General features: G+C 45.0%; 3 protein-coding genes across 3 annotated transcripts; 2 read left to right on the top strand and 1 right to left on the bottom strand.

Annotated features, from left to right (window-relative positions):
• The first annotated feature begins 16,302 nt into the window (after positions 1–16,302).
• On the top strand, positions 16,303–18,671 carry LOC142185625 (P3 protein-like). Its single transcript, XM_075261050.1, has one exon. It carries the CDS (start codon positions 16,842–16,844, stop codon positions 18,240–18,242), a length of 1,401 nt encoding a protein of 466 aa, XP_075117151.1. The 5' UTR covers positions 16,303–16,841; the 3' UTR covers positions 18,243–18,671.
• A 4,839-nt stretch (positions 18,672–23,510) lies between these two features.
• Positions 23,511–41,668, bottom strand: LOC142185040 (proteolipid protein 2-like). Its single transcript, XM_075260262.1, has 5 exons — positions 41,466–41,668; positions 29,992–30,147; positions 27,319–27,414; positions 25,095–25,185; positions 23,511–23,855 (listed from the first exon to the last, which is right to left on the bottom strand). The coding sequence occupies exons 1-5, from the start codon at positions 41,559–41,561 to the stop codon at positions 23,836–23,838; spliced, it is 459 nt and encodes a 152-aa protein (XP_075116363.1). The 5' UTR covers positions 41,562–41,668; the 3' UTR covers positions 23,511–23,835.
• Positions 41,669–51,771: 10,103 nt separating this feature from the next.
• On the top strand, positions 51,772–70,683 carry LOC142184277 (G-patch domain and KOW motifs-containing protein-like). Its single transcript, XM_075259052.1, has 11 exons — positions 51,772–51,932; positions 55,571–55,722; positions 60,869–60,999; positions 61,123–61,229; positions 61,847–62,048; positions 62,128–62,260; positions 65,232–65,448; positions 66,263–66,335; positions 66,716–66,785; positions 69,434–69,519; positions 70,450–70,683. The coding sequence occupies exons 1-11, from the start codon at positions 51,784–51,786 to the stop codon at positions 70,576–70,578; spliced, it is 1,449 nt and encodes a 482-aa protein (XP_075115153.1). The 5' UTR covers positions 51,772–51,783; the 3' UTR covers positions 70,579–70,683.
• The last annotated feature ends 1,406 nt before the right edge of the window (positions 70,684–72,089 follow it).

The following is a 72,089-nucleotide window of genomic DNA, read 5'->3' as shown; positions in this document are numbered from 1 at the left end:
AAAAAATAAAAATTCTCGTCTCTCCATAAGTCCAAGGTAGGACTCCCAAGCGGGACATAAATAGAGAATGTGCTTGGCTTATATAATTGGGTAAGGTGGTCATATAGATGGTATGTCAAAAGAAAAGAAATAAAGAAAGAAAGAAATAACATCAGAAGTAACATCACAGACAAGAAAAACATCTCACTGTGACCAACCTACCTTTTTTCTTTTTTTTTTTTCTTTTTTTTTTTTAAATCAGAGCTTTCTTATGGTAGCTGTTTTAGGCTGGCTGCTGGACTGGCAAACCTCCGCTGCTCCTTCTTATCGGCCGTATCAAGCTGCTGGGGGTAGGTAGATTGACTGCACAATAAGCCCATGCAGCAAGCAATCTATTGCTCTCTCTTATCAGGCAACTGACATTGGACAGCGGCTAGAGCTAGACCAGTTAAGGGACGTTTTTCAGGTCCAAGATATCTCCAAAACCAAACATAGTGCTGTGTAGAGGCCTTTCATACGCGGCCGCAATCCCATCAAGCAATGCAGAACTAATCATCTTTTTTTTCAATATGCAAATCAGCCTGTAAGTGCATGGGGCACAGCCCGATTAGCTAGATTTGCATACGGTAACGGGTGGCGGGCTGGCTGGGCGCTGGGCCCTGGGGGGGGTCGACTTCAGGCAGCAATTTTAGAAGACATGCCGAGCCCTTGCGACTATCTGTAGGCAAAGAGGTAAGTGAAGAGCCCTCCTCCTTCCTTCCCTCCCCGGTGCACTTATGGCTGATTTGCATATCCGTAAAAAGATGCTTATTGCTACATTGCTACTGCGCGCTGCGATCTTAAAGGTATGTTTGCACTGCTGTTTTAAAGCCCCTGCATGTCACGGTTATTGTTTATTTATACCTAACACACTCCCTTTAACTTTGCTTTGCTCTCTTTCTCAGTCATGTCAGGCTGGAGAGACACTGAGCAGAGGACGGGCAGACATCTATTGCTCTCTGTTATCAGCCGATCCAGTCTTGGCAAAGGCTGAGCGTAGAACAGGTGTATGCAGTCTACTGCTCCCTGTTATCAGCCATTTCAGGCTGGGGAGAGGATCGCTTCTCGGCCTTTTGGCTCAGGCCAAGTGTCTGGGCTGAGTGGACGGTGTGATCAGGGGTCCGCCCTTACCAACCGAAGGATTTGGACCAATTTCCGTGCCTTGGGCATTTCTTACTTGTCAAGATGGAATTTGAAAGAAGATCCGGTGAACGTCATACCATCCGCTTTGTGTGTTCAAGAAATGACGCTGGGGACCTCGGCTTGCGCCATGTCATTCAGATGATCTTGGAGAAGCTGCTTAAGGTAGACCTGGATAGAGTTTTTTGCATTCAGCAATTCTCACATATAAGCACCTATGATGTGTCGTTTTATGACAGGGGCTACTGTCTTAATATCTATGAGACTCTCAAGAAAGAAATTGCTCATTAGTACATGAAAGACTATACGTTTTTCCTTCAGTGTTGACACTGAAGGCATGTGGAAGTTTTGAAAATGGAAACACTTGCTAAAGTAAGCTGTTTTTGTTTCCTTTCTGTAAAATATTGTTGATTGATTACTTTGTTAAATTTTGAGAATTAGAAAAATCCTGACAGTATGATGAGGTGGTAACAGATGTCAATGCAAAATAATGCCATATTGTTACCATACCTGAATGCTATGTCAAAAGAAAAAAAATAATAATAATACTCCAGAGGAAGTGTGCTTGCTCACCTGCAAGAAGCACTAGATAAGTGGCCAGCCCTGTTGCAGCTCTTGCATTCTGCACAGAACATTGCATGCACAGAGTTCCAGCAGCCAGCCAATGGGAGACATGTATGCAAATGAGCTGATGTCACGAGAAATCTTGCCCCCATTTCTCCGTGATTTAAGGCTTTGTATAGCAGTGAAAATTTGGGTAGGAGTGCTCGGATGATGTTTTTTAGTCAGGAATCTTCCAACTCTCTTGTTAGAAGAAGAAGGAAAAAAAAAATAAAAATTCTCGTCTCTCCATAAGTCCAAGGTAGGACTCCCAAGCGGGACATAAATAGAGAATGTGCTTGGCTTATATCATTGGGTAAGGTGGTCATATAGATGGTATGTCGAAAGAAAAGAAATAAAGAAATCAATAAATAACATCAAAGAGAAAAAAAAACAAAACATCTCACTGTGACCAACTTACCTTTTTTTTTTTTTAAATCAGAGCTTTCCTATGGTAGCTGTTTTAGGCTGGCTGCTGGACTGGCAAACGTCCTCTGCTCCTTCTTATCGGCCGTATCAAGCTGCTGGGGGTAGGTAGATTGACCGCACAATAAGCCCATGCAGCAAGCAGTCTATTGCTCTCTCTTATCAGGCAACTGACATTGGACAGTGGCTAGAGCTAGACCAGTTAAGGGACGTTTTTCAGGTCCAAGATATCTCCAAAACCAAACATAGTGCTGTGTAGAGGCCTTTCATACGCGGCCGCAATCCCATCAAGCAATGCAGAACTAATCATCTCACCAGGATGAAACCTTTTAAGTCAGTCACACTTTTTGCTGAAAATGTTTTTTTTCCATCTTTTATTGATTTCAAACAATTGTTGGAATAATAAAGATAATATGTGTCTTATCTTAAAATTTTTACGATTTAATCTTGTCCCTTTATTGTGAGATTTACAAACATTACTGAAGCCAGAGCCCTGTTATTATAAAGGTCCTTACAGAGAGCGGGGTTTAGCCAATTCACTGTGAATACTATAAGAATTCAGAACCGACCAATAGGGGCAAAAATGGTCCCTACAAATGATGGGAAATAGACGGCTCACATAAAGTTGGCTAAATACCATCACTGGTGAGGACCTGGTCCCTCTGGAGCACAGTATTTAGCCAAATCACTGTGAGCTGGCTAAATACTATCTCAGTTAAGGACCTGACCACTAGGGGGCAAAAAGGTCCTTACCAGTAATGGGAAATAGACAGCTCACACTGAGCTGGCTAAATACTAGACGCCGTAAGGACCAGGTCCTTACGGCGTCTAGTATTTAGTCACAACCCTTTTACTCACCCTCTCTAATTTGTTGAAAAGTGTGCAGATCTAAACCAACAGTAGATGGCGCTGTCCCATCAGTGCATAGTTAATTTTATGTACTATTACTTGCTATGTATGTTTCTCTCTGCTCTCTATGACACCAAACTTTTTCCAATTTTGACAAACATGGAAGACCAACTGTATGACCAGCTTTTGAGATTCTACACTGCAACACAACAAAAGTACCCTCAGTGGACCTATGATCTACCTCCAGAGAAACGTGGAAATGCCAAGTCTCAGTTCAGACAAACAGCAAAGCCATATCGTGCACAAGGAGGAATTGTTTATCATGGGGAAAAGAAGGTTCTCACTAAAAGCAGACTGCCAAATATCCTGAAGGCCTGTCATGACAACCCAATATCTGGAGGCCATTTTGGCAGAGCTAAAACTTTAGCCAAAATCTCTGACCGTTATTACTGGAAGGGAATGAAGAATGACGTGCACCAATATGTCAAGGCCTAGGCCACTTTAACCCCAGATTCCATGTTAGATAGGTATAATCTGGCCTGGAGGGGTATAGTTTGGCCTAGGTTATTTTACACCCCGGGGTATAGTTTGGCCTAGACCAGTTTATACCCCGGGGTATATTCTGGTCTAGGCCAAATAATACCCGGGGTTAATCTGGGACAGGGTTACTCTGGCCTGTTACACCGGGAGAAGTAAGCGAACATAACAAACAGTGTTACTTACCTCTCCACGCTCCGAGAAGGCTTCAGGGCCTACTTGTGTGACGTCTCAGACGTCACGTGACCGGGGCCTGCATCTTTATGCGTTGCGACGCAGGCCCCCAGTCACATGAAGTCCCTGGCGTCATTGAAGATAGCCGACAGCAGGGAGCGCAGGGATAGGTAAGTAACAGTGTTTATGTTTGTATCCCCCTCTCGGTCTCCGATTATTATACTCTGGGGTCTGAAAAGACCCCAGAATATAATAATTGTTAATGGGTGTCCACAATGGAGCATAATACTGGGTGATGGGGTCACTATGGGGAATAATACTGGGTGATGGGGCCTCTATGGGGCATAATACTGAGTGAGGGGGCCACTATGGGGTATAATGCTGTGTGCAGGGGCAACTATGGGGTATAATACTGGGTGATGGGGCCACTATGGGGTATAATGCTGAGTGCAGGGGCAACTATGGGGCAGGAATGTGGGGGGGGTTGGGGTCTTCAGCGTCGGTCGGGGGGGGGGCATGTCAAAGGTTCGCCACAGGGCCCCGCCATTCCTAGTTACGCCACTGCATATAACCTATATGTACCTGTATAACCTTTATGTATCAGCATGTATAACCTACATGTACCTCTATAACCTGCATGTATAACCTATATGTACATGCAAAACTTGTACAGTGTTGGCCAAAAGTATTGGTACCTCTGCAATTCTGTCAAATAATACTCATTTTCTTCCAGAAAATGATTGCAAGCACAAATTCTTTGGTATTATTATCTTCATTTAGTTTGTCTTCAATGGAAAACCACAAAAAGAATTGTCAAAAAGCCAAATTGAATATACTGTAATTCCACATCTAACCAAAAGGGGGTAGACAAAATTATTGGCACTGTTTGAAAACTCATGTGGTGCTTCTCTAATTTGTGTAATTAACAGCACCTGTTACTTACCTGAGGCACCTAACAGGTGGTGGCAATAACTAAATCACACTTGCAGCCAGTTGAAATGGATTAAAGTTGACTCAACCTCTGTCCTTGTGTGTACCACATTGAGCATGGAGAAAAGAAAGAAGACCAAAGAACTGTCTGAGGACTTGAGAAGCAAAATTATGAGGAAGCATGAGCAATCTCAAGGCTACAAGTCCATCTCCAAAGACCTGAATGTTCCTGTGTCTACCGTGCGCAGTGTCATCAAGAAGTTTAAAGCCCATGGCACTGTGGCTAACCTCCCTAGATGTGGACGGAAAAGAAAAATTGACAAGAGATTTCAACGCAAGATTGTGCAGATGGTTGATAAAGAACCTCGACTAACATCCAAACTAGTTCAAGCTGCCCTGCAATCCGAGGGTACAACAGTGTCAACCCGTACTATCCGTCGGCGTCTGAATGAAAAGGGACTGTATGGTAGGATACCCAGGAAGACCCCACTTCTTACCCAGAGACATAAAAAAGCCAGGCTGGAGTTTGCCAAAACTTACCTGAGAAAGCCAAAAATGTTTTGGAAGAATGTTCTCTGGTCAGATGAGACAAAAGTAGAGCTTTTTGGGAAAAGGCATCAACATAGAATTTATAGGAAAAAAAAGAGGCCTTCAAAGAAAAGAAAACGGTCCCTACAGTCAAACATGGCAGAGGTTCCCTGATGTTTTGGGGTTGCTTTGCTGCCTCTGGCACTGGACTGCTTGACCGTGTGCATGGCATTATGAAGTCTGAAGACTACCAACACATTTTGCAGCATAATGTAGGGCCCAGTGTGAGAAAGCTGGGTCTCCCTCAGAGGTCATGGGTCTTCCAGCAGGACAATGACCCAAAACACACTTCAAAAAGCACTAGAAAATGGTTTTAGAGAAAGCACTGGAGACTTGTAAAGTGGCCAGTAGAGATGAACGAGTACTGTTCGAAATGGCAGTTTTGAATAGCACGCACCCATAGGAATGAATGGAGCCGGCCGGCACGCAGACGGGGCTGGCGTCCTGCCGCTTAACACCCTGCGTGCCAGCTGCGTCCATTCATTCCTATGGGTGCGTGCTATTCGAAACTGCCGTTTCGAACAGTACTCGCTCATCTCTAGTGGCCAACAATGAGTCCAGACCTGAATCCCATAGAACACCTGTGGCGAGATCTCTTGATGGCAGTTTGGAGAAGGCCCCCTTCACATCTCAGGGGGGACCTGGAGCAGTTTGCCAAAGAAGAATGGTCTAAAATTCCAGCAGAGCATTGTAAGAAACTGATTGCTGGTTACCGGAAGCGGTTGTTCGGAGTTATTTTGTCTAAAGGTTGTGCTACCAAGTATTAGGCTGAGGGGGCCAATACTTTTGTTTGGTGCATTTTTGGAGTTTTGTGTAAAATGATCAATGATTTGACTTTTTTTTTTCCATTCTCTTTTGTGTTTTTTCATTGCAAGCAAAATAAATGAAGATATTAATACCAAAGAGTTTGTGCTTGCAATCATTTTCTGGAAGAAAACGAGTATTATCTGACTTTTGGCCAACACTGTACATGTATAACCTGTATGTACCTGCATGTATAACCTATATGTAAATGTATAACCTGTATGTACCTACATGTATAACCTATATGTTCATGTATAACTTGTATGTACCTGCATGTATAATGTATATGTACATGTATAACCTGTATGTACCTGCATGTATAACCTATATGTACATGTATAACCTGTATGTACCTGCATGTATAACCTATATGTACATGTATAACCTGTATGTACCTGCTTGTATAACCTATATGTACATGTAAAGTATAACCTATATGTACATGTATAACTTGTATGTACCTGCATGTATAACCTATATGTACATGTATAACCTGTATGTACATGTATAACCTATATGTACATGTATAACTTGTATGTACCTGCATGTATAACCTATATGTACATGTATAACTTGTATGTACCTGCATGTATAACCTATATGTACATGAATAACCTATACGTACCTGCATATAACCTATATGTAGCTGTATAACCTGCATATATAACCTATACGTATATGTATAACCCAGTGGTGAACCTAGCCTTCTTGCTGCCTGAGGCGGACGATCAAAAGACGCCCCTCCTTCCCCCAGACTGAGTACCTGGGGGGGGGGGGTTGGATGGTGTTCATCTTTTGATCGTCTGCCTCAGGCAGTGGGGAGAGGGGGGTGCTAGTAGTAACATTACAGTGAATACAATGTACAAGTAATATTGCTAGTCCAATTCCCTCTAATCGTCCTTGCAGACTGAGATGATATGGGCATTTGCACATAAGGTAAAAAGATTCCTCCCCCGTCATTCCTTCTATATTTCACCAGAGCATGCACCATCTTGTGGATATTTTTGTGAACTACACCTGCCTATACTTTGTCATTGTAATTTGAGCTGGCACTGTAAAGGGAGTGTCCATTATAATTAGGTGACCTCCAGGACCACTCAAGGGAGCTTGGCTGGCCTGGAGGCGGAGCTGAGTGACCGCCCACTCTAGAGAGGGGGTTGGGAACTTTTTGTCTTTTGGTGTGGAGCTGAGCACATGGGAAGCTGTAAAAATGGCAGCTAAGTCTCCGGGAAATTGTAACAGAGACGTCTTTTCCTCTGTACCCAAGCTTCTTCTCAGAGAATACTTTCTTCTGAATCTCCAAGCAGAGATGCCTTTTCCTCTGCCTCCAAGATGTTCCTCAGGGAGTGTTTTCCTCTGAAGCTCCACTTCTCTACGAGTAGGCCGTCCTGTATCCATACATCTGGGAACTCCACACGTATTTCGCTATGCAAGTAAGTCTTTGGGACAATTCTATATTTAAAGGAGCCCATAGCTAGTTCGACGGAAATTGAGGGTCGCCCGCCGTCGATAACTTGTATCTCCTCTTCTATATACGTGTACCCAGCTTTGTTGAGGTCTAACCCCCTGGATACAGGCCATCCCTACAAGTATATGCAAGTTTAACTTCCCAAGCTACTACGAGTTAACCAAGTCCAAGGTATTCTTGCTCAAAGCTCCATCACCTGATTAAGTGGACACTGTCTATAAAGATCGCTGTATTGTATGTGAAGAATCACTCCGTCATCTGTATATTTGTATCAACTCGTCCTGCTAGTAAAAAGAGCAACGATTACCCCCGAAGCCTGGTTGTCTGTTGTTATTGTCAGATATCACGTGGGGGCGGGTAATCGGGGACATCAAAAAGGGAGATTTTGTGCACATTTGGGACCCAGGGACTCCCTGCAAGGCGGCCACATCGGATATAATCACCAGTGATACCAGCCCTGGCCCTTCCTGAGTGTTGCAAACCTTTTACCTTTTTGTGGCGTCACGAACAGGATTGTGCCTATGTGCCTGCCTAAAAAAACTGTATGTTGCTTCTGGAGAACTACTGCTCCCAGACTAACCGCAATCACCAGTACTCTCTACAAAGTGGGGGTGAAAGCATTGTCTCTGTGTGCCTGCCTCAAAGACTGTATGTTATCTCTGTAGAACTACTGCTCTCAGCATAACCTAAATCACCAGTGCTTTCTACAAAGTGGGGGTGAAAGCCTTATTGAAACTCTGTTGTTGTATCCCATGCTGTGTGACTGTACATTCCACCATTTTGGATTGCCTAACTACTGGAGTAAACTCCACCCACCAAACTTCCCCCACGTGCCCAAACTGGGTGTCGCCATCTTTACTAAAGCACTGAATCCAAATCCATCCCAACTGTAACAAGACTCCAGCTTCCCTGCCCCCAATCCTTTGGCAGAGACTCCTTATCTCTTCAAGGATCAAAGTGATCTTCATCCTGCTGGCAGCTCCTGCTTCATCACTTCTACCAGAACCTCAACTGCCATTGTCTGCTGTTATCTGCCATTCCTGGGATACAGATAAGTGCATTTTATAAAGTGACTTTGTATTTGCTGAAGTTTGCCTGTCTTCAAAGAGACAGAAGTCTTATTATGTTACTTAAAGAGACAGTATCCTAATTTTTGCAAAAATGTCAGCACCACCACAAGCTACAACTGTCTACCAACCAGTTCCTGTGATGGCAACTCCTCCAAGACAGCCGTCTGTAGATGAATCGATTTTCAGATCTCAATTTCTTATCCCAGGCTGTTACCAGTTTGTCCCTGTTCCGGTTTCTATCCCGACTCATGTTCCTGTTCCAGTTGCTGCTCCTGAACCAACACAAGATGGAATTCCGGACTCCAGAGTTGCTGCTCCAATTGCTGCTCCTGAACCAACACAAGATGGAATTCTGCACTCCAGTGTTGCTACTCCAATTGCTGCTCCTGAACCGGCACAAGATGGAGTTCCAGTTTCCAGTGTTCCTGCGCATGTAGAAGACCAAGTGCTGAGGCGATCAGAGCAAACCCCCAGGTGAACTCTACCAGCTCGCTATAGAGACTGAGCAACCATATCCTTTCATGTATATATACTTTGCCTCTTTCATATACCTATGTTCTTACTAATTAGTTAGTTTGCAACCGTTTAAGCCTCCGTACCTGGGTAATCCCAAGCATTTTGTTATGTTCTTGTTTTGTATTACATATTTCTCTACAGCCTATGGACTACTGAGGACTGTATTTTGCCACATAGTGCCTACCCTGAGCCTTTCCATGGACAATGCCCTATTGCTGAAAGAGACTCTACCCACCTATTGGCATTATGTTTCCACTGTTTATTATGTTTTGGTTTTGCATATAATCACGGGGTATCGTTCTTTTACATAAGTCGTGTCATATTATTGTTTGCCATTATTCTGTTTATTGTTTATCAGGTATCCAACCCCACTACCTGTGTGCGTTCCCTCTCCCTAGGTTCCTCCGTGCTAGTTAGTCGCCGAGGACGGCTCTTTTCTTAGTGGGGGTGTATGTAATGTCCCGGTACTGCTAGTCCAATTCCCTCTAATCGTCCTTGCAGACCGAGATGATATGGACATTTGCACATAAGGTAAAAAGATTCCTCCCCCGTCATTCCTTCTATATTTCACCAGAGCATGCGCCATCTTGTGGATGTTTTTGTGAACTACACCTGCCTATACTTTGTCATTGTAATTTGAGCTGGCACTGTAAAGGGAGTGTCCATTATAATTAGGTGACCTCCAGGACCACTCAAAGGAGCTTGGCTGGCCTGGAGGTGGAGCTGAGTGACCGCCCACTCTAGAGAGGGGGTTGGGAACTTTTTGTCTTTTGGTGTGGAGCTGAGCACATGGGAAGCTGTAAAAATGGCAGCTAAGTCTCCGGGAAATTGTAACAGAGACGTCTTTTCCTCTGTACCCAAGCTTCTTCTCAGAGAATACTTTCTTCTGAATCTCCAAGCAGAGATGCCTTTTCCTCTGCCTCCAAGATGTTCCTCAGGGAGTGTTTTCCTCTGAAGCTCCACTTCTCTACGAGTAGGCCGTCCTGTATCCATACATCTGGGAACTCCACACGTATTTCGCTATGCAAGTAAGTCTTTGGGACAAATCTATATTTAAAGGAGCCCATAGCTAGTTCGATGGAAATTGAGGGTCGCCCGCCGTCGGTAACTTGTATCTCCTCTTCTATATACGTGTACCCAGCTTTGTTGAGGTCTAACCCCCTGGATACAGGCCATCCCTACAAGTATATGCAAGTTTAACTTCCCAAGCTACTACGAGTTAACCAAGTCCAAGGTATTCTTGCTCAAAGCTCCATCACCTGATTAAGTGGACACTGTCTATAAAGATCGCTGTATTGTATGTGAAGAATCACTCCGTCATCTGTATATTTGTATCAACTCGTCCTGCTAGTAAAAAGAGCAACGATTACCCCCGAAGCCTGGTTGTCTGTTGTTATTGTCAGATATCACGTGGGGGCGGGTAATCGGGGACATCAAAAAGGGAGATTTTGTGCACATTTGGGACCAAAGGACTCCCTGCAAGGCGGCCACATCGGATATAATCACCAGTGATACCAGCCCTGGCCCTTCCTGAGTGTTGCATATGGGGTGCTCACTTTGACTTAGCACACTTTTTTCATTCCTCTGCAGATTACCTTGTCCAATACTGGTTGGGACATCGGTTCCTAGGATTAGAGGGGCAATGACAGTAGCTGGTGCATTGCTTTGTCGAACTCCAGGATGGTCTCTGTCAGACAGTATTTCTGTGTCTTTGACCTGTGACCTGGGCTTCTCTTCATGGTGTCATAGTCCCAATTCCGAACATGACCTATAAAACCAAACCAAAACCTATAGACTTAGCAGTAAAAGAAAAGACACAACACAATCCTGTGGATAAATAAGGCTGCGATGTTTATTAACGGTTAATTTCCAAATATTAAATTATTAATTAAATCAATTTAAATAACAATAAACATATTTAACCAAGATCAATAATCATAACCAAATCAATAAAATATAAGCAAATAATTCAAATACCAAAATAATAATCACCAATGAACCTAGTCCATCCAGCATTCATGGGTGACCATTTCCCTCTAACAAAGCATCGCGACAGTCTCTCAAAATACATAAAATAGGGATTGGGCGGGCGGGAGCTCGGATGTTTCAGCTTCAACTTAATCACGGCGAAAACCCCTCTTATATATTCAATTTTCCCGCCGTTTAGGTTCCGAAGAACCAATCAGAAGACGGTTGAAACCACAGAGACACAGGCCGCAGGGGACGCCTATGGTAAGTACCAAGACAATACCTAAGGAGAGAAAGAGGGGGGAAAAGCACAGAAAACAGCCCAGAAAAACAAAAAACACTAACTCATAACTATGAAATAAATTTACATCAAACTTAGCAACAATAAAAACACCATTATGGGCCATGACACCATGTGTCCCCCAGGCTAGGCGCTGCGGGGGCCCCTTTATCATTCTTGGCTTGGTCAGTTTTAGTTGCTTGGATTCCTAGACAAGACGCCCCTGTTGGCTGCGGTTAGACTCCTGCCGGTCAGGATCAGCAGTATTGAGTTTGTAATCTCTTGAAGCTCTGTGTGCAGCCAAATCCAGGCTCCCCTGACCAGTCTCTGCAGTCACAGCCATGTCCACCGTCTTCTCCTCCTTCTGAGGCTCCAGTTCTGTTACCTCTCCGCTTCTCCTGTACCATATCCATGCAAAAATTGCCGTGAGTATCACAGCACCAGAACTGGCCACATCCTGCAGTGTGATCCGGACACTTGCTTTCCTTGTATGGGACTAGCTTCTTTACCAAGTGCGTGCCCTGGTTGCAAGAGGCAGCAGCTCAGCAGCGCAGTCCCATCCAAGGAAAGCAAGTGTCCGGATCACGCTGCAGCATGTGGCCAGTTCTGGTGCTGTGATACTCACGGCAATTTTTGCATGGATATGGTACAGGAGAAGCGGAGAGGTAACAGAACTAGAGCCTCAGAAGGCGGAGAAGACGGTGGATATGGCTGTGACTGCAGAGACTGGTCAGGAGAGCCGCAGAGATCTAAACTAGCACGGAGAGGGCCGCCCGGCTTGTTTTCGGGACAGCCCTCTCCTGCGCTAGTTTAGAAAAAAAAAAACCTCAAATTGCCCTGGCTGCCGCACCCTCCAAAGTGCCGCCTGAGGCCGCAGCCTCACCTCGCCTCATTAGAAGTGCAGCCCTGCTGTAGCCCCAGCCTTAAGGAAATCTCCCTGTGGACCAGACAAATCCTTGCAAAAACCAATCAGCAACCATCACTAGCGGGAGCCAGGTGCATTTATATAGCTGTCATCGACTTATATGAGGGCTGTATATGTATTAGCTCCCTCTAGTGGTGGTTGCAAGATGCCAAAATTTTACTTTTTGAATTCTATTGCTGTGTGACATACCGAGACTTAGATACCCCCAACCCTGGATCGATTTACCGGTCTGAGGAAGATCCCTTTCTGATATCTTAACATGTAGCCCTGTCTAGGTTTAATAAAGCATTGTAACGCAACCTCCTGCTGTTGATGCATGTCGTCGGCCATTATACAGCAGAGCCATATTTTCTTTGCACTATTACCCATATTTGTCTGGCATGGTAAAGTGGCAAAAAATGAGCTGCGATTATCATTACTCTACCCAGACTTCTATTCAGGAATGAGGGAAAGATGGATCACCCAGCTTTCCCAGAAATGGATATAACCAGGAAAATTCCAGAGTTGGAAAATTCCCTTTAGTAGAATACTTCCATGTGTCCTGGGTCATTCACCTCTGCTATAACCTGCAGTTACATCATACTCCATTGGAATGACACAGGTGTCATGTGCGGACTGTAGTGTTGTAGTGAGGATGCAGGTCTTCTGGAATAAGTCCACTATGAGATGGTTACTGTTATAGATCAGAACACTTTATTTCATGCTTCCATCATGGCTCCCAGTCTAACAACCCCTCCCCCTAAGCTCAGCTCCTCCTCCATTACTACCTCACTGTTGCTAGGCAGACAAAGCAGAATAAGTAAGCAGAAAAGAACATAATTATATCAACATCGAACGGACCTGTCATATACTGAGTCATGATACATATCTATGAATAGACTGAAAGGGGTATTCCAGTTAGAACGAGTCCTGTGGATATGAGTAACTTGCTGATTGGTGAGTGCTCCACTGCTGGGACTCCCAGGGTTTTTTGCACCCAAGTTCGGAGTAGGGCGTCTGCTTGTACAGAACGTGCCATTCCATTCGTTTGAATGGGGATTGTCACAAATAACCAAATAAGCATTTGGCTATCTCCAGTGATTCCCATTCAAATGAATGTAGTGTTAAGTATTACACAACTGACACACTGGTCGGAACTTGGATGCATAATCCCCTTGTTCTCGAGACTTGTTCTGACTAGAATACCACTTTAAGTGTTTTATAAAGAATCTACAGCTGAGCAAGCAGGAAATCTGAAGATTATCTGGAAACAATAGGTCTCTGTTGAAATGTAGAGTTCGTCTGTTCTATTGTTCTAATATGCAATGTTGTTCCCGTAGCATGTACATGGCACATCACAGTGTCAAAAGTATCCAGTTCCCCATATCACAGCCACAGCTCCAGCAACTGCCATTAGTGACCCCATAGTGGTGCTCATCACTGTTCCTCATAACACAGTCAGATCATTTGCTGTAGTCCTCTACAGCGCCCTCCGGTGACTAATAGGCCAGCTCAGATATCCTTTCTTGCGTCATATGCAATGGAAGTAACCAGTTTGTTTCTGCTGGGATATTGGAGCCTAAACTTGGCTGTGGGGCTTCTTCTGGTGCTGGTTAAAAGGGATTTCTGGGACATACATACTGATCCTTAGGGTAGGTCATCAATATGGAATTGGGGGGTCCGATACCTAGAACCCTGACTGATCAGCTGGTTGAAGAGGTCACAGAGTTCCAGTGAGTGCTGCAGCGTTTAGTGAATACATTGTATAGTGGCTGTGCTTGGTATTGCAGCTTCATTCACTTGAATGGAATTGATCAGCTAATTGATGAGGGTCCCCTTTAGGCTGAGGCCCCACATTGTGGAAATGCTGCTTATTTTGTTGCAGATTTTGCTGTGTTTTTTTGACCTACAACCAGGAATGGATTGAGGAGAAACAAAACGTACAAGAGCCCCTATATAGCTGCCATGGATTGAGGAGAAGCAAAACGTACAAGAGCCCCTATATAGCTGCCATTGCTTTTGTAACCACTCCTGGGTTTGGCACATAAAAATTGCAGCAAAATCTGCAACAAAATAAACTGCATTTCTGCAAGAGTGAGACCCTCACCGATCTGATATTGATGGCCCATCCTAACATGCTGTCAATAGTCTAATCCTGGAACACTCCTTTAACACCATCACACATCAAGCAGTTTTTGTGCTTGTTTGCCCCTGGCTGCTTTCCACGATTCAGTCTGATTCTTCACACCCTTGTTTGCTAATGTCTGGTGAAGGTTTCCAGTGCAGAGTTCTGCCACATATGAACATAGCCAGCAGTTATTCAGAATCAGAGAAACGCAACCGTTTTTTTCTCAAGAACATTACCCTTGATATCCACAGGTTGGGTCAGGTATTGCAGCTTGACTCCATTAAAGTGAATAGGGCAAAGCTGCAATGCCACACACAACCTTTTGACAGATGTGGTGCTGTTTTTATAAAAAAATTAAAAAAAAAAGCAACCATGTCTGTAATCATAGTAAGCAAGATACACCGAGCTAAGAGATGGATCAGCGATCCCTCATCTGCAGTAGATGCACCAACTTCTCTTATTTTAGCTGAGAAACAGAAAAGCTGTTTGTTTGTTTGTTTGTTTGTTTTTTTTTTGGGGGGGGGGGGTTGTTGGTGATTTTGCTGCTTTTTTGGAGCCAGAATCAGGATAATAAGAAGTTCCTTTATATTTCCTATTCCTTCTGAAGCCACTCTTGGCTAGGGTGAATTCACATGCCACAGATTTTGTTACAGATATTTCTCTGAATGGGATCTTTAGAAATCTATATTCACATGGCAATAATTCTACATGTATTTTGGTTGTATTACCAGTGGCAGAAATCTAAGGCTGAGCTTTGGATTTCTGAAGCAATTTCTTTGGTCTTCGCCAATTCAGCACAGTCTGCGCATCGCTTAGCGAGGGCCCTGTGTTTTTAGTAGTTTTTTTGTGATTGATACCACTATCATCCTGTGACCATAGTTCACTGGGATGCTCTCCGACTCCCTCGCTAATGTTGGACTAGGGCTACATGGGGACTTTGACTATGACTTTGCGACCAAAGATTGCCGTTACCCCCTGCAAGTCATTCACTAATGTTAGTGGATGGAGTCAGCACCCTAGGGTGCTGTGACTATAGTCTAAGGCAAGGTTCACGTCCACGCCGGAGACTCTGTCAAAGTGACTGCCCAAAGTCGACACTTGAAAAAGTGCTGCAAGTCCAACGGTTTCATTCTAAAACAATGGACACCCGGTGGATGCCATTACAATACCGTGCAAGCGGCCATTTTCTCATGGCCTGTGGGCATGCGCAGTCTGCTCTGCCCAAGGCCTAGAAGTTACAAGCCACCGCCGGAAGAAAAGGCTGAAGAGGACGCTGCTGATGAAGATGGAGGCGGCGCTGGAGAGTTGTCTCGCAGCATTGGGAACGCCTCCAGTGCTGTTTGAGCGCTGGGGCCCACCCCCAGTGCTGCGAGAGAGCTAATTTGCATACCAAGAAAAACCGGGATTGAAGGCGAACGGCAGCGCGGATTAGACGACGAAAGGTAGGAGACGATTCCAACGTGGTACCTACAAAAAATTGTGTCTGAGTGATAGGATCCCTTCAATGTGACTCCATTGACTATCATTAGTGAAGGAGTTTCAGGATGACACGACGATCTTTGGTCACGTGACAGGAGTTGCCTTTTACCCCTCACCTAAAGGGTCTGGCTACCAGAGAGCATGCAGGGCTTGTTTGAACTAGCTTTACTTACATAAAATGTGTATAGCTTAGGACACATTGTCATTTGTGCACTATAGGTCAGGGCTTCCTCTTGGACTGTCATATAGTGTAAACAAATGATGCTGCGCCTTGTAGTTCCACAAGTGTTCGCGGCTGACACACTTCACACTGACTGAACTACATTTCCCGCCTTGCACCAGTCACAGGCGCGCCCGGAATCCGGATGTGAATGTGGGAAAGGCCGTGGGCGTGGCGCTGGCTGGTCACGTGATTGTCAGTAAAGGAGAACCTGCTCTGCTTGTAGCCAGCTACGTAGTGACTGTCAGGACAGTGATTGTGCAAGTCTATGGAGCTGAGCTGGTAACGCCTGGTCCTGGGGAGGATATGAGACCGAGCACTACGAGCAGTCATCCGCCCTTCTTAAAGGGGAGCTACACATCTATGAGAAGAAGCTGAGAGTGAGTGCACCAGCCCAGGAGACAACACCAAAGAGCTGGGGTACAGAGACCATGAAAGGTAAATCTGCAAGCATTGGAAGAAGAGCAATCTAGAGACAGACTTCATTCCTGAAGATCATCTTGTAGACCCCTCCCCAGCCAACCTCCAAAACCCCTTGCATTGGTTTCTATAGACTTCTTGCACGAGGACCCCCATCAGCTTGTGAAGGTAGCAACCATAGAAATCTAAAAGGGACATCTATTCTTGCAAATGACTCTTCACTGTGACGGTGCCATATTGGAGAGGATGCTGAGATACCCCAAAGTGGGGACTATACTTATGGAGTGTGACATTGAGGACTGATCCCCGTCTGACATGCACAATGCAGTATTCTCTGCCCCTGTTGTTGGTTTATGTCTTGGCCGTCACGTCATCAAAGCCACTGAATGAGTCTAAACCAGCATTGGATTTGCATGGCTCCAGCGTCAGTAAGCATTTGACCTCAAACACGCCTGCCGCTCCCTTCTCAAGATCCTCTGCGCCTTCTCAGGCCACCTTATCTTCACCGGGTTATCTTCAGATTGGAGATGGGAGTTGCCTACAGTTTGACTTTCCGGAGCACAGTAAAGGTGTAATTGTGATCAGTGCTGGCACTGCTGCCCACACCTCCGAGCTCAGTGTACATTCCCTGGACACTTCCATCTTACAGGTCCTTAATGTGAGCCGTACCCCTGAGGGACAGCCGGCTAAGTTCCTGGCACATATCTGGTCGGGCATGCCTGGCACTGCCCCCCTCCACCTAAGACTGAAACTTCTTGAATCTGTACTTGAAGAACGAGATGACTTTTCCATCCATGTGGTTCCCAATCCTGAAGCTTTGGATAATGGAGGCTTTGCAGCCAGTCACTTCTCTGAAAGCCCCCTCCTTTACGCCCTTCTGCCCCTTCTTTTCATCAACAAATGTGCCTTTGGATGTAAAGTGGACCTTGAGATACTGAAAAGCCTAATCAAACGCCCCTACCCAGTCCTGCTAGGCATTGTGGGCCAATTTGTTCTGATGCCACTGTATGCCTACATCCTGTCCTTGATTTTGGGACTTTCTCAGCCCTTGGCATTGGGACTGGTGGTCACCTGCTCCTCTCCAGGTGGCGGTGGTGGATACTTGTACAGTCTTCTGCTGGGTGGGGACGTTACGTTGGCAATATCCATGACGTTGGTTTCCACAGTGGCGGCCGTGGGCTTGATGCCACTCTCCTCCTCCCTCTATGGACGTTTCCTGGGAGTCCATCAGACATTGCACATTCCTTTTCTAAAGATTTTTGCCACGTTGCTTTTTATAGCTGTGCCAATTTCGACAGGAATGGTGATAAAATGGCGATTTCCACAAGTGTCCAAGCTTCTCCTACTAGTGATCAAGCCTTTCAGTGTTGTCTTGATGGTGGGTGGTCTGTTCATGGCCTACCAGATGGGCTCCTCCTTGCTAAGCCAGGTGCCCCCAATACTGGTCATAGCTGGGGTCAGTGTGCCACTAGTCGGACTCCTGACTGGGTACCTACTGGCATACTTTTTGCGTTTACCCATTGCCCAGCGCCGGACGGTCAGCATTGAAGTTGGAGTTCAGAACAGTCTTCTAGCCCTGGCCGTTCTTCAGCTCTCATTTCACCGTGTTGAGGCAGACCTCTCTTCTCAGGCACCTTTCTTGGTGGCCCTAAGTGGCACCTCCGAAATGTTATTACTAGTCCTGTTACACTTTGCCTACAAAAAGTTGAAAGACAATACCTAAGGTGCCATGTCCTGTCGGTGGGTTCTACGACAAGTTTACATGCTGCAACTTTTTCTTATTTATGTGTTCATCTTCTTAGTTTTGTTTTTTGAAACATATCGCCTTCCTGCGATCTTCTTACATTTCCAGCAAAGACGCAGGATGGTGCAAATCTTCATTCCACTTAGCTAGTAAGACGTCTTAATGATATTCCATGGCCTCCGGCAGACAGGTTTAATTTTTTTTGTTATTGGGGTCTGAAAATCTGGTGCCTACGGCTGTATAATCTTCATTAGTTAACTCTTTACGTTATGTTGCCATTCCATCATTATCCTCAAAAGCCAAAGCTCTGTGTTCAGCCCGCTTCATGCACTGAGGGGGGAAATGGCTATTTTTTATACAATGTTTTGTATTGTATGCAGGGTACGGTTTAAGACAATTTTGTTTTCTTCCTGGTACAAAAACAAATTAAAGAAAAATGCAATCCTTGATGCCTTTTGTGTGTGGGTTTATAAATAGGTGCTGTGTGGTGTTGGTAGCCAGTATCAGAGTCTGGCAGCTATAGAGAGCAACCACAAGCACTACAACTACCAGCATGTCCTGAGAACGTGCTACAGTATCGCAATACACCAGGGGTTAGCAAGCCTTGGCGTGCCAGCTGTGAAGCTACAACTCCCAGCGTGTTCCAGTTACTTCTATGGGTGTTCCAAAAACATCAAGGCAAGTATGCATGCTGGGAGTTGTAGTTTGATTGCTGACCCTTCCTATAGACGACAAGTAAGTGCACAGCTCAAGCCAGCTTGACATAACCCAGCAATAAGGAGTTGCCTATACCTCTGGGAAGGCTTGGCGCTGGTGACTATGTTCTTGGCACACTGGGTATCTGACTCCTGGGATTTGTGCACCCTTGACTCTTGTTTACTGTTTGAAGTAATTCATATGATCAAATACACTATGTCTTGTATGTGATGTTAAAGGGGAATTTTATTAGACTGGGAGCATGAAGGATTTAAAGGGGTGTTCTGTCTTATAAAGTCACATCACTAGGATATGCCATCACGTTATGATCTGCAGGGGCCAAAGCGCTGGTTTAGCACCATATTCATTTCACTGGTGATTCCCCCCCCCCCCCCTGCTTGAGAGCTTGCGTTACTGCACCAGCGACCTACTGATATGCTACTACATTATATGGGGGGAATACCCCTTTTACATTTGCCCTGGTAAAAATTCAGAACATAACCCCTCAGATACTTTCTGGAGGACTGTTCAGAGATCCTACAATCAGAGACCGTTGATTCAGGTGTCAAACCTTGCACTAGCAGTCCCAAAGGGGTTTTCCTTGACTTATATTGATGACCTATTGTTTGGGTAGATCATCAATATGTGATCAGTGGCAGAATGACAGATCAATTTGAGTTCAGGTGAGCCCTGTGGCCTCTTCATAGAATACCAAGTACAGTGCCATATTATTGTATAGTGGCTGTGCTTGATTTTGCTGCTCAGCCCCATTCACTTGAATGGGCCTGAGTTGCTGCTTTACTTTGCGACCAATTGAAATCATGATATTTGCATACGGAAGCGGCAGCTCTTGAGAGTGCCGGAGTCTTTTCACACAGCTGATTGGTGGGGGTATCGGATGTTGGACCCCTCATATACTGATTACATATTCCTAAGATTGGCCATCAGTATAGAAGTCCTGCCTTGCCCTAATGCCTGCTTTCAAAAGAACACTCTATGTAAAACTGATCCTGTATTCTGCTTGGTGCAGTTTCTGAAGTGGAAAACATGACATGCTGATCCTCTTAGTTATTCTGTGAATTCTGGGTCATGCCCTGCCCCCTCACGAGTATTTACTTGACACCTAGCGGTGACGTGTGGGCACCTTTAAGTGGACCCATCACCCCCCTTGACATATCTGTTTAATAAATACTGTATTCCTCATAATCTATCAATTCTGCAGCATTTTTTTTCTAAATCTGCATTGTCATTCCTCTGTTATTCCTCCTGTAAATTTATAATTGAGACAACTGGGTGTTCCCATTCTCCTTGTTAAAAGGGAATGTCCCTACACAGAGCACTTATTGGACAATGTCATTAGATATGGCCACACCCCCAATTGGTTACCCCAGTTGTCAGAAATTTACAGGAGGAATAACAGAGGAACACCACAATGCTATGAGTTATACAAAAAGATGCTCCAAACTGGAAATTTAAGTCTTTACTGGAAAAGGTCAGAGGCCTTCTTTAAGAGTTAAAAGTAAATTCAGGCCCCCCAATGTGTCCCCCACTGTGGCTCATTGTTCAGGTCGCCATGTTGGATTGCTTGGAGGGTTAATCTAGGAATAGAATTCCAACAAGTCGTTGCTATATGTGTCTTCTTTGACTACACCGTGACAATGGACACACTGTAGTTGATCCACCACATTAACCTGTTGCGAAACTTGACAAGTTGCCACATCAGCGCTGCCAGACCACAGGGCGTTTAGAAAACGGAACGGTAAATGTCCACCGCTGCTTTGCACCGGCTGCTTGTGGATACACATTGCGCTGTATCGCTCCCATGATTCACCTCCACTTTACAGAAATTTCCATTATTTCATGAATATTTGATTAGCGTTATTGTCATCGGCTGTGCGGCCGCATTATGTCCACATTACCCAGCTCCTAATGTTATCAAGGTCATAAAGTATTATTATTATTGATCTTCCCCGCCTGTACAGCCGTTCCCATGATGTCATTAGCAAATGGATATCCATCAGAATCTCTAATGCTTTGCCCGGTCTGGGCGGTCTGTATATACAAGTACTTCATCTTACTGTTTCCTCAAGAAATCGAGCATGTTATACAGACCCTATAAAGAAGCTGATCTATGTACTGGTGTTTGTAGGGGAATTGTAGTGCTGGTATTTGCAGGTTGTGTCTAAGACTTTTAGTTAGGAAAATGTCCTGGCATATAGCTCCGACAGAAAGCTCTGATGTATGCCACCGTATAGGCGATCCATAGGGTCTCCTTGTAACATAAAAAAAAAAAAACCACACGGCCGTTTTGCACGTGTGGGTTATCTGTTTTCTCAGATCGCTATATAGTATATACACGAATAGTCCCATACACTTGCATTGTTATCAAAATGGCCAACACAAGTTTACTTTCCTGTGAATAAACCCTTACTTTAAGGCAAAATTTTGCACATTTTTGGCATATGTTGTCACATCTTAGGCCACGTCAATGCAAAGTCATGACCCAGCTCCTGGACCGATCAGTTATACGGAGCCACTTCCGGCCCTCCCACTTCACAATATGGGGCCATAAGCAGAAAGCTCCAGCCGTTGTCTGGTGTCCTCACTGCAGCTCAGCACTCTTGATGACATGGGAGCCGAGTTGCGGTGATGACACCCGGCTATACAGGGGTCGGAGCTTTCTGCTTTCAGCCCTGTATACACTATAAGATGGTCATCAGAATTGGCTTCATTAGCTTACTAAATCTCTCCCATACCTACACGGAGGGAACTCTCCTATGTGAAGGAACCGCAACCTACACATCGCATTTAAGAAATGGCGCCACTCTTGTACATAGGACGGGTCTGGTATTGCACCTCCCATAGACAAGTCAGTGTGATATCACAAATCAGATCTGAAGTGAATATCTTCCTCGCGCCCTTTGACCAGCAGCAGTAAATGTACAAGATGTCCTCCTACAGTTTTACAACCACCTACAACCTTTTCCTCAGATTTTCCATAGGCGTGCTACGTAACGTACTGGTGGGAGGAATGACATGTTCTGATATCCCGGCGTGGCTGCTGTGTCATTCACCTTTTGAGGCGAGACACAAGAAGATAGGATTAGCTCAGGGTTGCCATGGCAGCAGGATCGCTCCGCCATTCAGCAGCCCTTCAGGCTATCAGGACAATAATAGATTCGGCTTTGACTTTAGTCTTGTCAGCCATAATCCTGTCACTGACAACTGTCATTGTCACAGGCGTGTAAACCGGGGAATGTGTTTACCACAGCAACCTGCCTGTATATGTGCTGTATGATATATGGTATATACACTGACCAAGTGATCCTCACATCCGGTATCAGACAAAATGGTTGCTTTGGAATCGAGTGTTAGAATGGAAATGTCATCAGCTGGTACTTTGTACCACGTTTGTAACTTATTCCCTATCCCGAAGAGAGGCCATGATCATAGGGGACTGACCATTGGGACCCAATGAGCACAAGAATAGGGGCCCTACATCCACCCCATATGAGTGGACCAGTGGGTCAAGCAGGCACAGCTTTCTGATCATATTATTTTTTAGGATCTGTGCTCATCCATTTCTTAATATCTTTATAGTGACCAATTTTTCTAAGGCCTCACACACTGCACCAGGTGAGCAGACTGAGCTTCTTCCGAGGATATAAAATGCTGGTTACCCGCAGCCACCACTAGGAGTAGCTTACTGTATACGGAGTTCAATGTACAAGAGTATATAATGAGCTCCCTCTAGTGGTGGCTGCAGTCAGCCAGTGTGTTATATTTTATGTCATTTTTAAAGAGTCTTCTTTTGAGGATTAAATATTGATGATGTCTACTAGGATAGGTTATCAATATATGATTGGTGTGGGGGGGTCCAACACTTGGGACCCCCACAGATCAACTGCTCCAATACATCATCAATGTTTATGTCTCATATAAACCATTTCAAGCGAAAATCTGTAATGCTGGCCATACTTGTAAGCCCACAGCTATCTCACCCGACACCCCCCCCCCCATGCATGCTTTGCAGCCTGTGGGAGAGTCATGGCTTCCTGTTTGCTGATCCTAACAATTGTCAGGTTTAACCAACAATGATATGACATGTTTGGTGAGCATGTATGGAATTCCTCTTCATTTTCCGTCGCTATTATCCGGCAGCCAGATACCTGCTTTCTGCTGCTGATTTGGCCCAGATGAAGGGATGATTGAGCTGCGGCATCTGCGGTAAGATCGAGCAGGACACCTATTTTTTTCAGCATTATGCTGCGATTTCTGCCTCCCATTGAAAATAATGAGACACAGAATCTGAATAAATTCCCAAATCAGCGTCAAATTCCTATGTGTGAATGTCCTCTTAGGGTGACCAATTTGCACTGTATTTTACTGAAGTCAGAGCTAGATCCTGGGCTATTTTTCCACAAAAAAAGGCCACTCCATGGGTTGTGCCAAGTGCTGCATCTAAACCCATCCACTCGAATACTAACCAGACATGTATCAGCTTTCCCAACATCCACCCTTTGCCCCCAACCCTATTAACACTCTGACGGATAAGGTTATAGATACATTTATTCATATACTGTGGCAAATGTATTAAAAAAACAAAAGCTTAATTTTCAATGTAAAACAACCCCCTCTAGTGGACACATGATAATTAACAAACTAGCACACATATACTGCCATCACCCACTCATCTACTGGTATAATGCACATGTATATCTGTGCGCCCAGAGACCTTATACACTGCGGTGTAATATTCCCTATGCCGCCACATTCCTCATCAGCGGGGGCGGCTGCCGTGGGTGGTCAATGGCATGTTGTGGACTTGTAGCTTTTGTGAGACAATGCGATCCCTCCCACTTGTACAAAACGAATGTTAGATGTTATCAGGAGACTCTGGGGAAAGAAGAGAAACAGGTTAGATTAGGACATGGCAGACATTTGTTGGACACTTACTCTACTGAGGAACTTGTCTTTCTGATCTCCTGGCTCTGAATGCTGGCTATTTCTCCTGGTTTACTCCTTTGTTTTATGACTTGGAATTGGCTCTGACACTGCAGTTAGTTTTGGTGCCTGGTATGCTTATGAGACTCTCTATTGTCAAGTGGCAGGTGTCTGGCAGGAGCAGGTAAGGAAGTGTGACTCTGATCTCCAATAAGACGCTGACCGTGTCAGAGCTCAGAGTCACGCCCCCTTGCCTGCTCCTGCCTGACACCACTCACTTGACAATAGAGAGTCTAGTTAGCATATCGGGTACCAAAACTAACAGAACTAATTGCTAAAAAATGGTGGGGGAGAGAGAAAAACTTTAAACTGCTCCAGAATTAGTGGAGGGGCACATATACATCACCATGGGATGGCTCCATTTTATACAGAGCTGTACTATTATTCTATAGAGGTGCTTGAGGTCTCTGCTATCCCCCAGGGTGCCTTAGATTTCATACGGCTCTATAAGACTCTTCAGTGGTGTCCCCGCCCGCCCTATCCCCAAAGAAAGTCTTCATTACAGCTTCTCTGTGAAAATGACAGCCTACTAAACCTATATGACATTACACAGAGGCCATGTAACGCCATACTAGAGAGCGGCACAGCAGTACATGTGCGCCAAGTCATTTATTTCTAGGAAATCTACAGCATAAATAATGTGGAGCAATTTCCTGGTTCACTTGATATGACTAAGTTCCTCTACTTCCTTCAACATGTTAAAAAAAATAAAATAGTAGCCTGTTTTCGCCACTAGGTGGCCCATGTGAATCCAGCTCTATATGGCAACAGGCTGCTGAGATTTGGGGAACTGGTGCTTCTGCTGCTTTAGGCTCCATGCACATGATTCAGGCTGAAAAATCAAGTCTGTACGTCAGTGGGATTTCCTGGTCTGAAGCTAGTCAGGAGCGGGACTTCTTATATCACAGTGATCTAGAGACTCCCGGCATCAAAGATCTCTATAATGTATGAAGACCCATCTCCTGACTAGGATTAGACCAGGAAACCCAACCGATGTATGGACTAGATTTTCCAGCCCAGATTTCCCCGTGTGCATTGGGACTTATTGAAGAATATACTACAAGTCATATATATAATAGCAGATGAGACACCCGTACTGGGACACGTATATATCCCCCTGAGGGAACTTACCAGTTGCAGCTTGTGAGTGTGTTTTCTTTAGTGTAGGAAATGTGATAAAAGCATCATAAGCGAACAGGATCCCCGCCAGAAGCCCAAAAACCTGCAAACAAAATGAGTAGTTTATGGAGCATAGAGGTAAGACACATCAGGGCGGTATTATTAATACTGTCCTAAATAGCACAGATCTAGACAATACAGCTAGAAATTGCTCCAGGTTTATCACAGTGGCGCAGAATGTTTGACACATCTTATTAGACACAATAGAAACTTTTTTTTCTTACACCAATATCTTGCACCAACAGAATGGTGCACGCTTTTTGAGATGGAGGTGTAAAACACACAATAAATTTGACACATGATAAAAATCAGACCATGGTCATGTGATGGACACAGAGGTGCACGGTCCGTTACAGTCACTGCTCAGTATTCAGACACCTGTCTTGTCACGAGCCGTGCACCACTGTGCCATCACATGACCATAGTCTTTTACGTACTACAAGTAAATAAAGAAGGACAGAAGGAGATCTAGAAAAACCTGTAAGAAATTGACACTGAAAGTATATTGGATCATTGTACAAGGGTGGGTTCACATTTGGACCCAAATGGAGTCCTCATACTGATGACCTATCCACAGGATGTGATCTGTGGGTGTCCGACCGCTAAGCAGTGGACAGGGCTGCTGCGCTATTCCTATGACTTAAATAGGACCAGTGTTGCATGCGCCCCCCTGTCTATGCTGGAACAGCTGATCTATTTGGGTTCCCCACAGATCACATAGATAGGTCATCAGTATGAAAAAAATCAATTTGGGGCTGCACAACCCCTTTAATGACCATTGTTCTCATCCATCATAGGGTGAGAGAAAAAGACATTAAGTGACTGATTCAGACAGAGCCTCCTCCATCAGGTGTCAGTCTGCATTCACCCTTATGTAAAAAACAGGATGGAAGCTTTCTCCTGTCATGTTTTTACTCTTCTGACGGAAAATAAGTCCTGTATGCAAAAGACAGCGTCCGCCATGTTATATTCACTCAGATCAATGGGAATGGCACACAGACAGAGTCAGGATATGTTCACACGGCGGAAACTCTTAGCGCGGCTAGCCGCAACGGAATGCCAATGCAGTGCACTAGCATCCCGCTCCTGATTAGGCCCAAAGGAATGGGCCTAATCAGGAGGAAGTCTCGCACCGTGAATACCGCAGCTGTCTCAGCCGCGGAATCTGTGGAAAGAAAGGGCATGTCGCTTCTTTTTCCAGCTAGCAGAAAAAAATCATGGATTCCGCATCAAAATCCGCCTGCAAAAAACTCCATGTGAAATAGCCCTAAGGGTATGTTCATACAGTGTTTGACTCGGAGTTCGCCTCAAAATCCGCCTGTAAAAATGACTCCCATTCATTTCAATGGAACTCCCTCGCTTTTTTCCCGCTAGCATTTTTTTCAGCTAGCGGGAAAAAGAAGCGGCATGCCCTATCTTGCCGCGGATTCCGTGGCTCAAGACTCACTCCTGATTAGGCTCATTCATTCGGGCCTAATCAGGAGCGGGATGCTGTGACGGGTTGCCGCCCTGAGAATTCACACAGCGGAAAAGGTTTCCGCCATGTGAATGAGCCCTTATACATAATGCCGCTTTTTTTTTTTCAATGGGATTCAGTAGCAGTTTTTTCCCTCTAGCTCATTGTTTCTGTGTGAACATACCCTAAAAGGGACTGTGCCATTATGGACACTTATCCCTTATACAGAGATTGAGAGATAAGTATCCGATCGCTGGAGGCCTAATCAGAAGGTCACCATTCACAAGGAGGCCTTAGGGGGACTTTTAGTCCTGATCAATAGGGGACTGTTGATCAGACACTTATCACCTGTCTTGTGGATAAGTCTATATAATGGGATAACCCCTTTAATGTCAGTTGCTGTCATCCTATGACAAATGAGACTAACCCACATTTGTAAGGGTAATGTGAACATAGAGTGCTTCCTAAGGCCGGGTTCACACGGGGTTTGGATTTGGCTGTTTTTCTTATGGATTATGTAACCTTCATACATATAGAGTACGAGCTTATAGCAGACAGGAGGAGTTATATACTGATTTGTACAGCATGGATCCATAATATATAATAATATTAGGCAGGTAGGTTTAAAGTTATACGGGGCGCAATATGGATGAGAATATGAATAGCTCTGTCATATATGCTGCTAATATCAGACCACATCCCGTACAGGTTGTTACTTACCGATCCGGCAATACCGGCGCCATCACCACCACGGATTAGACACACTAGGGAGAGAATTATGAAAAGACCGCCACCTATGGCTGCACGTAAAAAATCCTAGAAAGGAAGCAGATTGAGGTTCAGAATATATATATATATATATATATATATATATATATATATACACAAGCACTCATCTCTGAATACATTATTACTCTGTACCCATAGATGATACCTACTAGTACATACTATCTGTACAGTGCTATGGAATACGTAGGTGCTATATAAGCAAGCAAAATAAAATGAGTAGTTTCCCAGGGCTTCCACTACTGAGGGTCATCCTCCAACCTCTAATAGTTACCTATGTCCCATGCTTCAAGGCCAAGAAGACCCAGAACACCCCATGTTCTAGTGCGTACCTCATGCACATCCATGCATTGTTTGCTTTGAGCCAAACCTGCCCATAAAACCTTTTGGGGTGTTCTACGTGGTCCAGAGACCTAATACTTTGTGACGCTCCATGTGTTTGGTTGATTTGTAGGATAATCCGCTTGCCATAACCTACAAACTGGCACTAGAGGGCGTAACAATCCTGTATATAGACTAGTTAACTATCCACAATGCCACACTTTCACATTAGTGGCTTTGGAGCGGTTTCTGTGCTCCCCCACTGTAAACACCACCCGTGCTACTTGACATGTGCCAATCCCACCCATGGCTGCTGCGGCTGAGCCCAGGCTTCCTTGCCTGCCTCCTGCAGCTCATCCACAGGTATCTTTGCTTTCCTTACTCTGTAATTGTAGCTGAATAATATTTTTGCATACTCTCTGTACAGGACCCACAGCAACCATTGCACAGATCTACAACCCCCATACTGCGCTGTCCCTCAGAATAAGACTGTCAGCCTAAGGATAGGTAGGTGCAGGGTGTGCTGATAGGGGCTGTTAAGGTGTATATAATTTGGTAGAGTAGATTTTGCAAGACTGGTGGCAGACGGGTGGCAATGTTTATAGGATTGTAGAAAATAATAGTCACCATCTGGACTCCCATCCATCAGGCAGAGTGTTGGCACATTATAAAGAGCATCACTTGTGCCGGAGGGCTGATGCATCCTTGTATGACATGGCCTGCATATTGATCTCAATAGAAATGGTGTAATGCACTATTTCCCCTGTGATTGTGATGCAGGAAAAAGAACATGTGCCCAATAGCAGGACACCATGTGATAAATTCATCTTCAGTGGAGTACCCCTTTAAACTTCACAGCTTTACTGCATGAAAGGACTGAAGACTGGCAGCTAGAACAGAGAGACCCCTCCTCTTATCCAAGCTTCACTCCTTCTTTAGAGATTTTTACATCTGAGCTAATACTGTCAGTTCCTGAATGGATGAAATAACACTTAGTCTACATTTACGGATTGTCAAAATATAGATCATGTTCTACTTTTGTCCGTTTTCATGGATCCTTCAATATAGTAAAAACGGACACCCCTCGTTTTGGACAGGATTTTCAGGATCTAGGCTTAGCCAGCAACCTATAAAAACTCCTTCCATTTCATTGCTGTTTGCTTCACTGTATGCTATAGAATACCATAGCACTATAATAGGAAACAGCTGACTGCGAGCAGAGACCACCAAGACACCTCAACATACTGCAAGGGATTAGGATGCCAGAATTCCTGCATAACTATCCCAAAACTGAAAGGTATAAGTGAAGTCAGTGTACGTCTGAGACATACTTAAGATGGCCAGACAAATCAAGTGAGTGTCAGCATAACCTGAGGAATCTGGCGGTACTGGTTGTCTATCTAACTCGTATGGGGGAGGCTTCTTGACTCTACCCCGAAGGCATATATCCAGGGAGCTAAGGACATTTGAACTGTTTGATCCATTTGTTGTCAGGGGAATAATACGCTATCAGAAGAGTTTGGCAGTGGCTTCCTCCCCTCTCCCCATGAAGGTCACATGGATGCTTGGCAGAGCCAAGTGTTCATGTGTATAGGGAGAATTGGAGAAATAACTATCAGAGATATAAGCATGTAACCGACAGCTATCTCATGTGTATTACCAGGGAACATTTACTTGGCAAACGCATTCACATTAAGCAATACCTAAGAAGCCTAAGGCTATGTGCACATGACCGTAGGGTCCGTGCACACATATGGCATCCAGGTGCCGTCCTTGCTTTCCATGCACTTAGATGAATGAGCCCAGACTGCAAAACAGACCATAACAGGACTTGTCTGGAGTTACTGCTGCTCACGGCCCATATGCTGACCCGCGAAAAGCATGTTTGTGTGCATGGGGCCTCAGGGTGCTCGTGCTTATTCATCAGCAAGAGCAAAGGATACACATAAGGTAGTCGGCCACTTTGATCTCATGTACATGGGCACCGTCAGAGGCATCTGTATAGTAGTAATAACTGCTGTGTGTGAACGCCTCAAGGGTCAAGGCTGTAAAAGTCACACATCATGCAAGCAATGCAGTAGATAAGATTATCAGATAATTCTTATCACTAGGGACATTAGAGAAAAATCTATACCATGTGATTCCAATCTCTCTAAGACTGTACATAAACTTCTACAGAAAGCATTCCATGGCCAACCCAATAATGCCTACACCCCTGCCGAGCAGCGGAAGTTACCCCCTTCTTTCATAAGGCATCTGTCTTCTACAGAGTGGATCAATACTTACAGTCCAGCCCCAGTGAATGAATGAAACCTGTTGGTCAAAGCGAGCTGCAAAGATGAAAAAGATGATGACAGCGAATATGAGTTCTGTGATCGCAACCCCAAGGTATCCAGGAGTGTTTGAGGCAGCGTAACAAATCAGGATAATAATGCAAATGGCCTGAGGAGAAAAATAAAATAGCAGAATTATGGCATGTCAGCATTGGCAGTCTAAGCAGGCTGAGGGCTTTTAATGGTTTGCATACATTATATTCTCATGGCTCAGTACAAACACCCGTGTATTATCACAAATCCATATGGGGAGGCCGTGAGCCCAGGGACAAAACTCAGGACAGGTCCTGTTCATGTCTGTTTAGTCAAGTCTCATTGAAATGAATTGAAATTGAAGTAAGAATAGCTCCGCCGTGGAGGGTTTAGACGACATACGGATATCATCCATATGCAGTGTAAGCCGATGGCTGGTCAGGTAATGGAGGGAGTGTACATCTCACCCAGACTACTCAGGTTGGTGAGATGAGAAAACTCCAGAAAGAATGTTTGTTCTCAGCAGATACTTTAGTCTGCTGAGTGTTATTTCAAAGTTCTGTTTATTGGGCTGGATTTTTTTAGGAATTGCCGGTAGGTTGGTAGTGGGACCTGTCATTCCACCCCCCTCCAGTCCACACTTTGGGGTTGTTCCAGCAGTGACTCAACTGTCAAGAGTCTCCTCATCAAGGAGGCTTAAGAAGTCAGCTCCAGCATCAGACTCTGGCAGAGAGGTCATATTTTTGGTGCTGTGTCCTGAATGATTCTACTGGCTTTTGATTTCTGCTATTCTAGGTGAGGTAACCTATTCTGTGTTTAGTTAGTGCCTAGCCGGGCAGGGATTTATTTTTGTATTGTTTCCTTTTGTTGCTGCACTATATTTTTGAGTGAAAATAAAACTCTACCTTTGTTTTGGACTAAAGAATCTGGACTTTTGTGTCTATGCCACCCCACCTAGCAAACCCAGACCCTGACAGTGGTCTGTGCCGTTTTCTCACACATTCATACATGCACACATTTGCATGCATGTAGGTTTATACTGGATGTTGCTCTATGTCCAACAGTGCCCAAGTATAAAGTGCAAATACCACTTCTTTAAGGTTGCCCAAGTAATATTCATTATATATGCTATATGGTGCTCCCACCAATAGGGCAGAATTAATACAATGTACATTGCTACATGTAGAATTACCAAACAATAGTACCATATAGAACAAAAACAAGCATGTAAAAAACAAATGACTGCTCCATATGTCAAATAACCACAAAATATATATTTGTTTCTAAATAATACTGTGCAAATATGTCTTCCTTCACAGAAAACTGTTCGTCTAATGCATGGGGCACACGGCACTTCGGCACTCCAACTGCTGTGAAATTACAACTCCCAACATGCTCCATTCACTTCCATGGGAGGTCCAAGAACAGCAGAGCAAGTAAGCATGCTGGGAGTTGTGGGTCTACAACAGCTGGTGTGCCGAAGGTTGCCAACCCCTGCTCTAGTGCCACCTTTTGGAAAGTAACTCCTTAAAGATTGGTGCTTGGCCTTCAAGAAACCTAGTGATATGACCTGGGAAACCAGAACAGCTCCTCCAAAAGGAAGAGAGACCCAGTCAGGGGAACGTTCACACTTGCGCTTGTGTCCGCCCTGTGTCATTCAGCCGGGTTTCCGTCCTAAGCGAAACTGGACAGGGGATGACTTCCCGGTGGGCAGTTTTAAAACCCATTCATTTGTATGGGTTTTAAAAGCAAAACGCCAGTGTCCACCTGCAGCTTCTCTGTGGGAAAACTTTTTTTTTTTTTGGACAGACACAAAGTCCTACATTGTCCGACTTTGTGTCCGGCCAGAAAAAAACTGTGAAGTTTCTTGGACCACCAAATAAAATTACTCTAGGGCCCACCCCCCCTAAAAAATAGACCACAGTACCCTTTGAATTTGGGTGTCTTCTTCTGGACTATTATTGTGTTAGAGCCAGGGTTCACTAGAGATTCCTCTGGTACTATGGCGGGCCTGTCCGACACTGCCATTTACCAGTTTTTCATGGATGTCTGGCATGTGAATAAGGCCTAAGCTTTAATGTCTAGTTCTCAGTCGACAGGCAACATGATCCTCCACAGACTGGGCCATCATCGTTGGTGGCCATAAGATCGGCAGGTGGCAGCTGTCTGCAAATTCCATGTCACGGAAGGAACCTGAGCGCTGCCTATACTGCATAGTAGTGAAGTAGCCCACTGACGGACCTAAAGAGGGGCCTGACAAGTACTGCATGTTGTATAGTATACGGACATCTTGAGTAGATCTACATGCAGATATGAGCGCCGCTCCGTATGATGCCAAATCTTGTCTGATGGTTTCTATGATCTAGCTTCATTCTCCTTCTGGTGATAATAAAGGCCTGACTGTAGAATGAAGAATCCTTCATTCTTGGAGGAATCTTAGCTGCCGCCTACATAGTCTTCAGCCCTCTTCTGTGTAGCAAATTCATTTTCAGTCTCTAGGGTTTCAGCCTGGAAAACTCTACAAATCCTCTCTAGTAAATATATTTATTAACAAGTGATTTTGCTCTCGGTTCTTATTGTTCATGTACACGACATAAATATACACAATAATATCCTACATACACAAGAAAAAGGACTCTTGTGCATAACAATGAAAAATGTGGCCGATATTTTTGCAGCATCCGTCATATCTCTGTTTTAACAGCACATTGAATACAATGTGTCCATTCACGTCTGTATTTCGTCAAAAAAACTGCCATGCTCCATCTTTGGCCATTTTGACAGTCAAACGGACTCAATGTAAGTTTATTAGACCCATTTTTGTCATCCGTTACAAGTCTGTTAAAAAAGAATCAAGGAAATTCATCCATCTCTGATGCAAAACTAATGACACTCGTCCATCAAAAAGAGAACGGAACTGATGCTAAATAACCATCGAAAACAGACATCAATATCTGTTTTTAATGGACGTTAGATCCGTGTGCAAGAGCCCTTAATCGTTTATGAGCACCAATATTCTGTCTATTGCACTCAGAATTTTGTGGAAGCTGAGATATAGGGAGCTGTTTGATGGCGTACTCTTGCTATAGCTTACCTCTTAGAGACATGGAGAAAACAAGCTTGGTTTCTTTCTCTAAACAGCAAAATGGAGTCAAAAATAGATATTTTACTCAGTAGAGTTCCTATTTTTTAGACAGAGACATGAATCACCAGTGACTGCTTTGTTCCTTCCATTCCTCAGGAAGATATAAGAACAGATATAGCATCGCTTGTGTATTAGGACCTATGGGAGAAATATGCAAATCTGTCTCCTCACACCTAATAGGTGGTCTCTCCTTAAGGAGTGACATTATCCCCATAATCTGGTCTCTCAGCCTCTCACTTCTACCAAGTCAGTTCTTTCTACACTGTGCTGACGAGGTCCAACCAGACCGAAACAGCCGTCCGTAGCTGAGAAACTGACTTGGTAAAAATCCCACATTATGCAGAAAGTCTGCATGCTGTTCAGGGTGCTTCCTATAGAGAGCAGCATAACAGAGGCACTGTCTCCCTATTTACATCTTGGGAGACAGATTTGCATATTCCTCTCATGATCCCTTACAGTGGAGTGACAATGGCTGTATAAGTCTCCACACACCTAATAGGTGGTCTCTCCTTAAAGAGTGACATTATCCCCATATTAGGACCTAGTCAAACAGCTTCCCATATCTCAGCTTCTACAACCCTTTTGCATGCAAGAGGAAAAGTAAAATAGGTAGTTGCGCATCTCAGCAGTACCAACTGACCAGTGTATGGGGTGTCCTTACTTTTTCTCCTACACTAGATGTTGTGGGAAAGTAGCATTAGGATATTAGAATTTTACATGCCCGATGCTTTTGTACTCAGTGAAGATGAGCTGTCTGGGATCAGCTTTTGCCACATGCAGAATACATAAACGCTCGGCCAAGCTGTCGTAAGAGCATTTGGATATAACAGATGGGGACCCCTATTCGAGACCACTATGAGCAGCTGATCTTGCTTTGGCAGACCGGTACCTGTAGTGATCCGTACAGGGAAAATGAGCAACCTATGGCAGATTCCTCTTAAAAATTCCGGTCTCAGGAGTTGAACCTGTGACTCTCGTATTGCCTGTAATGACCCCATAATTGCAGTGACTTTTAATGCGTTGTTGGACTGGCCCATAAGAGGATCGATCCTTCATTGGCCCAGGCTCTAACTCAATAATGGTTCAGCAGAATTACATTTGAAGGATACCATGGTCTATTTCCCAGGGGTGGGACCACAGAATCCTTCCATCAGAGTATAATTAGTGAAGACCCAGGGAAGGTGAGCAAGCATAAAAGACAGTCTTGGGCTCTGGCGCTGGTACTGGTCCTCTCCAGGCCTCCAGAATGACGTCAGGAACCACTTACGTGTGTTACGCAAGTCATGATGTTTGCGTCTTTACGTCACGTCAGCCACCTGACTTCATTCAGGAAAACACAAGACTAGAGCTCAGGAGAGGTGGGTAACTGTTTTTTTTTAATGTTTCTTTTCACCTCCCACGGGTCTCCACTAAGGAGAAGAGACCCCAGAGTATAATAATAGCAGTTTCGGACTGAACGTAACAGCAGAATAGCTCACGAACACTGTAATAACCGAACCGAAATGACCAACATGTACAAAATCACGGTTATTCGGATTGGTTTCTGTTATGTTTCGATCAATTGCCCTGCCCTACTTTCAGAGTATGCTCACATGTCGGAATTGTTTTCAATGGGAGGCAGTGACAAAAGCTTACTTTTCAGTCCGATAGCAATCTTAAATTTGTTGGGACTTTATACCTATCCTATTCTTGGGGATCTGACACCTGGGATCCCACGGATCAGCTGTTTGAGCAGCACTTCCGCAGGCCATGTCAAGAATAAGTAATCAATTATAAATCTGGAAAATCTCTTTAAGGCAGGGCCTATCGTAGCTAAAATGCAGATGCAAAACCGTGGCGTTTTACAGTACCTGCAAAGTGGATGGGATTCTGGATAATTCCATCCATACATTGCAGGAAAAAATCTGCTGCGGAAATGCTGTGATATCAAAAACCCAAGTGTTTTAGTAAATCGCAGCATGTCAATTATACCTACGGAAACGTTGGCTTATTCTATATAGGTATAATAGAAGCAAAAAGTCCGCAAAGGAAGACTTTCTGGGAAAAGTGCTGCGGGAAGAACCACAATGGGCACCTGCTTTGGTGACATCCATGTGCGCTAATAGGGCATAGGAAGAAAGTTGGCTATACCCCAACACAAGAATTGAAAATAGGTGAATAACTGAAATACATGGATCCTATATGGATATCATAGTCACTGTGCTGACAGAACATGCGTCTAATGCAACCCACGTGCTATATACAAAAAGTGCAACAAAGTAAAGTTTGCTGACTACAAAATGAGTAAATCTGCCTATAAGGACAGGGGGGGGGGCTTAGATAATGGAAAGCCCTAGCGGTGTGCACTGCGAGCTTACACGTGTGTTAGTGCTCGTGAGGCCTGGGTGTGTCAGGAAACTTCTTCCCTACGTGTATATTACTCATTCCTTCCCTAGAAGAAGCGACAGCGAGCACTATGGATGGCAATCTCTGCAGAAGTTAAGGGGCTGTGGTTACTTAAGATTGTAAAATATTAAACACCAAGCATGAGTCAGGCAGCTGGGAATATGTCTGACAGGATGTCGTAAGACAGCGCCTATAGAAGTAGCTATAAAGGGGGGGTCTAGAGAGTATTATAGTAAAGAATGCATGTAGTATGGATACAGAGTGATAATCTCGGGGGCTGCAGGAGTAGGTGACAGTTACAGGACATTTGCACGACTACAAGTATGTATATAGGTTTCTACTGTAGCTATACAGCTGTCTGAATAGATATGGCCAAGTAATTTCATCACATGGACTGCAACAGTCCCCAAATCAGTGTTTACAGGGGTTGCCCCATAATGAACACTTATTACCTATCCACAAGTAATAAAAGTCTGATCGCCAGGGATCACCACTGATCACTAGACCGGGCATCCCATGCATCCTGCCGCGCCATTCAGGGTGCGGTCACGCAACCCAAAAAGACCCTAGCTGCAGGGGGTGCAGAGATAGCAATTGCTACTCAGCCCTGGAGCCATATGGGCTTCAAAGGTCTCTCTATAATATGAGAAGACACCAGTATTTTATATAGCACATGATAAATGGAGTCCCATAAAAATTTTTGCATTGGGGCCCAGAAGCTTCAAGTTAGAGCTCTGCCCTCCAGAAACCACATGCGGCTGAATCCTCAATGGCAGGACAGATTGAGGGTAACACCTTTGTCAGACATGCTCGACCGCCATTCCACTTTACAATGACGGCCGTAAATGACGGCCGTAAATGACGGCCGTCTTTTCCTATAGAACTCTATGTAAACGTTTTATGACGGCCGTAAAAGACACACAAATTACACACAAATGACGCCTGGCGTTACTCTGTGTGAATGCAGCCTTACTCTATTAAAACTGTTTTGCTGTAAGAGGTAATGAGGTGCTTGGGACCCCCATTCTACTAATCAGTGGGGGTGGGATCCCCACAATGAGACAATATATCACCTAATCTGTGGTGCATTGAAATGGTGCAATATCAGGAATAAAGCACACGTGGCCGCCATTTTTCCAAGTGAAACATGTCATATACACCTGGCCATACTAAGGTTCTGAGTTGTACAAGGCCATAAAACAGCAGCCATATACATCTGTGGGGCCATACTGTGTCTTCATACCCTGTGTGTCAAATACCATTGTACATCGCTTTGAGGAGAGATAGTTCAACAATATGTTACCATATAGAGGCACCATACAGCTTGTACTATGGCGTTATAGGGACCTAGCTCTGCCATATGCATGAAGGTTTATGTTCTTTCCTTCATGCAAAACATATTAAAATATATAGTACCCCTTTAATTTCACAAATGTTCAACTCATTTACGGCTGCTGCAAAACCATTACATAGTGCTTTCCGCCACAGTTTGCTTTTCTACATTTGGTCTATTGTTTCAATTGACTGTCATTTAAAAGGGTATTCCAGTCATCACAAATTATCCCTTATCTATTGTATAGGGTATAACTGCTAAATCAGGGGGGGAATCTGACTGCTGGGACCCCTACCGATCACAAGAACAGAGGTCATGAGTCTGCCAGCTGTACACTGCCGCTCCTTCCATCTGTATGGAACTGGAGAAGGCACGTTCAGCACTCCGACATTGCCCAAAGTCCCCCAAAAAATTGAATAAAGCGACAAACACAGGTGTGGCCACAGCTCTGTTCCAACTGGGGGACTTAGTCCAATTCCTGAGCTTGTTTGGGATCCCAGCAGTCGGACCTCTTACCAGTGTACTGTCCTGATGGAACGTCCCTTATATTACTATGAATGAGTCATAGGATACGGTTTTACAAATGACTATATACTGTATGTGAATTTTCCTCTAGTAATTCGGTCTCTAATGTCTCATAGACCACGTATTTTGTACACGATTTTGCATTTCCAGGAATATTTATTAGATACCATGCTTCTTTGAAGTTAGTCTGTTTGTGTAAGGATTACGTTGCTACACGTTTCATAGATTATATCACGGCAATGACATATCAGTGATAAGACATGGATCTATTCCAGTATTTTCAACGCTTGCAAATAAAACATGACTTCTGGGACCTCAAACATAGCTCTGCTATCCTGATATGTCCTTGTCTTGTATCCTGGTATAATCTGCAGCTACGTCTAGTATGGACTAGGTACCGTAAGTCACTACCTTCATAGGATATGTAGCAAGGTATGCCCAGTATCTGGACTTTCACCACCCTGTCTCTCTGGCCAGGGCACCCGCTGGCTGCAATACGTAAACGTGCTGATGGTTTCAGTTAGGGCCCATACACAAGACCATAAATATGGTCTCCGTGCAATGCTTTATTATGGATCTGTAATAATGGATAGCATACATGACATAGTAACATAGTAGATGAGGCTAGATCGAGACACAGGGCCATCAAGTCCAAAATATAACCCTACAGTGTTGATCCAGAGGGAGACAAAAAAATAAACCCATGGGGTTTAATTGTGTGTGGGCCTCCAACTTTTGCCAGTCCTCAAACTGCAGTCGGATTTCATCTGCTGAATCTCTACTGAGCTAAGCATGCATGTGTATGAGGGATTGGGTGAAATAGCTATTGGTTGACAACGCCAACTACAATCAAGGCACAAGGTCAATCTGCTGAGCCAAGCATGCATGTGTATGAGGGGCTGGGTGAGATAGCTGTTGGATGACCAAGCATTCGGCTCTGTTTACATCTGTTGTGGATGTCTGTTACTCTATGCAATGGTATAATCACACATATGAGATTTCTAGCAGAAGTCTCTTGAAAAATGCCATCCACTTTGAAAGTACTGTAAACCACTGTGATTTTTCCCGCGGCGTTTCTGCCACAGCCAAATCGCAGTGTTTCCGGCCCGTGGGACCCCAGCCTAAGGCTAAGGCCCCACATTGCGGAAACACTGCATTTTTGTTGCAGATTTTACCGCGTTTTTTTGAGCCAAACCTAGGAAAGGCTACAAAAGTACTGGGAAATATAGAGGAAGATCTTATACTTCTCCCTTCTACCCAATTTACTCCTGGCTTTAGCTAAAAAAAAAAAAACACAACAAAATTTGCAAGAAAAAAAGCTGCGTTTCCGCAACATGGGGCCTTAGCCTTATATTTCCATATATTTCCCATTCCTTTTGTAGCCATTCTTGGCTTTGGCTCAAAAACTGCTACAAAATCTGCAAGAAAAAAAGCTGTGTTTCCGCAATGTGTGGCCTAAGGCCGGGGCCAGAAAAGCTGCAATTTGGTAGCGGCGGAAACGCCACGGGAAAAATTGCCACGTTTTACAGTACTTGCAAAGTGGATGGGATTCATGCGAATCCCATGCCCACTTTGTGGAAAAAAATTGCAGCGCGGACATGCTGCGATTTCCAGAACCATCGCAGCATGTCAATTATATCTACAGAAACGCCGGCGGCTTTCCCATAGATATAATTGTATAATTGAGAAAAACTCAGTGAACTTTCTGTTCAAAGCGCTGTGGGAAGAACCGCAATGTGTTCATGCTGCGGCTATTCCCGCAGTGCTTTAGCACGGTGGTTCCGGCCTATGGGGCCCTAAGCCTTAGGGTCCATTCACACTGAGTTTTTTGGCGAGGATTTTGGCGCTGAATCCGTGTCAGAATCCACGTGGAAAAAAGCCTCCCCATAGAGTTCGGGTTCTGCTAGCTTTTTTTTTCCACTGGCAGAAAAAAAGGTTCCTTCGGGTCCATTCACACAGAGTTTTTTGGTGAGGATTTTGGGGAGGAAAAAATCCGCTTCAGGAATTAGGAAATTTGCCAATTCGACGTGTATTTTTTCCAATTACACGTGTATTTTCCGCCTCCCATTGACTGCGTTGGTTTTTGCAGGCAGAATCCGCCTGAAGGAAGTTCTTTTTTTCCAGTAGCAGAAAAAATCCGCTAGCAGAACCCATACAACTCTATGGGGAGGTTTTTTTTTCTACGTGGATTCTGACACAGATTCAGCGCTAAAATGCTCGCCAAAAAACTCCATGTGAATGGACCCTTCAGGCGTATACTGTCTACAAAAACCAACACAGTCAATGGGAGGCGGAAAATCCACGTGGAATTGGCAAAAATCACGTGGAAAAACCGCTAGCAGTGTTTTCAAGGTCCGTACACTGTGCTGGAGGAAAAAAACATTTACTAATTCCTGAAGCGGATTTTTTCCTCGCCAAAAAAACTCCATGTGAATGGACCCTTAGCCTAAGGACCCGTGCACACGGAGTTAACGCGAGCGCTTTTTAGCATAATACACGTGCATAGAATACACGTGTAAAAATAACGCTCCCATTGACTTCAATGAAATTTTTCACACGTGTAAAAAACATGTTAAAATACACGTCGCGGTTTTTGGCGCGGTTTTTTACACGCCAATGGGAAGTCAATGGGAGTGTTATCTTTACACGTGTATTCTATACACGTGTATTATGCTAAAATGCGCTCGCGTTAACTCCGTATGCACGGGCCCTAACTGTGTTTTTCAGACATGTCCATGCAGATTTTGTCATGTGGGTTTTCAAGATAGTTTTTAAAAAAAATCTGCACTAGGAAAAAAAGAAATACAATCCACACCATAGATCAATTTCCACAAGAAAAAATGCATCCTGCACATAAGAAATAGAATTTCTCATTGATTTTAATGTTATTGGATTACGGTGTGTATTGAACCACGTGCAGAAAGTCTGCATGTAATCCTGATCGTGTGCGTGAACCTCCATACAGTTTCTGCAAGATCCCTTCAGATGAATGAGGACAACTTTCTGCAACAAATCTGCCGTGTGTGAATATACCCCAATACTACAGGGAAAATAAGGATGCCTGCACAATTACGGAAAGTAATAAAACCTTAAATCCTGACGCGCCCATCACCACTGTATTCCCTGTAAGGGTCAGAATACAAGTACAAGTCACATCCAGCAGAGATCCTGCTGTTGACTTTGGCTGTAACGGTGGAAACTGCAGAAATATTTTCCTTTCCTCCTCAATAACACCTGAGCAGTGTGAACAAGCCTTTATTTTTCTCATAGAAGATAGAAGGATTACTGTATGTTTATTTTCCTACACAACGGGAAACCTTCTAGTGTTAACAGCATAGCTAGGCTTTCGGTTGTTACCCTGTATATACTATAAATACCCTGCTTAGGGCAGAGAAGCACCCTGGAGCCTATTACAATAATTGTAATTGTGCATGTTCCACCCTGTATATTAACACCCTGCTCAGGACAGAGACCCCCACCCCTCTTCCCTTCCTAGGACTCAGGATGCGCAGTAGAATAGAAGTAAATGTGCATGTCCCACCCTGTCCATAAATACCCTGCTCGGGGTATAGAGGCAGTCCTCCTGGCACCCAGAATGCCCAGTACAATAGTTGTAAATGGGCATGGGCCACCCTATATATAAATACCCTGCAGAAGGGCAAACCCCTCCGCTGACACCTAGGATGCCCAGTACAACAGTTGTAAGTGTGCTTCAGTTTATGCCACTGTACACACTACATACTTGCATGGCATGACCTAGCAGTTGATAAATGACACAGCCCTGCCCATGTCTACCCCCTGGCACCCATACCAGATCTCATTCAGAAGTCTTCTACCCCTGGTGATGCAACAACACATGGTCATAAAAAGCAAAGGGTGAGGGTGGGAGAGGATGAGGAGGGGAGAGGAGGAAGTCAAAACTGAGGGTAGAGAGGTAAGGGGGATAGAAAGTGGGTGAGAGCATAGACAAACTGAAGAGGGCAAGAAGTAGAAAAGAATGTGAGAGGGAAAATGGCAGAGAGAAGAGAGTGCCATGCCATGGGGAGAGCTGGGCACTGCCACTTACTATCTCTGCTGCTAGGATGGCTCCCTTCCTGCTCCGTATATAGGCTTTGGCCAGGGTCATGCAGCTGGCACTCTGCTCGGGTCCTGAGTCCGACATGCTGGCACACGGGGGCACGGATGGAGCTGGCCAGGCGCTGTGGGGAGCTGTCACTGGGCGGGCAGCGGGCACTCCCAGGGGCTGGCAGGGGTGTGTGCAGGCGGCTCACACTGCCGTGTATGGGGAGGAGAGGCCGGGGCTGAGCGCAGGAATGCTCGCCGCTTGTTGTCGGAAGTTCTCAGGAGCAACAAGTTGCGACAATGTAAACTCTGGGATGTCCTTACTGGAGGGAGGCCGGGAGGAAGGGGTTAATTGGCAGGGAAGGGGTTACAGGAGGAGGAGGATGCACATACAGGAGCGGTCTGGTGTGGAAGAGGTTAACCAGCAGCGCCACGACACTGGCACAGAAGGGGGCATGTAGCAGTGCAAATGGGGGAGGCAAGGGTGAGAATAAAAGAGGTATGCACCTAGAGGAGGAAGCCTGGAAGGGGTTAATTAGCCATGCCATATGTAGGATATAACACTGCATGGAAAGGGTTAAGTAGTAATGTGCAGACTGGAGAGAGCATGGAAGGAGTTAATGAGTTCTGCCCTTACAGTATAAGCCAATACAGTATAGGGCCCTTATAGACAAAGGGGTATGAAGCAAATGACAGAGTGGAGGAAGCATGGAAGGAGTTGATTGGTTATGCCCACACAGTATGAGACACTGGCACAGGTGGGTTTATGTAGCAATGCATGGAAAGGGTTAATTAGACATATCTATTCAGTATAGGAGAGTAGCACAGATGGGGTTATGTAACAACACACGTACAGGAGGAGGCATTAAAAGGGTTAATTAGAGCGGGGTTATGTATCAATGCATGGAAAGGGTTAGGTAGCAATGTGCATAAAGGACAAAGCACGTAAGGGGTTAAATAGCCATGCCCAAGCAGTATAAGACACTGGCACAGATTTGTTTAAGTAGCAATGCCCATATAGACGCTGGCACAAGACAGAAGGCAGGGATGGAATGGGTTTAATTAGCCATGCCCCTATGGAATTGGGCACTGGCACAGAAGGGATTATGTTGCGATACAGGTAGAGAAGAGCAGATGATATGCTGCCCTGTACACACGGGAGACTGGCATGGAAGGGGCTGATCAGTAATACCCCTATAGTTCAGGACACTGGCACAGATCTAGTAATATATGGCTTTGTAAAAAACAAAACAGAAGAATCTGCAGCAAAATAAGCAGCTTTTCTGTAACTTGTGGCCTCGGCCTACGTAGGTTTTCCACCTATTACAAATTTTGGGTTGAATTCTGGCAAGTCTTCTGCTAGTTGCCTGGCCATGGCTCCGTGACACGCTTCTGTAAGAATTAGCAGGTAATTGAGGAAAGGTCAGTGGTCAGTTGTGGCCAGCTGCAGGAATGTGGTGGGCGCAGTTCGAGGGCCGCTCTATTTAGATCTCTCCTCGCAGAGGATCCCTGGATTTAACCACTCCCAGTATCCATGGCGACTGAAGACAAAGTCTGACAAGAAGTGGCTTGTTGTACAGTTCCCTGGGAAAACATTAGCAAGCGCTTTCCTCCTCCCTCCATGGTCCCTGAGGCCTAGTCACAGCACATGTCCTGTCATCTACACATGTACACAGCCATTTATAGATGGGCCAGATAGAGATCAGTGCCCTCAGGAACCTGAACAATTACATTACATGGGAGGTCACGGCCAGATGCGAGTTGCCCAGGCAGGCCGAAACCACTTCACAATTCTACCATTAACATAGATACAACATTTGGGCATTCCTATGACCAGCTGCCAGACACTTGGCCCAAAAAAATCAAACATGACTGATAATTGCTTTCTTCTGGCAGCCACATCTTATAGTAAAGCCCCATGACATGGGCTGAGTATTAGCGTGTAACACTTACCATGTGCTATCTATAATACTGGTGTCTTCTTATATTGTAGAGCGGCCTTTGGGCCCTCTCAGGCTCTAGGGCCTGGTCCTATATACGACCTGTGCACCTCCTATAGCTACGCCCCTGACTGGGGCCCTAAACAGGCTAATGCACACTTCTACATGTTGGCAGCGCACCCACTATTTTCACTGAAGCGTGCGCTGCCAATACCATTGTATCCACATAGATGGCTAGATCAGATGAACCTTCTCTTGTCTGCCAGCTGATCGGGTACCTGTGTACTTGCGCTGATCATCAGGTGAACAAGCGTTCAGGAGTGTCGGCCAGAGTAATAGGGCCCGCAGGGTGTGTTTACACCTTCAGGTATTCAGATACAGTTTTTGAAGCCAATACCAGGCAAGTTTGATAGAGGGAGTGATAATATAAAAGATAGACGCTAGCTCTCCATATTTATTTATACTCCACTCCTGGTTTTGGCTTCAAAAACTGTGTCTGAAAGCCTAAACGTGTAACACACCCTGCGTGGGCTCTACCGGTAGTAATAAAATGGGTGTGAGCGGATAAACTTGGTAAGCACAGGTTTTATAAACCTGCTCTGAGTTGGCAAAATTGGTAAAATACTGTTTACGCTAGGTTCATACCAGTGTCAGATAGGTAGATATATATATATATACACTATAACAGTCGTCACATATGGAGTCCAACAGACCCCATTAACTATAATGGGATCTGACAGGTGTCCAATTTATAAAACCGAAACTGCCAAACAAAGATAGCCAGTAGAGATGAGCGAACACTGTTCGGATCAGCCGATCCGAACAGCACGCACCCATAGAAATGAATGGAAGCACCTGTGACGCCGCCGGCAAAGTCAGGGTCACAGGTGCTTCCATTCATTTCTATGGGTGCGTGCTGTTCGGATCGGCTGATCCGAACAGTGTTCGCTCATCTCTGATAGCCGGTGATCGGACAGAGCAGACACGACTAGCGTGGTGGGGGGAGATTTACTTTACTGTTCACATAAGTTTTCTGTTGGCACATGGCTATTTGCACCAAAAATGTGCTGCTGTTTCCGTTTTTCCAACCGGATGGACATTTTTACTATAACGCACACCAGAAAACATGCGGCAATTATAATTCAATGGCCGGGATAGATTTCAATTCTAGGGGGACACATGGTGGCTCAGTGGTTAGCACTGCAGCCTTGCAGCGCTGGCGTTCTGGTGTTCAAATACCGCCAAGGGCAAAAAACCATTTGCAAGGAGTTTGTATGTTCTCCCCGTGTTTGCATGGATTTCCATCCCATATTCCAAAAAAAGACATACTGATAGGGAAAAAAGAAAAAAAAAATTCAATTCCAGCACATGGGACCTCCTGTGGTCATTGAGTGGTCTCTTAGTAATTCTGGCACACCTGCCACCAGTGCTCACAATATTACAACTGGCTCCTCCATGTGTCGATTTCAATGTGTAACGCGCGTAAAATTGGCACAGATTGAAGTCTATGGGATTGTGTTTTACAGCGGTCACTTTGACATACGTTTACGTGTCTGAATGAGCGGTGCGTAAACTCCGTGTGAGGGCTCCCTTACATAGAAAGCCATTCCTTTGAATGTGCTGCTGTGTAAATGACTACAGCCTACCCTGGCCAGGCCTTGAGTGGTCAATAGCGAGCAGTTGATTGATTTTTCCCATCAGGATGAAGGCATAACTTGCAGACTTCTAGGGCAAAGCCGACTGCGCATGCCCGCTGGCCACAAGAAAATGGCCCCTTACAATACTGTGTAAGCGGCCATTTTCTTGTGGCTGGCGGGCATGCACAGACGGCTTTGCCCAGGGCCCAAGGCCTAGAAATCTGAGGGCTGTGCCGGAAGAAGACGCTTGAAGAGGACGCTGCTGAAGAAGATGGAGGCGGCGCTGGAGAGAGTTCTCTTTCAGCATTGGGGATGCCCTCATTGCTGTTTGAGTGCTGGGGCCCGCCCCCAGTGCTGCGAAAGAACTCATTTGCATACAAAAAAAAACGGGATTTCAAGCGAACGGTGGCGCGGAGAAGACAACGAAAGGTAGGAGAAGAATAGCCTTTCTTAAGGCTATTCCGATGTGTTAATGAGAAAAAAAGTGTTTCAATGATAGGATCCCTTTAAGTAATGTTATTTTTACAACTCTCTTATATATTGCTGTGCAAAACCCAGTATGAGGACATTTCTAAAATTAGCTTGTGTGATTTTTTTTCTTCTTCTCTGTAATATGATCCTGGATTTCTGAGAGCAGGAAAGGTATAAATAAGCTGGGAATTGAAGCCCGGCTAAATCCAGCAAACATAAAGATATTCTTGTCACATATGCAGCCTGTACATACGTGTTTTGATGGCCGTGCTGTGGCTTGTATTGACCTCCGGCCCTACGGTTTATTTATAGACTAGAAATCCCTTACTGGTATAGCTATTGTTTATTGAGTTGCTGCTTATCATACGGAAAAGGCAAAATGAGGACAGAGGAATCCATAGCGAACTCCGGGCGGGGACTCTCAGAGGGCAGCCGAATGATTCTCATTACCAGTGTTACATTTTACATGGTGTAATGGAAACTAAGCAACAATCTAATAATCCATCAGACAGATTAGCGGATTGATATACCCCTCCCCCCTTTGAAATTTAAAGGATATCTCTATTTAATCTAGAAAGGCAGTGAAATGTCAGGGGATGAATAATTCAATTGCCATGTGACATTTACTGTTACTAGAAAGCTGCTAAAACAATTACTGCTGCTTTGGTAACAGATGTCTGCCCCAGTCATAGGTTATTGTTTCCTCCCATTGATCATATGAGGAAACAGTAGTCAGAAACATAAACTGGTGATAGTTAGACTTGTTTAGGCGGATAGCACAGATTTTAATGGAATTCGCTGACAATCTAATGCAGTGGTGGTCTGCTGACCACATAAGGGATGCACATGACCCTGGGCTGCTTTCCCTTTGGCATTCCCTGTACAGTGTCTATAGTGCACTATGCAACAGGAGAGACAAATAGGCATGTGAGGGCACTCAAAATTAGGATACGTTCATGTTTGTATCTTCTCTACGTTCCCTACTTTATCCCTTTGAGGAAAAACAACTTAAGACTAAGGCCTCACGGGCTGTAATCACAGCGCTAAAGCGCTGCGGAAAGAACTGCTGCGTGATCCATTGCGGTTCTTTCCGCAGCCCTTTTAAGAGAAAATTCACTGAGTTTTCCTCTGCAGACTTTCTCTTAACATTATATCTACAAGCCGCCGGTGTTTCCGTAGTTATAATTGACATGCTGCAATTTACAAAGCCGCAACGTATGCCGCACAGCACGTATGCCGGCACCCATAGAAATCAATGGAATCTGGTTTTTACGCGCTCATTCTGAACGAGTTTTACATTCAGAATGAGCGGAGCGTAACTCCATGTGCAGCTCCCTTAGATGTCTTCTCCACCCCGTCGTTCGGTTAAAAATCTGTTTTTCGTCCGAATGCAAATGAGTTCTCTCGCAGCACTGGGGGCGGGCCCCAGTGCTCAAACAGCACTAGGGGCGTCCCCAATGCTGCAAGAGAACTCTCACCAGCGCCGCCTCCATCTTCGTCAGCAACAGCCTCTTCATCTTCTTCCGGTGCTGGGGGTCTGCCACTGGCAGAGCCGAGTGCACATGCCGGCGGCCATTTTTTTGTCGCCGCTTACGCGAGCATGCGCAGTACACTCCTGTAGTTGTATGGAGTACAGAGCGTACAGCGCATGCTCGCGTAAGCGGACACAAAAAAATGGCCGCCGGCATGTGCACTCAGATCTGCCTGTGGCCCAATGACAGAGCCGACTGCACAGACATACAGGTGTGACCCCCAGCACCTGAAGATGAAGAGGCCGTTGCTGACGAAGATGGAGGTTGCGCTGGATAGAGTTCTCTCGCAGCATTGGGGACGGGCCCCTGCGCTCAAACAGCACTGGGGGCGTCCCCAATGTTGCGAGAGAACTCTCTCCAGCGCCGCCTCCATCTTCGTCAGCAACGGCCTCTTCATCTTGTCAACTAGAAAAAAACAAACCCATGGATTTATATGGAGGGGGAGGAGACAAAATTAAAAAACACAGTAGATAGGTGGTGATTCAGATTGTCACAGTCTTCAGCATCATCTCACAACCTAGCAGAGCAGCATATCCATTTTGTTGCTGCTAAAGCCATTCCACGAGCACTGACACCATGTGAGGTTGAAGAATTGTCAGCTATGAATCCAGAAATTCCACAGTTGAGAAAGTATATAAGGCTAGAGACATGGAGTAATTGTTGTGACACAGCCTATCGCAGAACTAAACATGATCTGGGTATAGCAGGACAAGTAAATCAAATCCTGATACCTAAGGTTATGTTCACACGGAGGAATTCTGCCCTGAATCTGCCTCCCATTGTTTTCAGAGGGAGGCAGAGATCAAAGCAGGACATTGAAAAAATAAGCGTCCTGCCCTGTCTTCCTATGGATTCCTGGGTTCATTCAGCGGCAGAACCTGCGTTGCGAGGCTGATTAGACCCATTCATATGAGCCTAGCCAGTGAGGGAAAGTAGTAGGGGCGGAAGGAAAGAGAAAACTACAAAAACAAACTCTGCACTTAGTCCGTGAGGGACATCAAGGTATTGTGTGCACCAAACAATGGCTACGTGAGAAATTTTGGTGGCCAGAAATTGTTTTATCCAGTGGGCCGTGGGAAGAGCTGGCTATTGATCTTGTGGTATTCCATCCAGAGTAGTTGTGGATTATTATTCATGGTGGCTAGGTCGGAATTAAGCAACATCAATAGCACTTAAGAGGCTGGAATATATCTTTGTTTTTTATAGCTTGAGTTGGCTATGTTCACATCTTCGTTGGAGTCTCTGTTCGTCACAGTCTCTGCCTAAATTCTTGACTTGGGGGTGTTAGGGGTCCTGAACATCTTAAAAAATTTAAGGAAATTGATGAGTCAAGAAAGATTGGGGAGAGTAATATGCAAACCTCATGAGTCTGTACCTCTTGTACTAAAGGAATGAAGAGTCACTCAAGTGGTTCTGGAGGATTTAGATGGAAACACAAATACTGTATGTGGAACTCATCTTTCGTAAAGAAAGTTGTTTGTTGAGCCACAAAGTTAAGTACTGGAGAATGGGGCCAGAAGAAAGTAGCCATGGTCTTCCTGGTAAGCTAGACATCAATCCACAACTGTCCATATCAGAACCACAAAGGGTAAAGCGAGCAACAAAACTGCGTAACTTACAGGGAGTCTGTCACTAGAACCCAGCATATCACCCTAGACATCATTAAAGGAGGTGCAGGGAACGTGGCGATTTTTGGTCATGCACTAGGAATCGAGGCCAAAGTTTATCCCTAGCCTTAGCCAGTGTCCTGGGTGTGGCTTAGTGAGTGCACTGACCTAGCTGGAAAATAAGGCTTGGGCTACATGGTGATTGTGGCCGTGACTCCCATAGGGTTTGTGTGAGCTATTGGGTGATGGAACCCCAATGGACCCCTTTGTGGTGCTACTCAGGCAGCCACTGTGTGTTCCTCTAAAATCTCTGAAATGTGGTGGTTTTGCTGCAGCAGACCTGCTGGAATTGCTAAATGTCTTCTGTAGCTGTCAAAATTGACATTCCATTGCATTGCAGAGAATGGAATCCATGGTTGAGAGCTGAGGCTATATTGACACGTTGTGTCAATACAACAGTTGTGGTTATAGCTTCAGCATGTGGACAAAACTGGTAGAAATCTTATCAATAGTGCTGTTACTATAGACTGAGTTTGCAGCATAACAGTATTATAGCCCCTTATGCCCCCCACGTACAGTTTAAGGGCCTACTTTTGTCTTCTTCTACCCTCCCACACAGTATAATGGCCCCCTTTTTCCCCCATACAGAATATAATGGCTACCTTGTGCCCCCCGACAATATATGCCCCCCTTATTGCCTAACACAGCAAAGTGACCCCTTTTGCACCCCTATACAGTATAATGACCCCCTTATGCCTCCACACAATATAATCACCCCCTTATGTCTCCACACAGTATAATGGTCCACTATTTCCCACCACGTACAGTATAATGGCCCCCTGGAGAGCCACTGTAAGAAGTATTTTAATGCGTAGGGGACAAAATGAGGGAGAATTATATTGGGTGGGACCACAGTAAGGGGGATTATAGTGTTTGCCACAATAAGAGAACAATATACTATGTGTGGCCACAATAAGGCTGATCATAATGTGAAGGCCATATTGAGAGATTGTTATACAATGCATACCTCTCAACCGTCCTGGGCTCCTAGATTCCAGGTCCGGTCCCGCTGTCCCGGTCAGCAGTATGTCCCGATATCAACTCATCTGCTTCTACTCTGGACGCAGATGAGTTAAAGGGGTTGTCCCGTCACAAGGATCCTATCTATAATGCTTGTAAATGTGAATGTAAGACTTTTCCTAAATACACTGCTTCAGCAAAACTGCTTTGTTTGGCCACTATCTCACTTTATTCATTTTTTTGTGGCCACAGCCCTGACCTGAGTCAAGTGATGTGTCTGCCTGCTCTCAGGGGGGAGGGAGGAGGAGCTAAGTACACGGGAGCGAGCCTGGAGGGGGGGGGGGGGGTAGTTTACCCTTTGGGGGACAGGTGAAGCCAGCAACATCGCTATGCTTCTGCCCTGCATGAAGACAGCAGCGGCAGAAGCGATGCTGCTATTCCGGGGCAGGGGGGCGGAGGAGCGGAATAACAGCATCGCTTCTGCCGCTGCTATCTTCATGCAGGGCAGGCACATAGCGATGTTGCTGGCTTCACCTATGCCGGCATCTAACTCCCCGGCAGCCGCTGTAATAGGCGGATGCTGGGGACTGTTAGACGCTGGCACAGGCACATCGCTATGCTTCTGCCCTGCATGAAGCCAGCAGCGGCAGAAGTGATGCTGTTCCGCTCCGGGGTCACATATGCAAAGCCAAGCGGCGAGATGCCGCCGGCCCTGCGTGCAAGCTCATACACCAGTCTACCCTTCACAATGCTAATACAGACCCGCAGGGTGTCGGGTCTGTATTCGCATTGTGAAGGCTAGACTAGTGTATGAGCGTGCACGCAGGGCCGGCGGCATCTCGCCGCTTGGCTTTGCATATGTGACCCCGCCCACCAATGACGAGACAAAGCCGGAAGACAGAAGATTTTAGAGGAACGAAGGCGGGTAAGTATGCGACGTGGGACAACCCCTTTAAATACAATGATGAAGCAGGAGCCATCCGCAGACAGCTTTTGCTTCACCATTGTGTGTGAAGCACATCCTTGGGTGCTGCGATCCCGGGAGCTGTAGGCGCAATGTGATGACGTCAGTCTCATCGCGCCTGCAGCTCCCTGAACACTCCAAGGGAACATACTTCTACAAAGTAACAGGGCAGTGAGGAGAGGTGAGTATCAGTGTTTTATTATGTTAAACTATGGGGGCAAATGGATGGGGGAGATTAAGTTGGGGACAGACTAAGGGAGAACATTAAACTGAGGGCAGATAAAGGGAGACATTAAACTGGGGGCAGATTGAGGGGGGCATTAAACTGGGGAAGATGAAGAGGGAACACTAAACTGGGGGCAGGTGGATGGGGGGCATTACATTGGGAGGAGATGCAGTGGAATATTTAACGGGGGTGGTGGTGGCAGATGGAGAGTGACAATAAACTGTGGGGAGGGGGGTACAGATAGAAGGGGACGTTAAACAGTAGGGGTCGCTGGAGGGTGCATTAAATTTGGGGCAAGTTGTTAGAGGATATTAAACTGTGGGAGAGAAGCTGGAGGAACATGTCTGCCTACAGTTGCCCCCAGTTTAATGCCACCTTCTAGCTACCCCCACAGTTTAATGTCCCCCTCTAGGTTCCACCAGTGTAAACTAGGGCACCAGGAGAGGGACTTCATACTGTGGGGCAATTGGAGGGAACATTGGAGCTAAATTTGCCACTGATTTTATCTGTTTAGAAGTTTTTACCACACTAATATAAAGCATTCTGAATGTGACCAATCACAGTTCAGCTTTTATTTTGCAAACTGCTTTGGAAAAATGAAAGGTGAATTGTGATTGGACATTAGAGTCAACAAGGTCAGTTTAGCCCTAATTGTTTCATGAGTGGCGCCCGCTATAATGTTACACAGGGAGCCGCCTGGTCTTCTCATGTATGCTGCCACTGTACTAGCCAGGATGCCAGGAAACTACAACTCCCGGCCTGCCCTGACAGCGTGAGTCCTGCCAAGAGTTGTAGTTTTCAATAGCCGCACTGAACGAGCTGGTAGTCATTGTAGAACTACACTACCCGGCATGCCTCGCGGCACACTGCTCTTCCCAGCATGCCATGCGCAGTGACATTCCCGGCACCTGGAGGTGGAAATAACATGGCGGCCTCCGGTTCTTCTCAGGCTCCAATATCCTTTGGCTTTAGTCGTGTTTCCAAGCCGAAGCTCGTTGTTGCTAACAGTAAGGAGGCGAGAGATGGGGAAGACAAGGAGTATCTGCTGGGAGCTGAGGGGAAGGAGCTGCTGAGGTGAGAGATGCTGCCTTATAGTATATCATATCTGCGCCTGGGAAAGCTGGGTGACAACCACTATGCCTCCAGATTTAGTTATCTAGCCTTCCTAATGTCTTGAGATGCAGTTTTGTCATTCAGGACTCTAGGAGAGCTGGGTGGTGTTGTATGGGAGTTATAATAGTGGATCTACAGGTTGTAAAGTTCTGTTTTTGTGACACTGTTGTCTGCAGGTGCGTTGGCTTGGCCCCATCTCCTGCCCCGAGCAAGTAAGGATATCGGGGGTAAATTCACACTGTGCCATATTGCTGCAGTTTTTCAGTGCATTGCGGTTATATACGGTGACCGACGGACTCCATTTTCGTTAATGGGGTCTGTTAGGTGTGCGTCGTCTTAAACCTGAAACTGCATGGAGAAAAAAGACTCTGGTACAAATGTGAACGTGGCCTAAGCTGCAATGTCCTCAGTAGAAACCGTCCACAGGATGCAGGCTCCATAGCGAACATCCACAACGGGGGAAAAAGTTACAAAAAAAACTTACTTGCCACCACTTTCACTATAGTTACTTGTCATAAAGGTAATGCTACACCTGTTACGTATTTAAAGGGGCTGTCCAGGACCACGCATAGATGGATATTGATCAACAGGATAGGTCATCAGTTTCAGATCACCTGGACCCTGTGCTGATCAGCTGTTTAACCCACTGGAAACTATTACTTTTATACAGCTGGACCCAGCTCGTCTCCTATTCAAGTAAATTAGAGCGGAGCTTCAGTTCCCAGTGCTACCGCTACAATGTATGGAGCTCCATATACTGTATACAGCTTCCTGTCTGTACATTGTCACGTTAGCCTGGTACTGCAGCTCTGCTCCTATTCACTTGAATAGGAGCGGAGCTGGTGCTGGCCATATACCTGGTATACAGTTTCCAGCTGATCAGCTAGGGGTCTGTGTGTCTGACCGCAACTGATCTGATACTGATGACGTATTTTGTGGATAGGTCATCAGTATCCAACTTTAATAGGTTCTGGATAACGCCTTTTAAAGAGGTTGTACTGAGTTTTGAAGTTATCCTTATTAATAGGATAGGGGTCAACTTCATGACTGGTGGGGATCTTATCGCTGGAAGCCCCACCAGTCCCGATACCTTGGTGACAGGCTGGGCATGTGTCCTTCGTCTCCATTCATTCTCCATGGGCACAGATAGATAAGTACAGTGCTCAACTGCTATCTCCAGGGCTTCATAGAGAACAAATAGGGGGGCATATGCTCGGCCTGCTGCTCTATTAGGCCAGGAAATGTGCACCCTGGTTCTTGGGATTGCTGCAGTTGGACCCCTATCCCTATCTTGAATCAAAACTTGGTGCAACCCCTTTAAAGAGGAGTAACCGGATAGGTGATAACATCTGATCGCTGCAGGCCCCATTGAAACGGTCACTAGTAGAGGAGATCCAAGCCCACTGTTCCGTATCACTGCTATGAGCAGTCTGAATATACTGCTGGTCATCCACACATGCCGCTGCTATGCTTAGTGTGTCTGTGAGACTGATGGAGGTGGCCGAGCACTGTAGTTCACTATCTCCATCAGTCTGGTAGACTCTGAACATAGCAGCAGCACGCTTGTAAGAACACAATTCTATTCAGGCCTCTACCATTGGTCATATAGTGACAAGTAACAGGGTTGAGCGTTCCTCCATTTGTGATTTTCTCACATGTTACAGTTGATCACTAGGGGGTTGATTTGGACAGGTCACATAGTGAAGAACGCCTGGATGAGACGCCGTTTCAGTGATGGAAAATTCACGTGTCTTATTTTATGTGTTCGTTTTGGAAAATGTTTGTTATACTCGGCCACAGGTGCTGCAGGCTATCAATTCATGATCCAACTTGAAGGGAATAACATGATGTTTTCTATAAATTATACTTATGAGACCAGCGATATCCTGCAAGCACACCATGAAACAATTAGTGTTCTTCAGGGCTTCAACGCTGTTCACACATCGCCTCTCCCAGGTCAGTAGACGCCGAGCTGTCAGCTTAACCATAATTGGCAGCCAAGCTTCAAGGGATGGACCAGGACATATATGATCTTCACTAGGCTGCAGCACTCGCTTATATTGTGGCCTCTTCAGACATCTAAACTGTGGGAGTCCTATTGTCAGACCCCACTGATCACATATGAATCCTAAGGATAGGTCATCTCTATAAAAGTCCTGGAAAATACCTTTAAGATAACAATTGTCTAGTGGCATAAAGCTGCAGAACAAGCAAACAGCTATTCCTCTGAACTCCGCAATACACATGCACTCTTGGGTCAACCAAACATTTCTATGTTTTCAGTAGAGAGAGGAGAGTAAGCACTACCAGACATCTTTGGCTGGATCTTACTGTATCTCCAAGGAGGAGATAGGAAGCTGGATATTTGTAGCTAGAAGTAATAGTAATAAAAGTTTGTAGGTGCCTTGGTTACCTGGTTTTTTTTGGTAGGCGTCCGACCTTGCAAATACATTGACAAGAGCGCCTGATGCAGTACAGGAGGCAGGAAGAGGTTAAACGGGGACTTTTGGCACTAGTGCTACATGATTCATTCTGTAATCCAGAATACGCATATGGCTACTCATCTGAAACTTCTGAGAAGAATCGCCGACCTGTGAACCTGCAATGATTTATCAGCACTCTCCGCATGAAGTTTGTCATTTCCAGGATTTAGAAGTATTAAAGATACCGCCATGCCATGTCTGATCACTTGGGAGAGAGACCTACGAGACTTCTGAGGCCGGGGAAACACAGTCCATGTAACGGCCGCAGATAGCACTGGGCTTATAACATGACACTGTAACCTCCGCTCAGCCAGGCCCGAAAATGGATCTAACACATGGGCTGTCTCTTGGCCTTTATATGGCAGTAGGAAACATCCCTAAGTCTGTTAGACTTGAGACCTGACCGGCTGCTCTCGTCTCCTCAGTATTGTCTTGTGGCCATGATTAAAGGGATTTTCCAGGACTCAATTATTAATGGTCTGTCTTTGGGATAGGTCAACATTGTCACATTGTTGGGGATCTGAGACCAAGGCCCATTATAGATCTAGACTGTAATGGTGCTTTGCTTTGCAGTCGATGTGATGACGTGCTTATCAGGGACATGGCCTGTTTGCAGCTCAGTCCCATTCAAGTGAATGAGGCAGCGCTGCAATACTAAGCAGAGCCTCTGCATGAAGTGTGGTGCTGTACTTGTAAAGTAGTGAAGAGGTTGCAGCGCTCGTCCCAACTTTGTGGTTCGGATATGCCGTCACGTTGATCAGTGGGGGACGTCCTCTGGAACCTCCACTGATCCTTCACAGTGGATGGACAGGGTGAGGCGGAGCCAGAAACTGCAGCACCATACAAGTGAATGGAGTTTGCTGCACAAATCACAAAGAGCTGGCATTGCTGCTATGTCTACAGCATAAATCAGAGTTACCGCCTCAGATTCCGTTATAGATTCCCTGAAAAATCAACGTGTGAACATGGGCTGATATTTCTTTAATAGAGCAATAGAAGGAGGTGGCAGGAGTTCACTTCAGTTTAATGTAACCAAATTTATCCTTTGGCCTCAGCATGTTATACGTGTTTTAGAAGAAAATGTTATTTAACCCTTTGTATTTTCATTCTTTGTAGTACTAAACCAGCTCCAGAGAACAAGCCTCTAGTCATCCCGCTTATACAGAAGAATAGGTGGTCCCAGTCCAGTAAAGAGAAAGCTGAAAATGGTGGCACGCAGAAAGAACTTGACCCGATGCTCTCACAGGCTGTACAGGAGCTTATTGAAGGTATGGGGGGGGGGGGGCTTTCTCAGCAGGGTACTGATCAGATGTGGAACCTTATATTGGCTCAGGGCCATATTTTGAGTGTATATTAAAGGGGTTTTCTGGTATAAATGGAAATCCCTATACTAATCACCCCTTTACTATAAGCGCCCACATAAATCACTGACCCACCTTCTGTCTCTGTCCATTTTACTCTTCCTTGCTGCTGGGGACATCTCTCCTAACCCCGGCCCTCCTTCCTTCACTAACTCTTCTTCCTGCACACATAGAAGGCCTACAAACCTCATCAATGTTTACCGTGTTCCTTCCTCCTCATCTCTGCCCTGTCTCTTTTAACTGCTCTCTCTGGAACGCCCGCTCAGTGTGTAATAAACTAGAATATATTAATGACTTATTCCTTAGTAAATCCCTCAGCCTGCTTGCCCTTACTGAAACTTGGATCCAGCAGGCAGATACGGCCTCCCTTGCTGCTCTGTCTCATGGTGGCCTACAATTCTCACATACCTCTAGGCCTGATAATAGGCAGGGTGGTGGAGTAGGTTTACTTCTGTCACCACAGTGCATTTTTCAGTCCATTCCACCAGCTATGACTAAGAAACAACAGTTTTGAAATGCGTCAGCTTGTTAATTAGGTCTGTCATTTAACCGCATATATCATGATGTCCATGTACTACCTGCACATATCATCTGCATGTCTACAATTTTAAGTGATTTAAATTAAAAGAAAATTTTTATGAAAAGAGGATATCGCTGGACTCCATGCTCATCTGGATTTCATTCCACCAGTACCCTCACTCACATTCTCCTCATTTGAAGTCCATGCTATCAGACTTGACCACCCACTCTCCTTACGTGTAGCCGTGATCTACCGTCCACCTGGCTCACCCTACCAATTTTTGGACCACTTTGCTTCTTCGCTAACCCACTTTTTATCCAGTGACATTCCTACCCTCATCATGGGTGACTTTAACATCCCTATTGACACCCCTCACTCCCCAGCTGCCTCACAGTTTCTCTCATTAACCACTTCTCTTGGTCTCTCACAATGTTCTTCTTCCGCCACACATATAGATGGCAACACGATTGATCTTGTCTTCCATTGACTCCTCACAGTTTCTAAATTTACTAACTCTTCTCTGCCGCTCTCTGATCATAACCTTCTATCTCTCACCATCAGTGCTCTCTCCCCTTCACAAGATACCCCTACCCATCACCCATATAGGAATTTGCATGCTATCGACACCCAGCACCTCTCAGATACTCTACAGTCCTCTCTGTCCCCCATCTCCTCAATCTCCTGTCCCAATCTGGCCACCAGTCACTATAATGAAACCCTTAAAAATGCATTGGATGAGGTTGCTCCCCCCTCCACTCGTAAAGTCCCACATAGTAGGCAGCAGCCCTGGCACACGCCACAGACATAATTTCTTCAGCGGTGCTCTAGGTCTGCCGAACGTCTCTGGAGAAAATCACGCTCACCTGCAGATTTCCTCCACTTCAAACTTATGCTTAAAACATATAGTTCTGCCCTTTACCTCGCCAAACAAGACTATTTCACCGCCCTCATCTCTAGTCTCTCCAGCAACCCTAAAAGGCTTTTTGAAACTTTTCACTCCTTACTCACACCCAAGGTGCAGACGCCATTCACAGACCTTAGTGCTGATGACCTGGCCACTTAATTCCATGATAAAATTGATAAGATCCGGCAGGAAATAACTGCCCAAGCCCCAGCTGGCATTGACTCCCACACCTACGATAGTACTGATCCCCTCACCAACCGCACTTCAGACTGTTCATTCTCATCTTTTGAACCTGTTATAGAAGAAGTCTCCCAGCTACTTTCTTCATCTCGCCCTACATCCTGCAGCAGTGACCCCTTACCCTCATACCTTCTCCAATCTCTGTCGCCTGCTGTCACGACTTACCTTACTAAAATATTTAACCTCTCTCTTTCTTCTGGAATCTTCCCATCCTCCTTCAAGCATGCTGTTATAATCCCGCTACTGAAAAAACCCTCCCTGGACCCATCCTGTGCTGCTAACTATCGACCCGTCTCTAACCTCCCCTTCATCTCTAAACTCTTGGAACGCCTGGTCTATTCTCGTTTAATCCGCTATCTCTCCGCTAACTCTCTGCTTGACCCCTTACAATCTGGTTTCCGCGCTCTGTACTCTACTGAAACGGCTCTCACAAGAGTCTCCAATGATCTCCTAATGGCTAAATCCAATGGTGACTTCTCTCTTCTTATTCTTCTGGACCTCTCTGCAGCTTTTGACACTGTTGACCATCAACTTCTCCTCACCATGCTCCGCTCAGTCGTCCTCAACGACACGGCGCTCTCCTGGTTCTCCTCTTATTTCTCAGACTACACTTTCAGTGTATCATTTGCGGGCTCTGTTTCCTCCCCTCTTTCCCTTGCTGTTGGGGTTCCTCAGGGCTCAGTCCTAGGCCCCCCTGCTCTTTTCTCTCTACACAGCCCCCATTGGACAAACCATCGCCATATTTGGCTTCAGGTACCATATTTATGCTGATGACACCCAATTATACACATCTTCCCGTGACATCACCCCTGCACTCATACAGAACACCAGTGACTGTCTTTCTGCTGTCTCTAATATCATGTCCTCGCTCTATCTGAAACTAAATCACTCTAAGACTGAACTACTACTGTTACCACCATCTAATAGATCTGTCTCTGATATATCCATTGTAGTCTCAGGCCTTACTATAACTCCTAGGTAGCATGCCCGCTGCCTCGGGGTCATGTTTGACGCAAACCTTTTCTTCACCCCTCATATTGAATCACTCGCACGTTCATGTCACCTCCACCTCAAAAACATCTCCAGAATACGTCCCTTCCTTACCAGAGATACACTAAAGACACTTATTGTCTCTCTAATTCATTCTCGCCTTGACTACTGTAACTCCTTACTAATCGGTCTTCCCCCTCACTAAACTCTCCCCTCTACAATCTATTCTGAATGCAGCGGCCAGGGTCATCTATCAGTTTAGATGCTACAGCGATGCCTCTGGTCTGTGCCAATCGCTACATTGGCTGCCTATTCATTACAGAATTCAATATAAACTTATCACCCTCATCCACAAGGCTCTCCATAATGCCGCACCTCCATACATTTCCTCCCTCATCTCTGTCTACCGCCCAACCCGTGCCCTCCGTTCACTCAATGACCTAACACTTACATCCTCTATTATCAGAACCTCCCACTCTCATATACAAGACTTCTCCCGAGCTGCACCACTTCTCTGGAATGCTCTACCCCGGATAAACAGATTAACTCCCAATTTCTACAGTTTCAAACGCAAACTAAAGACACATCTTTTCAGACAGGCCTATCACAATATCTAACGTAAACCCTTCCGTTCTATAATTAGAACCCCCAAAATTTAACCCTCCTCTGTCCCCGCTCCCACATTTCCCCACATGATATGATGCCATTTCAGGGTAACTTTATATGTCCAAGCTCCATCCTCATGTTAAAGGACACAACTGGTGATGGCTCATAAAGTTTTATGTTTGTGTAATGACAGTCACCTCTATTAAAGAATTATCTGACCCCCTGTATAAGCAACGCCGCCCCTGCTACCTCTTGTCACCCCCTCTACCTCATAGATTGTAAGCTCTTGCGAGCAGGGCCCTCAGTCCCATTGTGTGAAATAACTTTCTTTGTAATGTATCTTTCTGTCTGTATTTGAACCCTACAAATTGTACAGCGCTGCAGAATATGTTGGCGCTATATAAATAAAATGTATTATTAATTAATCTAAACACCCTCCCTCTCCTACTTTCTAAATAACATAATTAATCAAAATTGTATGTTTACCCTTATCCCTGGGGCCCAGGGACATGTGCTGGTTATCTGGTGACGATCCGTTTCCAGAAACAGATTGTCACTTATACTCCCCTCCCCACCCCCATCCACTCCATCATATTTACCGTCTTCCTGCAGGAGGGCTCCACCTTCTTTTCTGACTGAAAGCGCAATCCTGCCGATAATCCATCTCTACTGCACAGTTCCCACGCATGCGCAGTAGAGGTGGATTGTCACTGCACAGCACAGAGCAGCCCTGGGAGAAGAGCGCATGCCAGCAGTCAGAAAAAGAAGGGGCCGTCCTGCAGGAGGAAGACTGGAAGGAAGAGAGGTAAGTATATAATGGAGTTGGGGGTTAGGCTCAGTAGGTTGGCAGGAGCTAGTAGTGAGTGGAATAGCTAGAGAGACAGGGAGGGGTTGTATGGGAGGGAGGGAAAGAAGGGTGGGGAAGTGAAATGAGAGGTAGCTAACTTGGAAGTTACATAGCAAGAAGCTGACCCCTGTAAACAAATGCAGAAGATACCAGGAGCTCCCAGAGACCCCCAGAAATCACTCAAAACACTGCTAAAAGTATATGGGTGCATTTACTCACCCATTAATAGCACTAAAAGACCTTATAAAAATAAAAAAAAATTGCCTGGAAAACCCCTTTAAGCTCTAGCAAACAATTCTAATGTAAAGTACTCAATCAACTATTACATAAGTCTTGTTTGTGGTGCCACTCTTTTTAGTATAGGTATCCTGTGAAGAACTGCCCTCCATACATCTCTATGGCACAGCTGGTGATCTCCCATTGCTGTACTCCGCTTTTCATCAGCAGCCCCATAGAGATGATTGGGCAGCGATGTGCAAGCATGACTGCCACCCTATTGAAACAGGGTGTTTGAGACACCCGCTCGTACTTGTTGTTACAGGGGGCTTCCAGTGCCTCTTACTGATCAGACACTAGGATGGGGTATAATTTTTGTTTGTGGTGCAACCCCTTGGACCCAGCCTTGGACACGGCATGCTTGGCTATAAGCTTTTATTGCTAAGGGAAGCTACCACTGGCAATACACTTAGAATTATGTCTCAGCCATTGAAGTAAATAGCTGTCCATGTAACAGATGTGTAGGCTTGCTCTGCCAGTGCTTAACTTTCCAATGCCACTATGTACTGATAGGTCCTTTGGGCACAATTTGTCTTTTTACAGTAACATGTAGTGCCTCCAGTTGCCTAGATGTATTTCAGACATAAGAGGATTCACATTAGATGTCTATTTATGCAGGTGTTTAATACTATATCAAATACCAATATATATTCTTTATCTTTTTATACAGAATCTCGTAAAAAGGAGCAGAGTGATGCGGAGGGGGGCCAAACCGTCAGCATCCCCTTACTCATGCAAAACAGAGTACCTGATGGATATGAAGATGGAGACAGAGTAAACGTCACCCTGAGGCCAGAGTCTGTAAGTCTTCTGTAATAGTAGACTGTTATCCTAACTACATGGACAGGAGTAAATGTAGTAATGTCTCATGGTGCCTTGAATTACTTTTATTCAATTATGTGCTGAAATGATGTTCTTCTATAGGCGGAGGCTGCAGACTATGAGGCAGTGCCCGTGGAGCATTATGGGATGGCCATGTTGAGAGGGATGGGCTGGAAGGAGGGAGAAGGCATTGGAAAGACCTTCAAACAGTGAGTATGGGGTTATTCCAAATCTATAGGCTAGAGAATAAGTAAGTGATCTTCCATTCTGGCAGTCTCATAGAAGCGAATGGAGCAGTGGTCAGGTATATGCACCACTGCTGAATTCACCTGAGGGCGCATGAGGACCCCCTTTCCCCTGATCCCAGGGGATTAGATACTTAACCCAATTCATGCAGATAAGTGTCCATAGTAGAACATAGTGGAGTTTAAAGGTGAAGTCCTATTGCATGTGAATGGGGTTGCAGTCCAGTACCAGGCACAGCCATGTGTACTGCCAAGCCATTGCACCCCTTCATTCTGCCCCATTCTGTTAGGGGTCCTGGGGCACAAACTCAAAGTCCATCTGTCTTCTCTTTTTCGTCAAATAGATGTCAATAGTATCATCCCCTACCTGAGCATCTGCATGATAAATACTGGAGTACTATGCCAGGCTCAGTAGCTTCAATGTTAGCTGAATGGGAAATTGTATTGTTTGTCTTTTCCAGTTACTTGCATTTTTAGGTTTCCTTGGTCACTCACTAACCCCTGGGTATGGAGGGTTCCATAAGGGTAATATAGTGAATTGTAATGGAGATCTTTCATTCACTCTCCATATTGTTTTGTAGAGATGTGAAGCCATTAGAGCAAAAGCTCCGTCCAAAAGGTCTAGGACTAGGAGCAGACCGATCTGCTATCAATGACCTCGAGCCTCAGAAACCTCGGAAACCCTTAAAACCAGGGGACAAACCAGAGGAAGAAGCAAAAGGCCTTGGTACTGGAAGCACAGTGCTGATACAGAGCGGCGCTCACAAAGAGTTATATGGGAAGGTATGGATAGTGATTGTTATTGTGACAACATGGAGTCTCCTCATTGTGTCATGATGATAATTTGTCTGTCTCTACATAGGTCGAGGGGCTGGATGCAGACAACTGCCGAGCAATGGTAAAACTGGCAATTGGTGGAAAAGTCGTGACTGTGTCCCAGTTTGCAATACGATTGGTCAACAGTGCAGAGTACAACAAATATGCAAAAGATCTTAGTAAGTAGAAGATGGTGAATAGTCTTCAGCCAGGCGTTAAGATTGGAAGCGGCAGAAGACAGACGCGCCCTGTCACTCCCATTGTGATTTATAACACACCGCACATAATAACTACATCAGATTGTACTGGCTCAGCGTGCACTCACATGATGGGTGTTGCACACAATCTTTCTGCAGCCGTCTGTGATTCTTTCCTCCACCCAATGTCCGGGTTGAGATAGCGCAGCAGATTTTCAATTCAAATTTCAGCTTCTGCCTCTTTGCAGTTTCTTATCCTGTAGAAAGGCGTGACTATTTGGTTACCTGGATAGGTATTTACACAAGGGTTAATGATTTACTCAGTACAGTTGGGTGGCGGCCAGCTTTATATACCTCTGATCACTTTCCAGTCTCTGAAATAAGGTATTAGAGGAAAGTTTATTACTGATAGTGAACTATACAATTGTCCCACATGTGCGGATTGTATAACTCCTCCTGATGCATTATTAGGGGTAGAGCTATGGGTACATGCTGTTTATGAAATAACATAGGCCTATAGTTGTAGAGAATTGGGGCAGTATATCAGAGGTACGTGTGTATTCCAGACCTGGTTGAATATATGTATGTGTAATGTATAATTATCCCTTGCCACAAAGTCACTTACATGTTATGGGTTATGTTTAAATGAGTATTCCTAGCTAAAGACTAGGGAGGCAACTTGCTGGTCAGTGCGAGTCCAACCACTGAGACCCCTACTGATCATGAGAACTTAGGTGCTTTGCAGCCCCATTTTGTATGGAGTTTCGGATTGGGTAGCACATGTTGATTCCATTCATTTCAATGGGATCACTGTAGATTACCGAAACGCAGCACTCTATCTCTGACTGTCTCATAGAAATTAATGGAGCAATTTGTGATGCCTGACCTGCTTGCTACTCCATTCCGCACCAGAATTTGCTGGGGTCCCAGCAGCCGGACCCCCACCGATCAGCAAGTTATCCCCTATCTCATGCTAACTGATACCGTCTATTTTAACTCTTTAGGTGCTACAAGTCAATAGCAACGCCGGTAGCTAACATTTGTTCCAGGGTGACAAATACCCCTATTGCCCTTCTAAAATGTGACCAAAGTGTGTAAATGGTTTGACATGGTATCCAGGGGTACATCTATTATATTATCTCACCACCTTGCCAGCAGGCATAATACAGTGCACTAAGTTGTCATATCAGCAGACACTGTGACTCTGTCATATGGGACAACTGTGACAAATGTAATGAGAGCACTTAGCGGTAATCTGGGTGAGATAACCATGGCATGCACTGCAGAACGGCTAGAACATCAGTCTCTTATGATGGAGGAGGTCGGACACTGTGCAGAGGGATAGCGATCGGGACTTGAAATAGGGGAGGAACCTTGTTAAATGCAATCGGATTAGTACCTGTATGCACAAGATCTGAGCCAGATGGTTCTAAGTGCTGGACAGAAAGGGTTACTTTTCTATGCGTCTTTCCAACCAAGTGCATTTGTTAGAACGATATTGTGTATATTTTTAAGAAATGTTGTGGTTGATGTTTATGAAGCGTCATGGCTCTGTGTGTATACCTCTAGGAACAGTCTTGTTTGCGTGGTAAAGCGCCAGAATACTTTATGAAGTCCTGAGAAGCCATTCAGTTACCAAAATTGTGATACTCTTTGTAATAAAGAAGCAAGTGGCTTTCCCAAATTTTTATTTATTTATTATTATTAATTATTAATGACAGGAACATTGATGCCCGTCTTGTTGGCTGCTGTCCATTAAAGTGAATGGAAGACACAAGCGTTGTTAAAAATATTTGTAAAAAAAACCCTTAATTATATGATGGGTAGTGTCTAGACCAGGGGTCCAGAGTAGCACATGCGGCTTATTTCGGACCAGACGCTGCTGAAATGAAACTGCTATTATTATACTTTGGGGTCTCTTCATGGAAGGTGACTAACATTGCTTTTTTATGTTTGTCACCTCTCTTGACCCTCCGCTTATTATACTCTGAGGTTGGAAGAGACCCTAGAGTATAATAATAGCTAGTGAGTGGCACAGATTGGAATATTATGAAAGTTATAATATTAAACTGTTTGCAGGGGCCGCTATGGGACAGAATACCGGGTGCTGGGGCCGCTATGGGACATAATACCAGGTGCTGGGGCAGCTATGGGACATAATACCGCATGCTGGGGCCGCTATGGGATGTAATACCACGTGCTGGGGCCGCTATAGGACATAATACTGCGTGCTGGGGGTGCTATGGGACATAATACTGCATGCTGGGGCCGCTATGGGACATAATGCCGCGTGCTGGGGCCGCTATGGGACATAATACCGCGTGCTGGGGCTGCTTCTAATCGGAAAGTAAAGCTGTGTCCCAGGAAATAGAAGTAAACGCACGTGTCCTAAATGGTTTGTGGTATATGACTTTAATTTAGGGGTTGTCAGCCTTACAATTATTGACTCAAAGGACCTCATCTTCGTTTTTGTGTGGGGGGTTATTTTTGTTTGTTTTTTTTAAAATTAGAAACGGCATCCCAAACAAGGTTTGCCTAACCCAGGTCTAGACTGTTGTACTACACATCAGGGCTCGTTCACATCTGCACCCGGTCTCCGTTCTGCAGGTTTCCATTTCAGAGCAGGAGACTGAAAGCTGCAGGACTTTTTCAAACCCATTCATTTCAATGGGTTTGAAAGATGTGCGGCGGTGAGCGTTTTATGCTCTCCGCCGCGAAACCGTTTTTTTTAAACTGGACACAGAGTCGGACACGCAGTACTCTGTGTCCAATTTAAAAAAGAACGGTTTTGCGGCGGAGAGCATAAAACGCTCACCACCGCTCATGGCCAGACCCGGTCTGACAGATGCATGCAGAAGACGGAAACCACAGAACGGACTGCCGAACGCTACTGTGAACCCAGCGTCACTATGTCATGTATGTCACTATGTCATGTATCCTTATTGTTTTGTAGGCCGGTTAAGTAAAGCAGAGCAGCAAAAGGAGCAGCGTGAAGGTAAAGAGGAGAAGCAGCGGGAACGCTCACCAGACAGAGAGCAAAAAAGGCGAGATGAGGAGGAGATCAGAGAGCAGAAAAGAAATGAACACTGCAGTAGCAAAGACAAGAGACATCGGCCAAGGAGCCCTGATAGAGAGAAAGAGAAGAAGAAACAAAAACAGGAAGAACAGAGGTAAATTGTATGCCTAGACAGTGACCGGTTTCTGGTAAGAGTGTGATGTCCTAATCTTCCTTCCTGTGTTGTCATATACCACACAGAATGTGGCCAGTACTATCTGTAATGATGTGATCTGTAGAAAATCCACTTTAACACAAATTTGTATGAAAAAGCTATATTATCTGAAGCTTTTGCGTGTTATTCTGAAGTTGTCCACACATATTACATGTTTGTTGGCCGAATCAGCTGACAATCTAATATGTCTGGACTCTTCCCTTACAGTAGATAGATGCCCCATCCTTTTGTTCTCTTGGTATATTCACACATAATTTTTGTCTCACATTAAACCTACATATCAGGATGGAGAAGGGGAGTATATTCTACTTTTCCATCCTGCGGTGTCCAGCAAAATCCTACATTTTTATTTATTTGTATACAATAAAAGCCTATGGTGAGGATGTCACTGCATATCATCCATCAGAAGCGTCTGTTTAACATATCCACCAAACATAACATAAAACGAGGTGTGAATGTGCCTATATATAAGCTGCCACCAGGAATGTCTGGCAGAGACTTATTCCATTATCCTTATTCAGAATACAGACAGACTTGGCCAAAATCATGTGTATTTGGGTATTGGTGTGAAAGAACTGCCACATTTCTTGGCGGTCTGTGAATTACGGATGTGTCTTGTCACCATCTGCATGGTCCCGTAAATGAAACTGTGTAATAGGATGACTGCACTCCCATCCACCATGCTGTCATTCTCGCTTGTGCCATACCTTGTGCTGTGCGGCTACAATAGTTGACCTATCTCTTTCTTTCTCAGTTGGTTACATCGCGACTTAAAAGTTCGATTTATTGACAAGCGTTACAAAGGAGGAAAATACTACAACTCCAAGGTAATGTCTACTCTTCCTTTGTTTTTAGCTTTATAGAATTCTTATCTGACAGGTGAGGTGGGGCCTCAAGACGGGAGCTTGCCGCTATAAGGCTGGGGTTTAGGGTTCTGAATGTTGTACAGTTACAAAATACCCAGAGGCTAATGAGTTATACTTTGTTCCTGTGGCTGCTGACCAGAGCGGCAGATGTCAGTGTTGTCTCCAGTCTGGTTATTTCTTGTGCTTATGTTAATTAACTCTTCGCAGTGTGATAGATTCCTTATGTCCCTCGTGGTTTTCACACTCGACCTTTGTCCCTTCATACATTAGGGGCACTGAGCAGAATGATGGGTTAGAATCCTGTATCCTTCTCCATACTTATTCTTTTATTCCCCCTGCAGATGTTGGTAGAAGATGTGTTGAGTCCCACAACCTGCGTTTGTCGGACAGATAGTGGACGTATCCTGGAAGGTAAGTACAGGCCCAGCACCACCAGTGATCATCACACCACTAGCGCCTTGTCACTAGTGCCATGTCAGTACTTTGTATCCAGTCTGTGAAGGGCACAGATACTGTTGGAATTCTTCTTTCTTTTTTTTGTAATACACATTCCTTAGCATCCATAATGGAGAAGTGGGTATCCAGGACCCCATCATCTTACATTGTAAATGGGCACTAGAGAGGCATCACAAAGAGGAGGGCACTAATATTGTATGGGGGCATGAAAGGAATTGGGCGTCGTCAGAGGGGATGTGGGCAGGTTAGGAGATGAATAAATCATAACATAAGTAAATACTGGATTCTTTTATCTACTGTTCAGCTCGGACCTTCACCTGATGGCAGACCCCGGTCTGTGGCCCTTTAAAGTAGTTGAGTACGCCTGCCCTAGTGGTGGTGCAGGCACCCTGAATATTATGATCTAAAGAAACTCTAAACACTGAAATTGGACGCACAGCCAAACCCTTCACATCTTGCTCTCTTTCCCTTGGCCCAAATTGGCTCATAGTAAAATTAAGAAATATATTTAAAAAAAACTTGTGCCCCAGGAGCCCAGCCATGCTCCGCCTTGCACCTTCTTACTGTTATGTCTTTGATGATTTGAGATCTGGTTGCAGCAGGAGTCTTACCCCCTCCCCCCATTGCCCATTAAAAAAAAAAAAAAAAATAGGCTCCTCCCTCTTTGCTAAATCTGAAGTCTCAAGCCAGAGATAGAGCAGACCAGCAGGAGATTAACCCCTGTGTTCTCTGCAGGATGTCTGTACGAGTCTCAGGCTGCAGCATTATTGTGATGCTGGGTTAATAGTCATAGAAAAATATATAAAGCTCCATTGTAACGATAGAGATCCTTCAAGAAGGCCGCAAGACACAGTGCTTGTACATAGGCAGTGTCTGGTATTATCTGCCTTCCTGTCACTTGACATTATGGACAGTTGTGTGTGTGTGTGTGTGTGTGTGTGTGTGTGTGTGTGTGTGTGTGTGTGTATATATATATATATATATATATATATATATATATATATATATATATATATATACACTCACCGGCCACTTTATTAGGTACACCTGTCCAACTGCTCGTTAACACTTAATTTCTAATCAGCCAATCACATGGCGGCAACTCAGTGCATTTAGGCATGTAGACATGGTCAAGACAATCTCCTGCAGTTCAAACCGAGCATCAGTATGGGGAAGAAAGGTGATTTGAGTGCCTTTGAACGTGGCATGGTTGTTGGTGCCAGAAGGGCTGGTCTGAGTATTTCAGAAACTGCTGATCTACTGGGATTTTCACGCACAACCATCTCTAGGGTTTACAGAGAATGGTCCGAAAAAGAAAAAACATCCAGTGAGCGGCAGTTCTGTGGGCGGAAATGCGTTGTTGATGCCAGAGGTCAGAGGAGAATGGCCAGACTGGTTCGAGCTGATAGAAAGGCAACAGTGACTCAAATAGCCACCCGTTACAACCAAGGTAGCCAGAAGAGCATCTCTGAATGCACAGTACGTCGAACTTTGAGGCAGATGGGCTACAGCAGCAGAAGACCACACTGGGTGCCACTCCTTTCAGCTAAGAACAGGAAACTGAGGCTACAATTTGCACAAGCTCATCGAAATTGGACAATTGAAGATTGGAAAAACGTTGCCTGGTCTGATGAGTCTCGATTTCTGCTGCGTCATTCGGATGGTAGGGTCAGAATTTGGCGTCAACAACATGAAAGCATGGATCCATCCTGCCTTGTATCAACGGTTCAGGCTGGTGGTGGTGGTGTCATGGTGTGGGGAATATTTTCTTGGCACTCTTTGGGCCCCTTGGTACCAATTGAGCATCGTTGCAACGCCAAAGCCTACCTGAGTATTGTTGCTGACCATGTCCATCCCTTTATGACCACAATGTACCCAACATCTGATGGCTACTTTCAGCAGGATAATGCAATGCCATGTCATAAAGCTGGAATCATCTCAGACTGGTTTCTTGAACATGACAATGAGTTCACTGTACTCCAATGGCCTCCACAGTCACCAGATCTCAATCCAATAGAGCATCTTTGGGATGTGGTGGAACGGGAGATTCGCATCATGGATGTGCAGCCGACAAATCTGCGGCAACTGTGTGATGCCATCATGTCAATATGGACCAAAATCTCTGAGGAATGCTTCCAGCACCTTGTTGAATCTATGCCACGAAGAATTGAGGCAGTTCTGAAGGCAAAAGGGGGTCCAACCCGTTACTAGCATGGTGTACCTAATAAAGTGGCCGGTGAGTGTATATATAGATAATAAATATATATGAACAAAAGAAAAAACCTGGTGGCGCACACCAAAAAACGTATATATTTTTGAATTTATTAGGATAACGCGTTTCGGGGCTATACCCCTTCGTCAGATCTAATCCAAAGACACAAACAACAAAAAAACGTCTTGTGTGGTTGTTTGTTGTTGTGGTGTTGTTGTTTTTTGTTGTTTGTGTTTGTTTTTTTGGATCATGGGGAGCACATTAATCTGAATTTTTTTTTTTTTGCTAAATACTTATATATAGGTTTCTGCATACTTTTGCCCATGTGAAGTATGTTTAGATTTTGACTATTCGGTATGATCTGTGTACCGTGTACTTTTCTCTCCCACAGATATAAGGCAGGACATGCTGGAAACAGTCATCCCTAAAGACGAGGGAGAGCACGTGATGGTGGTGCTAGGAAGACATCGAGGGCAGGCAAGTTTACAGCTCTCATTTCTTGTGACTTGTCCTCTTGGGTTGTCCTTTAACTTCTGTTATTAATAATCTATTCTATTATGTAGGTAGGATGTTGGTCAGAGATAAAACCATAGCTTTGGGGATGGGGGAGGGGCATTCTTGTGTCTTTTTTCAGCCTCCCTATTTTAGCTGTAGTTAGTGTACTGTACGTCTCCACTTTCTCTTCGTTCTTCCCCCACCTTTGCACGCTGTTTCCTGTGTCTATATCAGCCTGCAATGTAAATATTGATACATGAGGCTGTTGGCTTATATGCCATGGTCTTGTTATATGCGCTCAGCAATCACGTCTTGCAGGACTGTTGCACTCTCCCCTGGGTTTAGACTGTAGTGAAAGGGCGGGCAAACACAGCTGCAGCACCGTGAAAACATGAAGACATGCAAATGTTGCTGCACACAAATCCGGTGTCACATATACAAGGCAGAGGCTGCAGAAATGTAAGCAGCTCCTTATTATTTGTAATGGAGAGGTGGAATAGGCCATCAGTATCAGTTTGGTGGGGGCCTGACTTTAGGCACCCCCAGTGATCACTGTTAAAAAGGGACTGTGGTACATTGCGGTCTCTTCATTGGACCGTCCACATACGTGCTGTATACTGAGCAGGTTGTCGTATTAAAGTGAACTGAATAAAGCACTGAGGTTGTAAGTTATGTATGTAGATGGGCAGAGGTAGATGCAGCCCCCCCCCCCCCCCCCCCCCATCAATAGGACATCAATGTGTCTACCCTAGAAAATCTGAGCACTGAAATTTCCTAACTTTACTCATGGTCTTACACATTGGTCTGCAACCTGTGAAACTTCTGATGCATGCTGAAAGCAGGAGGAAAAATAGTAGTGGACTAAATCCTTTAATTCATCTTAATTTACCCTTTTTTTTTTTTTTGCCCCAGGTGGGGAAGATCTTGCATAGAGAGAGACAGAAGAGCCGAGCGCTGGTGCAGTTAGAAGGGGAAAGTGATGATGCAGTCACCTTCAGCTATGATGTCATTTGTCACTATACCGGGATGCGTGAGGACTGACCACCACAATAATCATGGCAGATACAAGTTTTGTACATTCAATCCAAACTGTTGTATTTTTTTTTTTTATTTAATACCTGTAAATAAAGTTGTTTTTTTTTGTAACATACCTGTAACTTCAATGGGTAAAGCTAGAACATAAAAATGGCATCCAGTTATCAGCTGTGGACGCAGCTCCCAATACTATAGGCAAAAAAAAAAGATTTTCCATGGGTAAGTTACTGTTCTGCACTGCTGTGACCTCTGCTGGACACATGTTGAATTACATGCAGCCATTCAAATAATAAGCATTCAAATGGACTGTCCGGACTCCATCAGAGAGAAAGGTGCTGCTTGTTAGTGACTGTATGCTTTGGCCCATGGAGATGGAGACGCCTTAATTAGCGTTGGTGTCCCCCATACATCCCCTTTAACCCCTCAAAAAACCTCCAAAATGTATTCCATAGCAGACAAGTCCCTTCTAAATACAGACCCTAGTCATGAACACAATAGCTCGCATGCTCCTCCTTGTTCTCTGGCTTCAGGACCTGCACAAATCTGGTCATGTGACACTTTTGATGTAGATCCTTGATTAGGTCTGCAGAGAAGAGGGAAGTGCATTGATGCTTTATTTCTTCTTACCATGCTGCCCATACACAATGTCACCTGCTCTATAGGAGAGATAAGCGGCTATAGTACACATGATTTTGCGTAGTTGTAGGGCAGGCAAATAAACAGTGTGGGTTTTTTTTTTTTTTGGGGGGGGGGGGGGGTTAGGTTATACTTGTTCTGAGACATTCCCAGGAGTAATATCCGAAGCTTTATTCCCAGTTTCTGCTAGTCGCCTTCAGCAGCAGTCTACAGGTTTGTAGTCAGGCTGACCCCCTAACCTGCAAGTCCACATATGATAGAGGGTCAATGTTTTCCTACATCAGATGACCGAACACAGCCTGGTGTCAGACTAAGGCAACTTTGTCTGTGACTACTATCACGTGACTATCAGTTGCTCTGCGACTCCTTCACTAATGTAAGATAATGGAGTCGCATTGTGGCCCCAAGGGTGCTGGACTGTGTCGCAGTATCCTTGGTTGCAGTGCCACTCCGTTCACTTCCATTAGTGTCAGTCACTGGAGGAGGCCGCCTTGCAGCCCTGGCCTAAAGATCACTTTACCCACAATGCAATATTGTGCTTACTTGTATAGTGCCATCATATTCCACAGCGCTTTACAGATATTGTCAGTCACTGTCCCATATAGGGCTCACAATCTACATTCCCTATCAGTATGTCTTTGGCGTGTGGGGGGAAACCCACACAAACACGGGGAGAACATACAAACTCCTTGCAGATGTTGTCTTTGGCAGGATTCAAACCCAGGACTCCAGCGCTGCAAGGCTGCAGTGCTAACCACTGAGACAGAGAATGGACTGCTGGGAGATGTCTGCTCTGAAGTCTGCAGCTCTCAGGTATGAGGACCGGCACTAGGTAAGTAACCTATGTAGATGACAACTTCCTAGGTATTTATCAGTAGAAG

This window comes from Leptodactylus fuscus, chromosome 11 (genome assembly GCF_031893055.1).
Source record: "Leptodactylus fuscus isolate aLepFus1 chromosome 11, aLepFus1.hap2, whole genome shotgun sequence".
In the NCBI taxonomy this organism is placed as follows: Eukaryota; Metazoa; Chordata; class Amphibia; order Anura; family Leptodactylidae; genus Leptodactylus; species Leptodactylus fuscus.
Note: the sequence above shows the minus strand (reverse complement) of the source record. Positions and strands in the feature narration are given on the sequence as shown.

Excerpts from the sequence above, each read along its gene's own strand:
- LOC142185625 (XM_075261050.1), top strand. The coding sequence starts at position 16,842 with ATGCAGTATTCTCTGCCCCTGTTGTTGGTTTATGTCTTGGCCGTCACG.
- LOC142185040 (XM_075260262.1), bottom strand. The coding sequence starts at position 41,561 with ATGTCGGACTCAGGACCCGAGCAGAGTGCCAGCTGCATGACCCTGGCC. Across the intron at positions 30,148-41,465 it reads CCATCCTAGCAGCAGAGATA|GCCATTTGCATTATTATCCT; the intron begins GTAAGTGGCAGT and ends TTTTCTCCTCAG. Across the intron at positions 25,186-27,318 it reads GCGCCGGTATTGCCGGATCG|GTTTTTGGGCTTCTGGCGGG; the intron begins GTAAGTAACAAC and ends TTTTGTTTGCAG.
- LOC142184277 (XM_075259052.1), top strand. The coding sequence starts at position 51,784 with ATGGCGGCCTCCGGTTCTTCTCAGGCTCCAATATCCTTTGGCTTTAGT. Across the intron at positions 61,230-61,846 it reads ATTGGAAAGACCTTCAAACA|AGATGTGAAGCCATTAGAGC; the intron begins GTGAGTATGGGG and ends ATTGTTTTGTAG. Across the intron at positions 66,786-69,433 it reads TAGTGGACGTATCCTGGAAG|ATATAAGGCAGGACATGCTG; the intron begins GTAAGTACAGGC and ends TCTCTCCCACAG.